Source organism: Coturnix japonica, chromosome 9 (assembly GCF_001577835.2).
Source record: "Coturnix japonica isolate 7356 chromosome 9, Coturnix japonica 2.1, whole genome shotgun sequence".
Taxonomy (NCBI): domain Eukaryota; kingdom Metazoa; phylum Chordata; class Aves; order Galliformes; family Phasianidae; genus Coturnix; species Coturnix japonica.
The window spans coordinates 15,080,100-15,152,188 of NC_029524.1; the positions used below are offsets into that span (position 1 = coordinate 15,080,100).

General features: G+C 39.7%; 2 protein-coding genes across 2 annotated transcripts; one reads left to right on the plus strand and one right to left on the minus strand.

Annotated features, from left to right (window-relative positions):
• Positions 1-23,446: 23,446 nt before the first annotated feature.
• CCDC39 (coiled-coil domain containing 39) lies at positions 23,447-38,137 on the plus strand. The gene is made up of 20 exons (XM_015871605.2): positions 23,447-23,648; positions 23,858-23,977; positions 24,630-24,776; positions 25,730-25,888; positions 26,447-26,539; positions 26,624-26,752; positions 27,307-27,498; positions 28,285-28,388; positions 28,733-28,865; positions 30,422-30,616; positions 31,321-31,485; positions 31,940-32,077; positions 32,309-32,517; positions 33,485-33,608; positions 34,342-34,501; positions 35,465-35,571; positions 35,861-36,001; positions 36,144-36,323; positions 36,552-36,637; positions 37,206-38,137. Exons 1-20 carry the CDS (start codon positions 23,538-23,540, stop codon positions 37,342-37,344), a joined length of 2,832 nt encoding a protein of 943 aa, XP_015727091.1. The 5' UTR covers positions 23,447-23,537; the 3' UTR covers positions 37,345-38,137.
• Positions 38,138-38,282: 145 nt separating this feature from the next.
• TTC14 (tetratricopeptide repeat domain 14) lies at positions 38,283-47,132 on the minus strand. Its single transcript, XM_015871607.2, has 12 exons — positions 46,931-47,132; positions 46,722-46,846; positions 45,782-45,981; positions 45,111-45,195; positions 44,896-45,025; positions 44,453-44,605; positions 43,974-44,045; positions 43,410-43,529; positions 43,204-43,326; positions 42,345-42,462; positions 40,443-40,552; positions 38,283-39,702 (listed from the first exon to the last, which is right to left on the minus strand). Exons 1-12 carry the CDS (start codon positions 47,092-47,094, stop codon positions 38,739-38,741), a joined length of 2,364 nt encoding a protein of 787 aa, XP_015727093.1. The 5' UTR covers positions 47,095-47,132; the 3' UTR covers positions 38,283-38,738.
• Positions 47,133-72,089: the final 24,957 nt, after the last annotated feature.

The window sequence follows — 72,089 nt, forward strand, 5'->3', positions numbered from 1 at the left end:
CAGCTAAGGCTTTGCACGCTTACTTCAGACATAGGTGAGTGCCTAACTTAGAATGGCCATAAAAACTTCAAAGGTGAAGTCTGACCTGATTATTACTTGTCATAGCACAGAATTTATTAGTGAATGGATCTGATCAACTATTGTTTTAATTAGAGTTCTCTCCACAAAATGCCAAGTTCACAGCTTAGACAAATTGTATCTTGGACCTTCAAGCCCGTTGTAGTTATTTGGACAAATTACATGCATGCATAAAGCTGGATGGAACCCCAAAGTTACCTCTTACTGGTCTTCCAGAGAGACAGGAAAGTGTGGGAATGCTCGTTACTTTTCTGGAAGATTATGATTTTGATAGAGCAGTTACAGGGAGCTTGGAAATGATCAAGCAAAGCATACAGCAGCTACTAACGGTGGTGACATTTGGTAAAGAACACTGAGAATTGCTGCCACAGCCAAAACTAATTTCTCCAGAATCCACAAATCTTACATTTTTAAGTGTTTTATTAGAACATTATTTAGTTAATATTTAATAATTAAATATTTAATATTTGATATTTAATTTTAAATATTTAATAATTATTTAATATTTAATAATTAAAAAAATATTTAATAGAATATTTATTTTATTATCCATGACTGCATATAATGTAGAAAAGAAATATGTTAAGAAACTGAGAATACCAGTCATTTAAGTGGTCTGAAGTGGAATTTAAGGCTCTCTGTTGCAAATTTTTGTTCCATTACTAGAGGAAGTTCTCACAGTTTAGAAAATAAACCATCTTTAGAATAAAAGAGGATCCTTTTCTCTTCAAATGAGTTTTCAGCCCCTCCCATTAGCTGTAAGAAGCCTTTCTGCTTGTCAGAGTATCTACAGGTACGTCAAGTCACCAATTTTCCAGCTACCAGCAATGATAAACGGACACATTTCAGTTAGCGTTTTAGCAACGAAGATTCCATATCATTAAGAGAATCTGAACATTGGTGCAATGGCATGAGTTTCTAAAACTGATGAAGAATAGGGAAAAGAAGTTTAGAAAACACCTAAAATGCCAACATTTTCAACTGTATGTGGCTCACACTGGAGAGATGAGTTTGAGAAGATGTAACACAGAGTGAGCATTAACAAATTTAAGCTCCAAATTCTATGAGACAAAAGCAACAACAGGCAGCTCAGAGAGCCAGCTACAAGTAATGTTTGAGAAATACTTTTGTGAGGCAAAGTAGAATGAAGTCAGCCTCAGAGGCTAAATTGTCTCAAGAGTTCCTAAGTGAGAATTGGGAAGAGAGTCTTGATCATGGAGAATTTCCCCTCTTTGTAACGATTACCCTGGGCCTAATTCTCAATACAGGAACCCAAGAAGAGGAGCAGTACCACATTTTATTGGACATCTGTTTTTGAGAAATAATTTTTGATCTCATGAACATAATATATGTTCAAGTTAATGAATTACTAGATCATTTGGAGTCAGTTATCCGTTTCAAGCTGTGTTGCTTTAATGACGATTATCAGAACCACATTTTCAAAAGCAAGTAAATGTGTTATTTCAGCCATTCATCACTCAATGCAACTGTTTATCTCCTTCTCATGCCTGAAGAACAACTACCTCAAAATCTTCATAATTCAAGGAATTCCCTGTAGAGATTCATACTTTCCAGATACTCAAAGACCTAGCTTAGTTTCTTTCCTGCAATGCCCTTTCAAACATTTCTGCCTTAATTTAACAAAAAGCTGTGTGTATATGGGTGTTGTTATATTTAGATGTGTGTGTACATCTATACAGACACGCAGATTTATAATTATGTCAATATACGTGCATACATACAAAGATGCAGGGATTGCTTGAGATGCTCGCTCGGGCCATGCACAGTAGCTTGGTGTTGATGTATAATGAAGCACCACTAGACAGAACAGTCACTTGTGGCAGGTAGCTAAGAAATTTCAATAAAGTAAACTCTCAGTATTATCAAAATTATACATTTGGGGCTGTTAGCATGGCCTAGAAAAAGATGAGGACAGGCTCATCTCATTAAATGAGAAGAAATAGTGGAATTAGCTTGAATCTAATTATAAGCCACACTATCTAATGTAAAAACATGACTGTTTTTTCACTCCCATTCATTTTGGCTAGTAATTAGTTTTGGCCTCTAAAATGCCACCCTTTAATCATCCAAACACAGATGTGATTTGCTGTGCAATTTAATCTTGCTTTAATGAAGAACTAATGGACGCATCGCAAATTACTTTCCCTGTTGGAGAAAAATTCTATTTCCTGCTTTTCAAAAGATCAAGAGTATCTTGTGATAATAGCCCAAGCGGCCCTGGCAGCCTCGTCGCACAGAGCAAACAAGCTCTTTTACTCAACTCCCAATTCAATGGAGAAAAAGAGGCTACAATTAGCAACAAAGCAGGGGAAACGCGGCATTACTGCCGAATCACTTTCTGCAGCTCAACCCCCAGCAACCACTGCCTTGTTAGAGCCAGGTCTAAAGTGTCAGGAGCGAACAATGTGCTGTGATAAATTACTCTCTTCAAACAGCTGCACTGCTAATTTTCAATTATACACACAAATGGCTCTCAGATTGGAAGAAAATGGAGTGCATGGGGAGAACAGTAGTAGATTTCTATGTTTGTTTGGTGGTGAGTGTGGAGGCGGGAGAGTGACATCCTGAAAAGAAAGCTGAGGCGTGTGGAGTTGGTATTTCAACACCAGATGATGAGCCCTCCCAAATCTTACAGAACCTGGTGGCTTCCTTTTCACATCTATGCTGGGCTAACAGAGAACAAGAAACAGAACCAGTTATATCCACTTTTAGAGTAAGAAACTTTGATCGCTGGCTACGTAGATAGGCAGCCTTAGCAGCAGATGCAAGACATCTGACCAAACTGGAGACAGAGGTTCCAGTCCTGACAGAGCTGACTCCTTCCCTTTCTCAGCTTTTCGACAGAAGAACAGAGGATTCCACATGTTATAAGTGGGAGAAACACTGAAGTATGTGAACTTGTGATTCTATGCAGACAGTGATAACATGAAGTCTTCTGTAAGAGCACAAATTTGCCCATAATCAAGGTCATACTTCACCATACAATCACCTGCTGCATCATATCCTGATGCTGTGGGATTCACATGACAAATTCTGCAGAACTTGTTTGGGTAAAACATGATATTGAAAGTAAGAGTTTTATTTAAGTTACAATTCCTGTTTTTTCAATATTTAGGATGAAAAAGCCAATATGAAGGTCCACTTAAGATTACCGTGATCAAGATGTGTCTCAGCTTCAATAAACCACGAAGAATCTACACTCATTTTTCTCTTGCCTTAAAAAACATCACAGTCCCACTGAAGACAAGTAGATTTGAATTTGGCTCATCATAGTGAAGTTTCGATTACGGCTTGATTATGATTTGTTTTCTGAGAGATGGGAAGCAAATATTAGAACTGCAAAATCGAGCAGCTTGCACTGAGGTAGAATAATCAGATCATAGAATCATTCAGGTTAGAGAAGACCTATATATAGTCCAACTATATTGACCCATCCCCACCATGGCCACTGACCACATCCCTCAGTGCCAGATCTCCATGGTTCTTGAACACCTCCAGGGACAGTGACCACCACTTCCCTGGGCAGCCTGCTCCAGTGCACGTACAAGTTTCACCAAAATCAGGAAAAAACACGTCTGTTTTGCTAGCACCGTTTTGCATAACTTTAATTTTGGTGAATAACAGCTTTCTTCCTATTATTCTACTGAGGGGAGGACAGGGAGGAAACAAATTTGGTTATATGACAAAACTGAGACAAACTTCAAAATCAGATTTCTTAAAGGTTTGATATTCAGACACTGAGATTCGATTGTGGATATCAAATTTGAACTCCAGAAAGTAAACACTTCATATTGTTTTTCCATTTTCATAAGAGCAGGGAGAGGAAAAGCCATTTTGGCTAATGGGAGTAGTGAGTCCAGTTTGGAAATGGCAATGCTGCCTGAGCCAATGGCAAGATTCCTAAAATCCTTTACTTTCAGTCTAAGATTGGACTTTTGCCAAAGATGGCTATTTAGCAAAGCTCTCAAAAGGCAAAGGAAAGAAAATAGCCCAGCATATAAAAGGTAAAAATGCAAAGCCAGATTCTCAACAAATGTAAGCTATTGTAGTTCCTTTGGTTTCAGTACGAAACAACAGCACTGTGATTTACATCCTCTAATGTTCTGGGTCATGATGCTTTCTCTTTGCACACCTTCATTAACATCATACTGACTCTAAGTTCAGAGTGAGTTTTGAAACAGATTTTATGGTAATTGCAGTCCATAGTATCCCCGAGACAGACAAATACGACATAACGCTGTTAAAATGTTTATGGAAAGGGTTGGCAAAGTCATCAGATTTGTTTTATAAATAGCTATCATTTCAAATGAAACGGGCAAATAAAATCTAGTTGATTTTAATACTTTTCAGCCTCGCCTTTTTTTTTTTTTTCCTTCCAATAAATGCTAACATTGTGTCTCCTAATTATAAAGCACATTACCATACAAAAAGGATTATTTTTAAATTTAAAAATGCCAGTCACAATTTAAAATTACTTTTCTCCAATATGGCTCCTCAGAGAAGCGAAGGAGAGAAGAGAAAGTGAGGGGGGTGGAGTGAGAGGGGGAGAGGGAGAGGATGCAATATTGAATTGTAACAAGACACTTTTATTTTTTTGCTGAAGTGGGATTTCACTCCCTCTAGTTTATAATCGTTACAGAAATTTAAACCTCAAACCATTTCAGTCCAAGCTTATACTAAGCTTGTTAGTGGTTTCTGATGCTGCATATGATAGTGCTACAGCATTACCATAAATCAGCAGAATTAACTATGATCTTCAGAAGCATGCCTGAAAGTGGGTGACAGAAGTCTGCAATTTGGCGCTCTGAATATTATGATAACATTCTATATTAAATGTTTATAATCTACTTAGAGCTGAGCTTCGAGTATATTTTATATTTGTGCTTTACCCAATATTAGAAATCATGGGCTATTACGGCCTTCCATGCCTATGTTGTCTGCAATATCCAAAATTAAAGAAAATACAAAAACACAAGGCAAGTGAGAGTTTGTTTTCTTACCAATGCAATGTTATAAATATTAAGAAGTAAAAGTTCACATACAGGTTAGCAAATTTAAATGCACCCTGGAATAAATATACCTTACCCCTTTCCATTCATAAATAAAATAATCTACAGCACTGACCGGATTTTAGAAACTCCATCCTAATACAATTTAGAAACTCTCTGCTGGTGTTGGAGATACAGACTCAATTTTCCTTTCAGTCTTCGTAAAAGTAACATATCTAAATTATTCATCTAAGAGTAAATAACGACGATGATTTGCAGAGAGTGAAATCACAAACTCGACAGTTTTGCCAGCCAGTATAAAAATCAAGGTTGCTACGTGACATAAAGACACATTCTGATCCTAAGCAGGCATGATCCACGTTTTTTTTAAATACAGCCTTGTCTGTACTGGGCAGAGGATCCCAGCGCTGTTCTCTCAACATACAAACACAGAAAATTGGAAGAGCCAGGATTTTCTTACATACGTACATAATGACAACTGGCTGCAGGGCAGTAGGAGTATAAGCTTTTTTATCAGACAACTGATGGATACGATAGTCTTGCTGCATAAACAGGCTTGAGAGACAAGAAACTACATCCTCACTATTATAAATCAATACATCTCTGTGCTTTCCAGTAAAAGTAGGTCGAGTTTACACCAGCTGATAAGCTAAATACTGACTTTTCAAACAATTCTGAGCAAGAGCCAGAAAACAATGCTGTCTTCAGAGTTGAAAAGTATCAGAAGTATCACTTCAGATGTAAACTACCCGAAGTATGAACTAAGCAGTAAGCCTGCATTTTGTTTTCTGAAAGGAACAATATATACAAACCTCAGCTGTCTGACCTTGCTGTGTTGCTACCAGACAGGGCAGGCAAAACATCTTGTTGTGCCATAAGATCAATTAATCCTGATTTCAGAAAAACAGAAACAAGACTGTTGCTGTTTTCTACACCATTGTTAGGCTCCAACCTGCCCACCATCTACAGCAACAAACAGCAAACAAACCAAAACACAACCAAGATAGTCTATGAGGCCTGTGCTCCTGTGCATGCCCAGGTTATCAGCTCCGTGCCCAGCACATTGCTCACAAGGAAGGTGAAGAGAGCATAGGAGACAAGAGGACTGTGTTGTGTTTGGGGCTGTTCTAAAGCTTGTTCTTCCAGAGCAGCAGCCAGGGTTCTTGGTGACAAACTCTTTCTATAAGTAAGCACATTCTCTTAGCTCACACTGATTCTTTACAATAGACCCAGGGCATCTTATGATCCCAGGTATGACTTTATCTTGCTGCTGAAAAGATTTGAAGAACTGAAAACAACACACAACTAAACCACATTGAGTTCTCTGTAGTTTAACTCGGTTAATTAACAATTTACCTTGAAAGTTCAGAGATTCTTGTCAGTGAACTACACCAATGGGAAAACAGCTATGCACAATAATATATAGCAGAGAAGCAAACACCACCTGTTCCTTCATTACTTTAGTTTCCACTGTAGACTATTTTGAAGGATCTTATTCCAAATAACCTGAATGGTGGATGAAACCTCCAGCGAGCTGGTTTGCTCTAAGTTTTATTAGAGCTTTTAAGTTTCTTTAAGCTGAAGCATTTTCCAAAGTGAAGACTGAGAGCAGGGATTTACCCTCACGACATCTACTGAAATACACTTTTCGTACTAGAATGAAGACTATGAATTAGCATATTGTGGCGTTCCTGAAATTAGAAGCCCCATGAACTAACCACTTTATGATATTTATGCTTTGCTTCATAATGCATTCTCCACAGATGAATCAAAGGGCCAAATGCAATTGCTGTTGTGAGATAATAAAGCATGAAGTGGTGTGCTTGGAATTAAATTTACATAAGACGAAAGATGGTGGGAACATTTATGATGATAGTAACAATTGGTGAGCATACACCGTGGTTCTGGCTTCTCAGAAATGGCTCAAAGTACCGCATCACGAGCGTGAATAATTAAAGCAGTATCTGGGGATTCGATCAATTTAAAAAGGAAGAAGGAAAGTTTTCCTCTATTTTCTTGGCTTTTATGATCAGAGCTGTCTAGGACACGTATCAGAGTTATTTCCCCAAAACATTCTCATACCATTGTGTTGTTTTGCTGTTCCTGTGTTTGCTTCTCTCACAAAGGTGTGTTTTATAGATAGCAGAAGGACTGTTGGATAAAGCTGGGCAGAATCCCCCACAGAACACACAGATTCAGGGCAATCCACATTTTCAGCCTTTCCTTTTCCACCTGTCCACTCCATGAGTGAAACAGCCTTGTGTCCTCAACCCCTCTTTGCTGCTCTGGAAAGCCACTGTAAGGAGGCAGCCACCCTGTCACCCTGCAGTCATTGATTGTGTCAAAGTGTGGTGAGGGGTCTTCTGCCTGTCCCACTGCTCAGTGCTTTAGAAGTCCTCAGAATGGGAAAAAAAAAAAACACAGTAAAAACTAATAGTGTTTACATATTCAAAGTGTCTCATAGATACTAGCACTTGAGTAACCTTCTTACCCTCACATCATCCTGGATGTACCTGGGGGAATCTGAGGCATGGAGAAATTAAAATATTTCAATACTAGCTTTTGCTTTCTGGAACACGAGGCCTCTGACTTCAAAGACTTCATAAGTCTGCAGTTTTAAGGTGAAGTTCTGTTCAAGGTATGCAAATGCTTGGGCCTTTTAAAGGAACACCTAACTGTGCACAAAAAAATCAGACATCCCCTCAAAAAACAAGTAGCTCCCAGCTTTGTGTCACTTTGTTTGAACCAGTAGGACTGGAATTCATGGAATCATAGAATTGTTCAGGTTGGAAAAGACTTTAAAGATCATCAAACCGAATATCAATCTAACCATACTACCCTAATTCATGACTTCGCACCTCTTAAATCACTTCAGCCATAAGACCTACTTAAAATAGTTATTAACACCATTCCTGGTCCTGCAACAGCCATTTGCCAAAATGGAAGTACTCAACAGCCCCCAACAGGACACAGTCACATAGAGAAAGCCACGTTTGCACAGTGGCAGCATGAGGCCAAGCTGAGAGGCTGGTGACTTCATTAGACATCATACAAAACTGAAAAGTTAGACTTCTGTTAAGTTCCAAATAATATCTGTTGAAACTTGCTTGGTTTTTCTCAAGGGAGCAGTGGTAAAATCCTCTAGAGCACGGAAGCAAGTGCAAGCAACCGCCAGCAGTACACTAGCACTGCTCTCCTCGTCTCTGTGAACCCAACCCTTGCTGTCTAAGGGTGCAGATGCAGCCAGCAGAAGGGGGCTGAAAGGAACACGTACTTCTTAGAAGTTTGAAAAAGCTCTGCTACATTGAAATCACATCAGTGCAGTTGTGAGGGATTTTTGGCCTGTTATAAATCACAGCCCATTGGATAGTCTCACTGAAGGACTGGTACCATGAAAGCTCATCAAGGCAAAGTTTTAACTGAATACTTTGAGGTTGCAAAAAGAGAAGAGTTTCCTTTGGCCGATGAGAACAAAGGCAGATTTCTTTGGGTTTCTACCCTATGATCAGTTATACAACCTCAAGGACAATGACAAATGCACACATCTCATTCATTAAGACCTCACTGAGTTTCAGAACACTCTGAAGTTGGGAAATATCTTCAAATGTATGTTTCGTAAAGAGATTAGAAAGCAGAACTCTAGTCAGCTTTTGTCTGTCTGTTTTGCTGAGGGTGTTATTCTAAGAGCATGCAGGAGATGAATGATCAACACTGAAAACCTTGACGCTTCTGTAAATGTCTTATGTTCATTTTTTAAGAAATATGACAGCAAGAATTAGTACTGGCTCTTCTATTTCAATAATGGCAGTCATGTTGAAATGACAACAAACATCATTACATTTACATGCACATTTATGCAGACAAAAATTGTCATTACTTATTTCAGTGGAACATTTTATAATTTGCCCTATAAACAAATAAAATCTGTATAAGCTGTTTTTAGCCCTCAGCAGTATGTCAACACAAGCAACTTAGAGTTAGACTTACTGACACTGGAAAGTATCTCCTTCTGTTTTTAAAACGCTTAAGATTAAAAGTATATTATTTATTTTTCAGTTTTTAAGAATATAGCAAAAATACTTTTTGATTGTTGGCTGCAAATTTAAATAAAAAGGGGGGTGGAGGGGAATGAAGATGTATCCATGTGCCTGCTTTGACTTTGATGTTCTAAGTAGGTAATAAAATATGGCAAAACAAAAAACAAGATTATAAAAAAGTACACCTGCCTTTAGTCCATTTGCAATGAAAACCTATTCTAATGCTCTTCCACTCATTATCTGCTTTATCTGATCTCACCTCTGTCCTTTGTCTACACTCTTATCGCTGTTATACTTGACATAGATACTTTATACAGAAATCTTAAGGTGAAGCGTTACTATACTATCTTAAGAAGTACACACATCTACTAAGCATCAGCATAAACTGAAATATTATATAGGAAAAAGCATTTCCTAGCATTTAAGGAGCTGAACTGGCTTTTTCTAAATGGTTCTTGTTAGAATGTATGACTGGATAATGCCAGAAGATTCGAGGAGTATCCAGGCAGGTTATGGAAGAGCAGGACAGAGTTCCAGGTCCTCTATGCAGATCTTCCATGACTAACATCAAATTTAAAACAATGAAAACAAAAGAAGGTATTTGCCTAATTAAGATAAAGAAGATGTCAGAGGATGAAAATTGCTGTTAGATTTGGTTTGCCATGAACATTTCTCATGTAAAGAGGACTTGGATCAGCTTTCCAATAGAGAAAGTAGGAGCAGAGAATCTCACCTTTAGGGTGGAGTTTGAGACGTGATCAGAATCAATTGTGACTGCAATAAACAGATTTAGCAGTCTAAGATATTGTCTTGTCCTAAGTTTCTATACAAGCTGTTAGCATCCTATAAAACTTAGCACCAGTCAGGCCTTTTTATACAGAGGTAGGTACAAGATGGCAAAAAAGGAAGAACTGATCTGGAATGAGAAGCTGTCTGTCCTTTATTGCCTTTGAGTTCTCTCGTGCAAGAAGGAGACAGAATTCAGCAGATGTGGCTGCAAAATGTCTGTGTGCTTTAGTACTAAGTTCCAGACTTTTCACATGTATCTTCAGTTACCTCTTCTCTCTCCTTTACACACTGCAACAGGGGAGGACTTCATGAAACAGTGTGTACAGAGCCCTACAATCAACATGACTGGATGCAACCGTCTCTATTCTAGTCCTTACTATTTCATGCACAAGCTGAGTGCTTGTCACAACAGCCAGTTTATGCTGAGCAAAGTCTGAAGGAAACTGATGGACTTCAGCAGAACTGCTCTGCATACGCCTCAGAATGGCTGAGATCAGCATCCTCAACTGAGGAGACAACTTACAGTCCTCTTTAGTATCAGGGCTGTTTTCAATATCACATGTATTGGACCAAACTCTGCTTTTTAAGCTGAGCATTATACACCCAGATTAGCTTCACTGAAGTAAACACAGTCATTCTACATTTATGCCCATACAGTTTACCCAAGGATGTTATTTTCCTATTTCCTAGGGCATCTGTAGTACAGATAGCTGAATATGGAGGACAATACAAACTTTGCTATCAGAAAGAAGCATGAAGAAAGTCACTTAATATAAAAAAGTCATGTAAGTGTGACATACATGAGTGCTGATAGAAGCAACTGAATAAACAGCTGAAGAACAGCTGGAAGCAATCACCTGACCTGAGTTAGGGTTACAAAGGGACACTATCTCTGTCATATGACTTAGGTCAGTATTATTGGTTCCAACAACAAGCCACATCTTTCCTCTTTTTTGAAATTCAAATGTGAACAAAATGTATTGCCAACTACAAAGAGTCAGTACAAACTAATAGAACCCAGCAAAGAGGTGCTTACTGGTAAGTCCTGGCTGCGACTACTATTGCTTTTTGAAATAAAAAATGAAAGAAAATGGAAAGTTACACTTTGACACAAGCTTCCTGACTGTTTCCTCATCCTCACTGTAATGCCTAAGCTAAATGCACACCTTGGATGATACTGTATAGAGTTTTAGTCCTTCTTGCCTCAGAGAAAAATACTATGTGGCCAATACCATTTATTGTTAACAAACAGTGAAACAGACCCTTAAGAAGGATGTGCTATTAGTTATCATAACTAAAAGAAAAACTCACAAGTTCTATGAGTAAGGAAAAGCAGGGCTCTAACAGATACAGTCAAATGGCTGCAGTGTATCTGATATCTGATGCTGTTTGAATGATAAGCTATGGATTGTGGATGTATTTGTTAATGAATGGTGAGACTAGAGCAAGTAGAGAAATATGTGGTTTGCTTCTATGCCTTCATTTATATTGGAATAACAGACTACATTTATGTAGTTTCAGCATTGTTTTCTTCATGAAGATCTCGCCTCCAGCTGATAAAGTTGGTGTATACAACAGATTCAGTATCAGTAGGTGAGATAGTAAGAGGAGCAATTTCTGTACAAGCTTTTCTAAATACTGAGGAAGGGAAACCTAAAACTAAAACATATTCTCATGAGGAGAAAAAAAAAAATCATTTAAATGCTTGTCATAAATGAAAACAATTTACTTGTGCCGGTGTCCTTAAGTGCCACAAACTCTTCTGCCTCTGCTGCTACATTCTCTAATGATATTACTGCATATAGCACATCTCATCTAATCTGTTAGTAAAATCCTAAAGTCACTTATGTCAGTCTCTAATGCAAGCCAAATGAGTCTTCCCAGTAATAAGAAGCTTCGCAGAATTAGTTTTCGTTTTGCAGAAAATTGCCATTGGGGCTGGCACTTTTATCTAAAAATTTCACTCGTGCATAAGCAAAAAACTCATATATTATTTGGTTACATTCCATCAGTATGAGAAATAACATTGTGAGAATTCTATGCATGCTAATGATATATAGAAATCCACCTGCTTTCAGATAAAATGAGTTTAATTTTCTGTTGCCCACTGCCTGGTTGGCCTTTCATAAATTACTTATGCACAGCTATTATTAAAATAGAGGGAAAGCAAATTAGAAAGTCCTCATATCTCTCCACTGGATTTAACCAAGGCAGGGCTGTGACAGCCAGAGTCAGCGTTTTTGAAAAAATTCTGCTCTCTTGAAAAATTTTGCATCTCTATACAATTCTATGCCACTGTTGTAAACGTTCTGACCTGCCTTCTTACCAAATTAACCTAAATCCTTTCTATTTTTCAACATTAATGGAATCCTCTAGAGTCTTGCTGATATATATTAAAATATATTTATTGGTTAATTTGAATTCCAGCATTTTGTACCTCATTTCCCAGTACTTCTGTTATATCTGAACAGCTTGGAGCTTTAGCATTAGAAACTTACAAATTAAGATAAATACATCTGACAATTATCAGATCAAAACAACTTAACTTTCATTGGAATATATGATTGCAAATTTCCCTTCCTGATGAAAGAGAAAATGAGGACTGTCTGCTTGAAACAGTTAATTGGATTTGAAAGTACTGTACAGTTCAGCAATCGGTGCAGCTTTTGGTTGGTCAATGACTACTTGACCTCCTGATTTTCCAACAGACAATTGGTTTTCATTTCTTGAGGGTCTTTTAAGTCCACAGTTCATGGTGACTTTAAGTTTAATTTTCTGTTAATGATATTATTTTGCTCTCTTAGGATAAAACTTTCTTGTGATGTGCTGAGCAGCATTGGCAATCCCATTACCGCCTGAGGAAGGACACCTCAAACCGCATCCATCGGTATTGTCTACGTTCTGTTCTAAATGTTATTTTAACATTTCTGCTTTGTAATTCTTGTGCATTTAAACTACTCGCTATTCTTCTCCTTGAAAAATAAAAATTAAAACATTAAAAAAAATAAAACAAAAATGGCCACAAAGCCTTTGTTGTCACCCGCCCAAAGCTCCCCTTTGAGTAACTGGTTCCTGATTCTAATCAGCTACTAGTTTAATACCTTCCACTTCCGTACTGACTGCTGATAAGTGGTGGTGTGGGTTTGTTTGGGCCAAGGACGTGCCCTACAGGTTTCAGGCTCAATCTCTCCATTTTCAAGCCCATTAAATTTGCATCCATACCATATAATAGTGCATTAAGCCCATCCACACAGCAGGCAATTTTCTAATGCTAACAACAATTTTGTCCATAGCTGACATCCACAGCACTTTGCTAAGCCCAGCCAATCAATGCTGGCACTGCTAAGAAGTCTCTGCAGTTCTTCTACTAAAGCAGTTTTTCTGATGCTGAAGCAATTATTTCTGAGGAGTTTTTGACTACATATATGTAAAATGCATATTTCTTTGTTATCTGCTATAGGCATTGTTTTATTTCATATCACATTCTCAACAATGATGACAGCCATACAGATTCACCCTGAGGCTGCTCCTTCCCACCTGAGCCGTGCAGATCCGACAGCCACCTGCCACACTCAAGCCAAGGGAAACCATCCCAACTGACGTGTAAGCTGTATATGGAGTAACAACAAAACTGGGCTCTGAACTACTAAAATTAATCCATAATCTATGCACTTCAGTGACGATGACAAAATAGATACATGTGAATCTTTTATTTCACCAAGAAAAACATTTAAAGCCCAGCTGCCAACTGGCATTACCACTGTTGCTCACTTGACTTTGAATGGAATGACAACTGCTGCCAAGTGAACCTGGTATAAAGGGACTCTAAGAGGCAAAGCATGCAATTCAAGCAAAGAGTGACAAGGAACCATTTCTGGGGTCTGTTCCTCACTTTGCCATTTTCTCACTTCAGTAAAACCAATGCAAGCTACAAAGCATTACAGAACGCTGCAGGGACACAGTGCTCCCCAACACCTGGACTTTCCTTTCAGTTTCCTGTCCCTCCTGACAACTCACTGTGAGTCACACTTAAAGCCTGAGCAGTTAAACTTCACACTGAGGTCTTCACACACACAAATGCAAAGGTTTTATACAAAGTGATACAACTAATCTGTGATGAACTACTTTAATGTAACATCTATTCTATGGGAGGGCACAGGGATCCTTGCCACAACAGATGGCAGACAAACAGAAAAGAATGCCATCCTTCCTGCAGAAAACCTGCAATCTAGACAGCAGTTGTAGATATATCACTGAGTATTATCATGGACTATATAAGTAGCTGATGAGAATTCCATAGACTGAAATACATTTTCCTAAGCCAATGACAGGTAATTTTGAGCAATAACAAGGAATTGTTTGTTTTTTAATTGGTCTTTTGGCAGCTGTTAAACAGTTCAGATCTTCAGCTGGTGTAACTTAACCAGATGTAGCAGAAAAATGAGTAAAGGCCTTTCATGAATTAAAAAAAACCACAACTTAAAACACATAAGGAACACCAAAAAACTATGATTTTTTTCTGTACCCTCTCAAGTACAGAGTGTCCTGTGCAATAGTAGAGGACATTCTATACTATAAGACTGTTGAAATGCTATAATTAAAGGTCTGTCAGACTTTCCATTAAATCCCTGATTTTCAGGGTTTAATTAATAATAACAGTGAAAATTAATGTGAGTAGAATTAAAACCACTGTCACAGCCCTGCTGCATATTAATTCCTGATTTTAAGTCTCTACAACATGTGGGACTGATGCAACTCCTTTAGGCAGAGCTCCCATCACAGGGAAAACCTCTTTGGAGATGGTGGATGTTTGAGCACAGACAGTGCGACTGGGTTCTGAAACACCTATGGCACTTTGATGGCAAGTCAGGGGAATGTTTCAGAAACTTCGGAGTTACAGAATTGAGTAAAGGAAGAAAATTCCCTGAGAATCAGTGTGTTATTCATACACCAAAACCCACAAACATTCAAAATCCATCAGTTAAATCCTCCTTACCAACCAACTCAGTAAGCTTATGCATTTACTTAAAAACTATTTGCATTCTCGATTACTGCTAGTTTTTCCTAAGCAAGAACCAAGGGATTTGTCCCATAGTGGGAGACATAGACTGCATGTAAATACTCAGGAATGGGCTTTCCCTGGAAGTATGAGAGTAAAACCAACGTTCTGGTACTGAAACAAAACTACTGCCGCTTCAGCAGTTTGGAACACAGAACGGAAGACAATTCCCTGAAAATAAGGGCCAGCAGCTTCCCATACAACAGGAGGAAATTAAATCTTGGGCATAAAAAGATCAAATAAAACTACGTCAGTGTGGAAGTGTGGAGAGGGACCTGGCAGAATACTAGAGGATATTCAGCTCCCTGAGAAATAAATGGTATTACAGCTCAAAAATGGGAAAGCATGAAATTTTCTCAACATTGCTGTGAGAAACAGACCCAGAAAGATCAGGGATATGCAAAACATGGCAGTGAAGGGTGGGGACAGAACATTCAGGAATTGCTGAAAACGTTACAATATTTTGTTTCAGACAAAAGCACCTATTATAAGACTGGTCCAGATTCTGAACAAATAGCTGCCATCAGTTTCTCTTACATTAAAAATATACGTTGTAAAGTAAATCTCTGTCTCATACTGTAATGGTCAACAGACAGAAAAGGGTTCAAAACTATTTGCTGTTAAGTAGGTCAGGGAAGTTCACAAGTAAAATCTCCATCTCATAAAGAAAAGTTGATGTTTGAAATATAACATAATATAATGGAACCTACTGCGTCTCAGACCAAAGCACTATCAAAAAGTCCACCTACATAAAGATGGAAATCAAGCTGTAAGCAGCAGCAGAGAACATGATCTGTGTTCATTAAAGTTGGACACATCTGCAGCACAACGCAAACACTGTGACAGAATGTATGCAATCAAAACATGCTTTAGCTACTCTAATGCATCTACATTTTTGGCTTCACTTCTTCCTGCAGCTGGAGCATTTTGTTCCAACAGCTCTATGCTGTTTTGCAAGCAAAGCTGGCAAAATATCACAAATTTATCAGAAACTTTGAAAGGGTTTGTATTAAAGACTTCTACTTTCCAATCAGCACAGCCTGAACTAATAACACTGCTACTAAACGTAAACAGGGACATTGTACAAACATAAAACCCAGGAAAATCTAAGTCTTTTCTGTGCAGTTTGAGATAACACCTTGCTCTGTCCAACCAGGATTCAAAAAGGGAATGGAGAAAAGATAAAGATGCAGCTGGAGGAGTGAACATGCATTCAGGCAACTGAAATACTGGCTAATTCTGCAATAAGGTTTTGATTCCATCAGAAATAATAAATGGGAAGAGATCACAAAGCACATTTACAGTGTAAAAGGAGGAGAGGAATTTCTAGTATGTTGCATTTTCATAGTCTGGACTTTTTTGGCTCACCATGTTTCACAGCATCTCATCCCTACTACTAATAAATAAAAGACAAACAGTATTTTCTGTTGCGACTCAAGGGATACTTTAACATGCCCGTAAAACCAGACGTCCTACTCCCATAAGCCCATCTTCAGGCCCATGGAAATAGGCTTTGAGAATTCTAACTGCATTGTATTATATATCTCTATATTATAGAGATGTAAGATATTCTAACTTTTGCCCGTTGAAGCAGTAGAAATTCCAGCAGTACTACATAGAAAAATTGCTTGGGTTCTGCCCTTATGATAGAAGGGATGTACCAGATTATGACCATTTCTAGCACTCCAGCAATGATGTTTCCCATGCTGAATTCATGCAGATCACTGTCCACAGCAGACACAATTTAACACAGTTCTGTTGGTTCAGATGAGACACTGAGGATGTTTGACTGTTTTTACTAAGTTTGTCCAGAGTGAGAAACAAAATCTCCTTGTAAAAAGTATTAATAAGAACCCAGTTGGTGGTTTAGACCCAAAGAAGTCCTTCTTCTGGAGTACTGAATAGTATCAAAAATATTAATCAGAAGGTTCCAATTGCTAAAAGTTCTATGTGCTAAAGAAAGCCAAGCTCACTTTCTGCCCCAACACACTAAAAACATGTGATTTATGCCAATATTTTCTATGGATATGTACACGAGAACAAAGTGAAGAGAAGATCATCTTGGGCCTATAAATTTATATCTGAGACAACATTAGAATGTTTTTGTCTGAAGCATGAGCTCCATCTCATTATGTTGCACTGTATGTAACTTATCATCCCTAATGCATAAATTGATACCATTTGAAGAAAAGGGACCACACACGTTTATATGATGAACAACAAAAGACCTCAGTACTCTGGAGGATGTTCCTGCCACTTTTCCTTCTGCTGTTCTCCATCAAAAGCTGTTGCCTTGACAACTGTGGGGCATTTTCTGGCTCTGTGTGTGCTGGTGGGAAGAAGGCCAATTTCTTCCCACAAAAAAAAAAAACAAAAAAACAACACAAAAACACACCACTAAACCAAACAAAACTGATAAGAAATAAACAAGTAATAACTTCCAGTTCCCTCAATACTACCAAAATAAGAAAGAAAGGGAAGAATTTTATTCGATGTAGAATTTTAAGTCAGAAGAAGAAATATTCAAGTACTCATAGATGAAAGTGGGGAACTGAAGGAATAGCAATTACTTGAGACTATAGCAGTGCTAGGAGCAGCTGTGGGTAAGGTCAGGGCTCACTTCTTCTCTTTGACCAGATTCCTGCAGCTGTAATGCCACCAGCCTTCCATGGCATTGCCCTGGCTTTATCTTTACTCAATTCATTAAAAAAGTGCTACTAAACATATATATATGAAAAGGATCTGTTTGTAACTTCCAGTACTTCTGCATACAACCTTTGAGAATACTAAGTACAATTAACTTTATCTTGAATTTTGTGCCTCATTTTTCCTTTTTGAGGGCAAGTGTTCTTCAGTTAATACATCTCCAGAGCAAAAAAAAAAAAGAGTAATCGGATGACAGTGTGTGCATTTCATGAGAAAGAACAGGAGATGGACACCATTTATTTGTAGCACAGAAACAGCAGTGAGCGCGCTGCCTCAAAACTCTGGCCTTTTCTGTTTCCTTTAACTGACGTGGAGATTTTCAGCTCGGGAATATTCATTTGTGTAGCTGTTCTGTACCAAAAAATTCAACATATCCACGAGGAAAAAATCACATGCCTTGAAAGTCAAAGCTTCTACAAAGAAACACAGATACGCTGTCATAATCTTTAAATTCTTAATTACTTTAATCATGTAACGTGGCTTTTGCCATTTCTCTTGAGTTATCAAACCTGAACCTCCTTTAAGGGTTAGTTAAAACACGAGCTACCTCTATCTTGCCAGTTGATATTTAACAATTATGTTACATGCATTCTTTCCCAAGATTAAATTATTTTAGAAAGTGCTCATTAGTAATTAGAGCTCCATTTTCAGTCAAAAGAAGCTAAAATTGCCCATAATAAAAAGCAATGTACTCTGTATTGCAAAGAAATTGCAGTATATAAATTGACAAATCTGCCAAACGTACCTAACATCACCGAAGTTTTAGCCTAAGTTTATTCACTGCATTTTATTCAATGAAAGGAAAGACAAAGGCTGCTGCAGTAACACTTCTGTTAGCAGTGTAAATTCAGCATGCAAACAACTACAGTCAGGCTTCACAATACACCAGCCCACTAGTCAAACTAATTACATTATTATTTTTTTCTAAGTTAAATGGAAGGGGATGAGGGCAAGAAAACTCCCTTTATTGACCACTGAACACATGACATTGTTTATCACATAAAAGGTAATTGCTCAGTGAAGATTCCCTCTGCTTTTGCTGCAGAAAACGTCTTAGTTTGCCATTAACCCTTCTCCCCTTACAGGGTAGCCACATACGTACCACTGCTCACAGAAGCATAGACAGCCTTCTGCATGATTGAGGGCAAGAACTTTGTAATGCACTACCTTTATCTGTCATATTTTGGTCTACAGCAGTAAATTTTGTATGCTTCCATAGAATACTGCCCAGAAATACGGTAAAGATGTGGCCTTTTATACAAAGATAAGGGACACAAATGATACCCAGAGAAAATATGGTAATAGAAAATAACAGGCTCAAACAACAATGGACAGCTCAGTCAAATCCAAAAGCATTAGGAGATTTCAGGCTGTGTGGTAGAGTACAAATCCATCTTGGATCAAATTATTCACCCATTTACTGTGGTCCCTTGCTTGGCCTGGCAATTAGTTCAACTGTGGAATGGTACTTATGGATACATCCACAATCCCTACATATTCTCTACAGCACAAATGGACTTTAGAATGGAAGAACTGGATACAGGCTATCCCATGTAAACAGAATAGCAATTATTTTCATATAGGATGCTATATTTGTGTCGGAAAATAAAGCAAGTATAAAATAATTCCCATCTCCTGCTTGGTGTTGCAGGCAATCTGAAGCATGTTAGTTAATCTCTTTGTGCCTCTGTTTCTCCATCTTTATATCAATTATCATACTACTGCCTTTGTGAGATTCACTGTTTCTGGCTCATAACTTTCCTGTTAGGTATAACATACATATATAATGGATTTTTGCAATTCTACATGCTACTGTAAAACAATGCTCCCTTGTCAGGCCATCTTAACATAGAGAAAACTTCTACTAAGCAATAAGTTACGTTAGCAAAACTCACTCAGGCAAAACAAGATCCAAACCTGATCTTTCACACATTCTTGAGACACTCACTTGAGCAGACTGAAGGTAGAAATGAAAGTTGCTAGACAGGCCTGATCTGCAGAAATGGTCTTTTTCCATTCGGTTTAAGAAACAAAGACAAAGAAATGCTATTTTTGGAATTACCAGTTCTGATTTACCATTGCACGACACCATTTCTACAACAGTTTGCAGGGAAATGTTGCAATTAGTCTAATCCTGCAGTGATGTAAGCTACTTTGTGAATGTGTAAATAAAACTGCTTTATGTTAAGCAGCAAAGCCTCAGACTCTTCCCCAAACCGTCCAAAGTACTTTTGGTTATAATTAGTAACCCCTCCAAATGTAATTATTCTGACAGACAATTCTGCAGTAAAGCTTCCCTTCCCGTCAGATGGGTTTTAATCAGAAAGGTCACTTTGGCTAATAATTTCTATGACCTTTTCTCCACATCCTCCATAAAGTTGAAAGCTCGAGTTAACATATGATGTCTTTAGGGGAAAGGAACATCCTGTCTTCTATGGACTGAGAAGCAAATCGTAACTCTGACCTACAGGAATAACTTCTGGGAGAAAAAGGAAAACGTAGTCTCCTAAAGTAAGTCTTCAGCTTTACTCCCAAACTCCTGAGCAGGCTGCACTAATCACAGCATCAAACAAAAGGATGGGGTTTCTCATAAGTTTTGTGCTTATCTAAAGCAGAGTGCTGCTTATTCTTTGACATTTGCTGTTTAAGCAGTTCCTGAGCTGCCTTTCAGCTGACTGGTGTCAACAATAACAACATTTTTTATTTTTTCAACACTTGAATCTAAATGCAAGTTGGCATTGCACATGTATGCATGCACACACAACTGTAAGTAATATCTGAACGTTTCCAAAGGGCAACAAGTCCTTTTGGAACAGTAATGAATAGAGAAATCATCTTGTGCCCTGCATGAGATAGGTGCATTTCAAGATTTTCCTATATAGCTTCCATGAAAATTGGCCCCTAAGCAAGGGTGTGAGTCATTGATGAATACAGCTCTGAGGCTTCATGCTGTGCAGCAAGAGCTGTAAAAGGCATTAGAGGAACACAGGGGAGGAGGAGGAGAGAGAGAGAGAGAGGGTTAGGAGGTTATTAAATAAAACCTAGTAATGGTTTTACATGAACATTTTCTGAACTGTGTTTTGAAAACGTTATGTCCTAAAGCACCGAGCGCTGAGTAGAACACTGGCTGCAGCGCCCTCTGTTGGCTGGTGCTCCAGAAGCGCCACACATACCCTTCACTGCCATAAAACAGGCATTAGTCAATGCTCGGAAGGATTTGTTGTCCCAGCTAAACCAGTAGCGCCTCCCAGTTGAAATCTCCCTCGTGCCCCATCCCACTGGGGCTCATAGTGATTTTTCAGAGGAGAAATCCTTGTGCTGGGATACTGACTACTTCTCAGCACCCATATCCACAATAGGAAAGCCCACGTCCACAGCACTGTAACAGCAAAGTCACACTCTTTACCAGCGTAATTGTGCACAACGTATGGAACAGGTCAAAGAGAATCTATTGGTAACAAAGTTAAACTTCAAATTTCAGAAGTACTTGGCTTACACTTGCCTCTTTTAAGATCAACAAACTAAAGCTGCTGTCAATTCATATCGCTCTCAGGTCAGCAATGGACTACACGTAACTGAGAACACATCTGTCTTGAATTACAAGCAATTCAGCTTTTCATGTATCTGTGTTTCTCCTATCCAAGTTAGAAGACCTAACTGTCAGTGCAGCAATACAGACAAAACATTTGTAGCCAACACGTAAGCCACTGTCACGCCAGACTTTCCACCCTTCATGCTTCCAGCATGTTCTGCCTCCTACTCACCACTGCTGTTTCCTCAGTCTCTTCCCATTTCTGTTTCTTCCACTGCATTGCCAGTCTTGGTATATACACATCTAAAAGAAGAGATCCAATATATCCCATTAAACACTTCTCAAGATGAAAGGACTTCAATATAAAAGTTACTATAAACACTGATTAAATGGCAGTCACTGGCTGTGTTGGTTTAACTTTAGATAATCCAACAGACCTTTAAATATGTCCTTTTTTTTTTTCTAGGAGACCTCTCAGCCTCCAGGCCTTCCTGCATTTTAGGTAACAAAGACTTGCTAGAAAACAAACCATAAGAATGGGGGAATTAATAAAAAACAACTTGGGAAGAAACCAAAAATGAAACTTTTTTTCTCTCTCCATAAGAGGTAAAAGAGGAACAATGCATTTTAAATGCAACAAAGCAGTGACTTGCCATTTATATCTTTTGAACAGACAGGCATAGTGGGCTGCAGCACTGCACACTCATTCCCAAAGGAATGATGCAACAGGGAATAGTTTGCCACATTGCAATTACTTTTGTTTTTCCTAACACCCTTAAAAATAACACCTGTACATCTCACAAGAAAAACCTGGGTGTTCTTATTGATGCTTCTTCCGAACAGAATTACATTTCCCTTTTTGACTAAGGAGTTTGATAACTGTTACTAAAAACCAAACCCCAAACCAAACACAAAACCATCGCCCTGACATACACAGACGTGCAGCACCATCTGCTGGATCAGCATCCCTGCCAAAAATTTCTGCACTTCGCACAAGTTAATTCCACAGGCTAAGAAGAAAAAAGCCATACAAACTAAAGCCTATCGCAGACATCTATTCAGCCAGCAACCTGCAAGCAAAGGGAAGGAGCACAGAATTCCCACGAAAATGCAGAATAACACTCCACTCATAAGGTGCTTTCTGCTCCACAGGCTTCTTAATTATACACTTTACATGATTATAAATTAACTTTTTTCTGCTGAATGTTTGTGAATGGAACTGCTCACCTAATGATAAAACAGCTATCCAGTAATTCTCTTTTTTGTTTTCTCTCAGCGCTGTAAAGAATTTGACTGACTTTTCTCTGGGGTGAATCTGGCATTATCAGTAACAGGTGAGCTGTGCACCTGGACTGACCCCAGCTGTGACTGAGCGTGGTTGGGTTGAGGGCACTGAACCAGGTGGGATTCTGATGTGCTGTTAGCAGCCTGTCAGCTGGAGGCATTTCAGCCTGGGGAGTGCAAGTTCAGTGAGGCTACAAGCAGTTACAGGTAATGTTGCCTTCAAATAACTCTACTACAAAAGGCCTTGCTTGTGCCTTGATGCAAGCTCTTAGAACCTTCTGGATCTTCTACCAGTCGACAGCAAGCTTCTCCTTTACCTTCCTACCAACCAAGGAAGGACTCACATTGCAGCCCTCACTTTTCCCACATCACAGACATACAAGCTCAGACCAGAACACAAACGTTTGCTCTCCATCTACGCTCCCTCCACCCCATTGCTGCTAAGGGGGTGCTGTGGCCACAGCCTTCTGATGCCCAGAAGGGTACAAATAAAGGGCACCAGGAGCCAGAGCAGGGTGTAAAAGGGGACAAATGAGGGAGGTACAGCCTGAAGATGCTTGTGGTATCAGAGCTCATGGAAATAGTAAACTGCAGAGTTAAGAGGCAGGCAGATCCTTGCTGACCAACTTAACAAGCTGAACAGCTCTCTTCCTCTCCTCTGAGGAGCCGGGCTGCCCGTGGTACAACAAGAACTCCTGGTGAACAACCCACATCCCTCTGCTCAGTAAACAGCAGAACCAAGGAGGCAGAGAGAATCCAAAAATAAATAAATGTGAAACTGAAAAAGCCCTGCCGTGTGTTTGAGCTCTCGTTACACTGAAAACCAGCTTCGGGGCCGGACGAGCCGCTCCGCTCCGCTCTGTGAGACGCGACCGCTGAGGCGCGAGCAGCGCCGCGAGACCGGCCGCTGTCCCCGCGGGGCGGTTCGGGCTGGAGGCGGCTCCTGGCTCCGCAGTTCCCGTTTGGTTACCGGGCCCACGGTTGCCAAGGAGCTCGGCCGCCGTCCCGCCGTACCTGCGGCCATGGAGAACACCGGCAACAGCTCCACCGCCTCGGTGCTGGCCGAGCTCCAGTGGGACGATGGCTACGCCGTGCCCGTGGCTAATGCGGAGAACAGGGCGCTGGAGGAAGACGTGAGCTGGGGCTGTGGGTGTGGGGCAGAGCCGAGTTCAAACACGGTGGTGGGCGATCCTGGTCACGTTGATCAGTTCTTAATGGCTCCAGTGCTTTTGCTGCTTGTTAAAGATCTTTAAACCTTTCGCTTGGTTTCTTTGAACAAGAAGTTGCAGGTAAGGAGCGCTCCCCTCAAACTGTTTGTTGACGGTTCTAACTCTTTAAACAGCTGCAGAAGATGGAGAAGGAAAAAATGAACCTGCAAAATCAGCTGACCGACTTCAAAGAGCGTATGGAAGCGATGACATCTCATCTGAAAAACGTGAGGCAGGAGTTCAGCTTCACACAGGTAAACTGCTACAGGTTATCGCTGTACACCAAAAAGCCAAAAAGGACAGTTTAGATTTCTTTATCGTAGATTATCGTAGATTGGCTAAAATTGGCTGCTCATCTTTCTAAAGAGTTCCAAGTCAAAGCTGTGCACCTCTGCAGCTGAGAAACTTTCCTGCAGGGGAACAGCTTCTTTCCTGTCCCTGTGCTCGTTGCACGTTTCAACTGACCCATGAGGAAAGAGGCAGCACATAGAATGCAAGAGAAGCCTCTAGAAACTGATAGATTTATAGGGGAAAAATCCTGTCAGATCACTGTGTCAGAAAGATTAGTCAATACATTGTTGTAGGCCAGCCTGGTGGTCTGTCTCAGCACACAACAATAAAAGCATTTCATCCCCTGTACCTTCTGTATCTTAATCTGTGAGATTAAGACTGTTATTCTAAGAGACTGAGACCTTGGAAGATCAATATCCTGAATTTTGGGTGAAATATTGGGTTCCTGGGGCTTGTGATGAACATGGTTATCTGGGGTTATCTGATACAACGTGCGTATAAATGTATAATGACTTACAAATGTATTTACACGACAAAATCATGTCATCTCTTTTGGTTCCTTGGTGATGAGGGCCTGTTGTCTGTTGTAAACTACTGAATTCTGTTATTCTCTAGTCTCTTTACAAAGCCAGAGAGAATGAAATTGAAACTGAACACCACTTTAAAGCCCTTGCTGAAAGAGAACATGGACGTCTTAAAAGTGAGATCAAACGTCTGGAAGATGAGTCTGTTTCCTTAAGAGAAAAGAAAAGCAGTCAAGAAGTAAGTTTCAGAACTTGTGTAAAAGAACTTCTGCATTGCAATTAAATTTTATTACGTTTGTCCTCAGTTGAAGTTAAAGAAGTAAAATTAGAAGTCAAGACAGCTCAACCATAATAAGGTAAACAGAATGACACCGAGGTTCTCCTTGCACAGACTGGTTCAAATATTAACTAGATGTTGAAAGATTTCAATTCTTGATGCCAGACACACAACCACACATCCCTGTCCCTTTCTTGGTAACTCTGGAAGTTATTTTCTTAAAGATTTACAGATTAGATTGTTGGTGGCAAGTCTTCTTTTCCCCCATACAATAAATTCAGGGTATGATTTTGAAATGCAAAGAGTGCTTTTTGTTAAAAAAAGAATAAAATTGAAGCTGTGTAACTACAGTATCTTCATATTTTATGGAACGGTCTCTTGTTTTTCTACAAAACATTTAATTTTTATTTTTCATGTTCTCTTCTCAGTACATCAGTATGTGCTCTCCACTCTCTCCGACAGGGCAGCAGAATGAAGATATCTTTGCTATCCAGATACTATCATATTTATATCAGGGAGTCTCTTCACAGTCATGCGGGACCATTTGTAAATTCAGACACAGGATAAGGATCTAAGAACTTGGTGCTAATGCGTGAGGGAGAAACCTCCCTGTGTTGCCTTTGATCAGTTTATTATGTGGAACAAATATCTTGCAGATGGGTATCACTTGCCAGGAATTGACATTTCTGGTTGAAATTGTTTGCATTTTAGGTTTCTTTAGGACATATATTATTACATCTCAGTTATTGGGCACAATGAACAAAAAACCCCAAACCAACTCAAACCTACTTATAGGTTCTGTTGACAAGATGTGTGAACTTGCTACAGTGCTTGAAGCAGTTGTTTCAATTACTAGTCAAACAAAGTATTGGCTATTTAATATTAACCCTTACGTTTATTTCACATTTTATTAGAATACTATAAATAAAACCATGAAGAAGCTGGAAAGCTTAAAACAACAGATGAACTGCGATGAGGAAGTTCTGGAGAGTTGGATAAAGGAATCAAATCGCAAAGATAATGATATTATGACAATCCAGAAGTATGCACAACAAGATGAAGGGAAACTGGGAGTAAGTAAAATCAACTGCAATTTTCAGAAACAAAACCAAAAAGCCACATGTGTTTTTAGCATCTAAAGACTTTTTTTATGTTGTCAGATCAGGTAAGACAGAGATTTTGTACACTTTAAACTCATGATTCCTAATTAGCACAAGCCTTGTTTTAGCTTTCAAATACAGTGGGGAGAAAATAGATTTTTACTCATTAAATATGTAACCACAAAACTTTAATTTAGACAAGTAACATCTCCAGTAACAAGTTATGTGGTACGCTAGGAAGAGTTGAGTGAAACAACTGGCGCTGAGGAGACCACAAACACATTCTGTATGTGGCAAAAAGGTTCCTTAGGCCTAGCTCCAGTCTGGACCTAAGGGCCATAAGGTTATGGTCTTGTATAAAGAAAAACTGGGGAGGCTAGATTCTAGATTCTTAATTCTTTGTTCTCTAAAATACAATAAAATGGATGCCTCAATAACTCCATCCTTAGTTGCTGCAGAGCTTTAGAGATTTAAGATATTTTAATATATTTACTTCTAAATACAGCCTATTTTCATATCATTTCATTTCAGGCGCTAATCCTTCAAGTAGAAAAGTTGACCATGCAAGCAAATCAGAAACGCAGAGCTCTTGATAATGAGCTTACAGAAACCATAACTGCTCAGGTTTGTACGTGAGGTAATTGAAGTATGATTTTATATCCAATTTTTTTAGAACAAGAAATCATAGGGATGCTTTCTATTAAGCAGATGGAGCTCGATAAGACAGCTGAAGATTTTCGCAGAGTTCATCAGGAAAGGCAAGAAGTCATCAGGCAGTGGGAGAACGCAATACAACAGATGCAAAAAAGAGATCAACAGATTGATCGTTGTGCTTTGGTAAAACTGCTCTGCCTGATTTATATCACTATATCAGCCTACTTTTCTATCTGTGAGATTGGGAGAAATTTCACCACTTAGTTTTTTGAGATGCTCATTGTATTTTCTGTGTTGACTTCTGTATTTTATTAAGGTGCTTTCAAAGTCCATATATTTCTGAAAGGTAGTCAGAATTTATTTTGAAAGCATTCTCTCAGTGTAAATGATAGTGTTCTGCTTGATGCTGCATCAGGTTTAATTTTCAGTCTGAGAATGCAAAGCATGCCAGTTTCAGAACTGCTCTTTTTTATGACCTAAGAATCTGAGCAGCAACAAGATGGAGTGTTATTTATTTCTCAGAGTGCAAAGACCGTCAGCAGCAGTGAGGGGATTATGTCTGGGCTGTGGTATAAAGGAAAGAAAATAGTGAGCATTTAGAAGTGGAAGGAGTGAGCATTCCTACATCCATGAACAAATGTATGAGAAGTCTTAACAGTAATCTGCCTTTTGGTTTTGCTCTAATCTAACACAACTAACATAATGCAAGAAAACCTAAAGTGTTTTTCTCCCCATAGCTACTAGCAGAATTAAAACAGGAGATGCGAAAGAAAGAAATGGTGCTGAAAGAGAAGGCTTCCTTCTTAGTGAATGAAACTATTAATAATATGGAATATGAAAAGAAAATTGCTGCTGCTGAGCGGGAAGCGACCAGTCTCCGGAACGAGTATCAAACTCAGGATACTTACAGAGTTCAGATGGAGAGTGAGGTGAGGATTTCCAGTACATTCAGAAAACCAGACTGAAGCTGTAATTTCTTTGATTAGGTGGAAGAAATATGTGAATAGCATTTGCTTTTCTGCTCCCATATTAGGCTCGTCAATAGTTCAACAAAACATCTGTTCTTCCCAGTTTACTCTTGACTGTTTGGATCATAAGCCTGAACTTAAACCCTTCAATGACAGCACTGAAGAAAAACAAGCAAACGGCCATTGAGCTGAGCTTGTATTCTCTGTGGCGTTGCAATTAAATGATATAACACTATTAGATGCTTCAGATGTGTCTTGCCATTACTGCACCTAGACTCCAGTACTGTATAAAGGGAAGAGAAATTTCTTCCCAACAATTCCTGTCCTACCACAAATGAGCATTGATTGCCCGTGCAGTCAGCTTAAAATTCTTGAAAAACATTTTCTCAAAGCTTTCTAATCAAAGCCAACAGAATAAAGCTGCCCTGTGAACAGGAAATGTTTGATGCTGTTTAAACTTATATTTAATCTGCATATAGAGCTAGAAATGAGCCACATCACTTAAATACCTGTAGTAGTTGTTCCAGGAGGTAGTCCAAGTCTCACGAATCTATGCAGAAGGAATACAATCAGATTACTGCAGTAAGTTTTCTCTTAACAAGAAAATGGCATTACGGGGCTACTCAGCAAGCTTGGCAATTTAAAAGATTAATAATTTTAAAATGTAATATAATACAGTTGAATTAACTTTGGATGGCTTTTCTATAGCAGGTGGTTCATGTTCTGATTTCCTAATTAATTTATTAGCTGGACATTTTGAAATCCAGTGTGGACAAAACTACCTCCCATCTAGAGTCTTTAAGAGTACAGATAACTAATATGAAGAAAGAAATTGAGAAAAAAAAAGCCAGGTAAGAAATAAACTTTTAAAAACACAGTTTTTAAGAATTACAGATATAATCAGATACTTCTAGCAAAGAACCTTAAATAACATTAATTATTAAAGCCTCCAACCCTCCGGTTATTTCATGTCTATTTTACTACTGTGTACAGTAATTTCTTAGTTAGAAAATACTCCTGGTAACACTGTTTTGAAAGGGAGTGAAACATCCAGCTAGGGGCTCAGCTATCACAGGTTCCAGTTCAGTCTGTGTTATTGGGCAGCTGCTCAGTAAGATACTTAATGATACTTGACTTTAGCAGTGTTCTAAGTGCAACATACTTGCAACTTGTATAATCATCTATTTTTCTTTAGACTCAACTTTCTTAATGAAAGAAATGAAGGTCTTTCCAATAAGTTGAAGCTTGTAACTGAGAAGACACTCAGTGCAGAAGACAATGCTTTGAGGATGGAAGAAATGCTAAGGGAAGAAGAGAGAATTGTCAAGGTAAAATGTTTATATGGTTTTTACAAATGAGGATTCATTTGAATTTGCAAGCTCTTTCTAGAACAAACACTTAAGTTGAAATAATAAAACACTCCATTAAAATGAAAAACCTACTTGCTTCTACTTAAGACTATTACCAGGGTGGCTAAACCATTAGCAGGGTTTCTCTACTCGCGTCTGTGGCGGATAACCCAAGATGACACTGAGCTTGGCAGCTCTGGAGCTTCAGGGTAGTATTTTAACTTGGATGTGCTATTCTTGAACAGTATTTGCAATGTATTAGTCAGAAAGATGCTTTCCATCAACATTAGCTACACATGACTTTTTGTGGCATCTATTAATTTACTGTGAAGAGATACTTACAGGAACAATGTGGATGAAATCTCACCATTTTACGCTTTAGTTCTCTGATACTTCTTCTTCTATCTCTGCCAATACACTGCTGTGCCGTGAAGCTTACTGAATATCCTTGTGCTATTGACAACCACATTTAAAGAGTGGGGAAAAAAAATTCTAATAATTTAGATATGCAAGAGAGACTATGAAAATAAGGTCAAATCTTGATCCAATTTCAGTTGATGAATCTGTAATTATTTTCATTTGGTTCAGAAATACACCTCAAAATTGGATACAGGAAATTAAAAAGTTTACTTCTGAAATTAACTTCCTCTGCCTGAGTACGATCCAGGGCCTAATGCTGAACAGATTCAATACGAAACTTACCTTTGCTTTTTCCCTCCTGAGATTTGGATTAGGAACTGCATTTGCTGTCAAGTTCAACTACAAAAAATTCTGATGGGTGAATTTGATTATGAACTCCTAAAGGATTTAACTCATCTTACAATGTTACTAAAGCCAGCAAGATCATTCACAAGCAAAATTCACAATGTACACTTATAAAATCAAGAATAAGTGCACTTTTAATCAATTTGAAGAGTGAATTGCATAGTGTTTTGCTTTATTAATCAGAATGCCCATATTCAGACTCTGTACTGGAGCTGTACTAAAGGCAATTGAGTCTTTCAGAACAGGACTCTAATGCAGCAGAATGCGATGCCACTTACCTCATTTTTGCCGTGTATCTTATAAGAAACAAGTATATTGATCTGCCTGAGCTTTGGAAGGTCTTTTGTCATTTGGGGTGGTGGGGGAGAGGTAGAAGAAGGAAGGGAAGGAAGAGAGCTGTCTTCTTGTTAGGGTTATTAAAAACAACACTCCAATCCTGCTGTTTCTGGTTACCTGAAATGTTCAGCAGAGTCTTTGCTGTAACAGACCCTCCTCAGACCTCATTTATTGCACTGATTGATGTGTCAGTGGTAACTTAACTCTGGATAAGGAAGTGATTTAAAAATGTGTATTTCAGGTTATGTTATAGCAGGGTAGGATCAAAGTTAAGCCAACAAACCCTTTCTCTCGAAGTAAAAAGTCTTTCTTGACAGCCATTTTGAAGACCTGTGAAATTCCATGTTCTCATTAATGGATACAGTGTTGAAATCTTTTGTCTCCCTCCATATGATTAATAAATCTTCACAATTTACTGATTAATTTGTCACTAGGAAAAAGAAGCAGAACTGAAAAACCTAAAAGAAGTATTTTTCAAGAGAACTCAAGAGCTCAAGGTGCAGAAGGATAAGGAGAAGTGTGTTGTGGCAGAAATCGAGGGCAGTCAAGCATCACTTAAAAATCTTAATAGCCGTCTGCGCAGACTTGATGCTGATGCATTAAAACAACAGGAATTGATATATAACCAGGTACAATGTCAACACACTCTTCTATTCTGATTGTTCCCAGGGTGTAATGAGAGTAAGTTGCTCAAGTTCTGTAATCCCTGTCCGTCTCGTAACATTCTACAATGCTGTACAGTACTACTCTGGTCTGCACTTCTTTCTCTAGAAGCATCAGTAAAATTGGAATACGTGAAACTTGTCATGTATCACCTGTGTTATGTGTGTGTATCTTGTTACTTTTTGGATCTGATACTTTTCCCACTAATTTCTCAAATCAGTTCTTTTCTTTGATCCCTCTGAACCATGGACACCTCGGGGTACATTTTTAAAGCAATACAAGAGGTACATGCCAAAATCCTTTTATTTACTAATTGGATTTTGTGCAAATTTTCCTATGCACCACTTTGAAAATGTGCTCTTTTATATTGGCATCCACTGGTAACAGCAAGATGGCAACTATGCAGTAAGCCTCCCTTAGAGCAGACTGCTGAGCGTGCTTTGTTATTCTTCTAGCAGATTACTTCTGAGCCATCTTTGCACATCAGTCACCTAAGAATATTCTGCTAATGTTTTACATTTATGAAGTCTATAAGCCATAAATTATTATGAAACAATAGCTTAATTAGGTGACTATCCTAAAGCAACATTTAGATCCAGCATTCTAGCTTTATGGAAAGGCTATAATTGCTTATCTCAGACTATGAATTTGCCTTTAAATATTTTAACAGGATTTTTATATTCAGCAAGTACAGAGACGTCTGTCACGGTTAGAAGGGGAGGTTAATGCAGATGAAAAACAAGTTTTGGAAGAAAAAATTGCTGAACTTAAGAAAGCCTTAGAAGAAAAGAAAAGTGCATATGATTCTTTAAATGCACAGCACAAGAAACTTCAGGTAACTTCCTTAGAACAGTAGGTTGATTCTCTTATATGTTTATAGCCTGGAGTATTATTGGAGTCAGGTAGTTTTATGAAGAACTAAGAATACCAAAATCATGGCCTGACATGACTGCAGATGTTTTTATTTTTTTATAGACCAAAATACATGATTATATTAGTATTGCCTTGCTGGTTGAAATACGCACATTGTGTAAATAAGAATTAAGTATGAGACTCCCAATGAAGCAATGACAGCAGAACTGCAGCAGTACTCCATTAGGACTGCAGTGCTCTTGGCACTGTGGATGTGACAGAATACAGATATATGGACAAAAGATGATTATGGTGCCTGGCTCCAGCACTTAATTCTTTTCATTTAAATAAATAAGTAGTTTTTTGTGCAACTTTCATTAACAGAAATAAATTAAATATAACTTAACTAAATATAACTTTAAAATTGAATTAAACAGAACGATGTCCATTTCATCAAGAGAGCAATGGATAAGACAGGAGAAGAAGCAAATGGTTTGAAGATGAAGATAGAGGAACTAAATCTTTTCAATGAGAAATCAGATCAAGAGTTAAAAAAAGCTAAAGCCATTAAGCAGGTACAGTTTTATTTTGTATTTTTTTCTAATAAAAGGTACCATTTTCCCCCCTCATATACATAAATTCATGTTTCACTTGAAGGTTGTTTGTTTCTTCTGGTACTACATTCTAACGCGTCCCTACTTTATTGCATTATGCCTTCCAAGTTTTTATTTGAAGTCATTTTCATCACTGTTATCTTACCTATAAATGATACTTTCTTATTTTGAGATCTTTCTGGCATTTGATAGGAGATGATGATTGAAGATAATCTCCTAAAACTAGAATCGAAGCGTCTTCAAGATGCGCTCTGTCATAAGGCAGAGAAGGTTCTAACACTGGAAAAACAAAAGTTGGAATTGAAGAAAGCCATAGCAGAAAGAACTGAGGAAATTAAGGTCCATAAGGCAATGCTGGATTCCCAGATCAGACTCGTGGATCAGGATCGGCAACGCATAAGGTAATGATTATTTTCAAAATCTCTAGTGCAGCAACTCAAAAACAACACTATGATTTACAACATACTGAGTATCCCTGAAAATCCCAATCATCCTTCAGCTCCTTCATCTGCAAAGTAATTAAAAAGATTTTATCAAGTACCTTTTATGTGTGAGCTTGCTTAAAAAGAAAGGCATTTTAACCCATTTTACCACTTGGAGGAAGTGAGAGTAAAGTAAATCTTACTGCAAGTCATATATGGAGACAGGAATATACATCTTAGTGATAGACTGAGATAGAAAAACTTTTCCCTACTATGATAATCATTATGAAGTATTTGGAACAGGCTTTAACTCTTAAATACCAGTATCTGTACCTAGTAAAAAAATAATAAATAAAAATCAATGCTTCAGCAGCTGAACTGCTGAAATCTGGCAGGGTTTTTAGTCACTGCTCTGCTAACCACACCCCACACAATGGGAAATTAGAAGAATTTAGTGTGACTAAAGCTTAACTGCTCAACAAGAGTGCAGAATGGGTGTTTTTTTCCCTCTGATAATTACACAGCTAATTGATACTTCCATGTAATTTGATTTGGGGTTATTGCTTGCTGTTGCTTACTCTCATCTCAGAGTGGCAATATTAAGATAGAATCAGCAGGGGGCAGCTTGTGCAGCTGCAGGATTTAAATGCCAAACCTTTAAACATTTTCAGGGAGGACTGTGGCACAGCCTTTCATAATGCTATGATCTGAAATGTAAAAATAAATTTGACTCATTTTAGAACTGAGAGATAACAGTAAATAACGAGGAAAACAGGTGACTGTGGCTGAGAGAGCACAGAAAGGCAGCACAATTGCTAAATTGCCCGCATCCTAGTAGAGGGGCAGGCTGCAGGACTAATGATAAACTGCTGCAGCAAGAACTGCACACAGTGCTGCTAGACAAACATTTGCTCATCTCATTTATTTTTCCCCCCAAATATTTCAGTGCTGAATTTCAAGATCGCCTAAATAAAATTGATAAACTGAGATGCAGATACGAGATTCTTACCATTATCATGATGCCACCTGAAGGAGAAGAAGTGAAGAGTCAGACCTACTATGTAATAAAGGTATTTTATTGTGTTTGTGTTCAACTTAGAATCACAGAATTGCCAAGGCTGGAAAAGACCTCCAAGATCATCCACTCTAACTGCCCACCTGTTACCAATATTTCCCACTGAACCACATTCCCTCAGTACAACATCATTGCATTTCATGATTTCCCAGCTGAATCCAAGAAGATTTTATCTACTAGCCTCTCTTGGTGAACTAGATAAGTGACCTTGTCACAAAAGGAAATTATGTTAGTTAAGCAGGAGTTTTCCTTTGTCAGCCTGTGTTGGCCATAGCCAATGGCTATGTTGTTTTTGATGTGTGTTTCAGTAACTCCCAGAATAGTCTCCATAATTTTACCAGGCAGCCAAGTGAGATGGTCAGGCCTGTAGTTACCAGGATCTTCTTTCTTTTCTTAAAAATCAAGATTCTCCCATTAGCTGTGACCTCTCCAGATTCCCAAGACTGTCGAAAAATAATTAGAAGAGGTCTCACAAAAACATCAACCCTTCTTTCAGTAACCAGGAATGATTCCCATTGGGTCCCATTGACTTATATGCATCCAGCTTCTAGTACTGTAAATACCTACTGTTTCAACTGAGTCAAATCTCAGTCCAATCCTGACATAGATAACCTCAGAATTCACCTAGGATTTTAACCCCCTGAATACTGAATGTATTCTTCTCTGTATAATTGTCCTAATGTTTTTAGTATGCATTCAGTCACCTAAAATAACAGTTTTATTTTCAGGCTGCACAGGAGAAGGAAGCACTTCAGCGTGAAGGTGATGATTTAGATGCAAAGATCAGGAAAGCTGAAAATGAAATTGTAGCTCTTGAAAACACTCTGCAAATACTTAATAACTGCAACAGCAATTACCGAAACTCTTTCAAGGAAGTCACTGAGACAAGTATGTAAAATGTAAATTACTGTTTGCTGTGTGAGTTATAGATGATGGTATAACTGCAGTACAGTGGGGAAATTCAGTGGCACAAAAGAATGAATCACAGCCAGAGACTGAACTTGTGGTAGCAAAAGGGAGTGCAATTCTCACACTATTATTAGTTCAGCAAGGCTGAGCAGAGTAACCACAGAAGACATTCACATTCTTCCATCTGATTTATGTGAACATCCTCTAAGCCTATATGAATACTGCAAATGAACATTTAGAGGAAGCAGAGCATAAAGATAATTACTGGGAAAGTCATTACTGGGAGAAAGGAATGACTAGTGAAGTATGTAGCTAGAGTTGCACAGTACAAAAAGCACCGCTCTCCCTGCAGTGCTGCATCTCATAATGCAACCAGCTCAAATTGCAGAAACAAAACAAACTACGCCACTGATCTTCTGGAGTCAACTGAACTGGCTGGGTCACAAAATACCCAGAGCCACTGGACTGCAACTGTAGCTCGGTTACAGCCAGCTAAGGTACATGCACTCGAGAGGAACGCATCTTTACCTGCTGTTTCTGTCATAAACTTGTGGATTTTGTATTTGTGTTGTTTTTCAGTGGAACTTCCTTTAGTTAGCTTACAAAAAGCATCACTATAAGCAATTGTATAAATTTAATCCTAGAATATATTTAACTTATGTGTCTTCTGCTGGCTCTGGAAACAATGGATTTAAAATCATCATCTTCCATAAAGCCAGTGACTTGGAACCAGCAAGGGAATGTCACAGATACCTCGAGGTTTAAGTTGCAATAAGGGAATGTCACAGATACCTTGAGCTTTAAGATATTTTTGTAATGCTTCAACACTAAGTAATATTCTGCAGTACAATTACATTCAAGTACAACTTAGTTTGAAATGAAAACTGCATTGTGTACGTTAGTTGTTCAGCACCAACTCTGCCTCATTGTTTGGGATTACAGGTGAGGAGTATGAGGAAAAACTGAAACTAGAAGAAGAGAAAAGGGTTGCTGAGGAAAAATACAGATACAAACGCAGACGAGTCAGGGAACTTCAGGAATATCTCCAGGTAAAACACAAGCAAAAGTTCCTGTCAGAAATGGCTGCAGCATGTAGCTCCATCCATACAAACCATCTCATCGAAACAGTAGGAAATTCTGGAACAACTTTTGTCTCATTCCCTTTCACAACTTATACTTTGTAGCAATATATGCAACTTTTTGATGGGAGGCTCTACATACCCTTTCAAAAATTAATTGCTTCTATGCATTTCTCTGAGCCACAACTGAACTGACAAAAACTGAAAGGATATCAGAACTGCTTCATAAATTAAAACTACTGTTCAAATGCATTTGCAGAGCATGGAAAAAAACCTGGATTCTCTCCTGAAGCAGGAGGCCACCTTCCATGAGCAAAATAAGGAAAAACAAGCTGTTATATTGCAGCTGAACAAAGACATAGAAGAACAGAAGCCAAAACTAGAAAGGGTTATAAAACAGGTCTGTATGTTGATTCATGACGACTTATAACTTTAGTGGTCAACAGCTGTGCTGAGTTAAAACCACAGCACTTGACCTCAGCAGGTTTCTGCAAGGAAACTACATCTTCATCACAGCGTGTTTTAATCTTACTTATGTTAAGTGTTCCAGACTCTCCAAAGAGATTCAGTCCCTAAAGAAAACTAAAACAGAAACACAAGAAGAGAAAGACATTGATCTCCGTGCATTGAAGACCTTCAGCAAAACCATCAACAAATTGCTGGCTGATGTTCTAAGTGCAAATCCTGACTTAACTGCATCCTTTCAAAAGTACTTTGACCAGGTGAGCTTTCCAGCTACTGCCACTAAAATCCTGATTCATAGCAAGGCCTACTGATAAGGTGCTTTTCAAGGGCAGCTGCCTTATTCAGCAATGAAATATACTTACAGTACAACAGCAAAAATGTGTTCATCAGCTTTCAACATACGTTTAAATACAAAGCATTATAAACTGTCCTGCTGTGCTGCATCCCATTACACAACTATTTTTTTCCCCCTCCAATTTTCCTAGTTCAATCTAGAGCTGCCGACAGTTGCTTCTGCTGGGAGTAGTCAAAGTTCTCGATCGCCATCCACACAAAGCTCACTGTCTAGCAGGTAAGTGCCAGCAGTGTTCTTATGTGGGGATGTGCTCATTCATTTTAAACTGAAAGTTAGAACAGCGAAGTTATTCCCTACACGATAAAATTCCTTACTCTTGCAGGTTTTCTCAGTCTTGCCTCTGCTTACTGAACACCCTGCGAAAAGTTTCTCCCTCCTTTCAGTCTACCATATTATTTTTAGCACACACAGTTTAAAATAAGCTCTTCTGCAGTTATTGTTCTGTTTTTCCAATTGCACTGTCGCTAAAAAGTGGATTCACGAGCCAAGTGGTCTCACAAGCACAAATCTGAGCTCCAACCAGACTTGGCACTTAAGTTTATAAACTGCCTCTCATAATTAAACAGGAAAGACAGGCCTAAACTATTTTATTGATACCTTTCTCCTCTCTCCAAAAACACATTTGATCAACAAAACAGGAAACATACTGAATCAGTTGTGACCTAACAGCATTTCCACAGGTTACTTGAGCCATTACTGCTAATGTCTACAAAGATTCTTGCAGTGCATTTCCTTAAAGCAGACACTGATTTTTTATGCTGACGAGTAAATCTCTGTTTTTCAGATCCTCCAAAAGCACAAGCTCAGGCTCTAGTCAGACTTCGTTGCTCAAAGTCGTGGACTTGAACTTATCTGCTGACATTCCCACAGAAGCAGCTGCCGGTTCATCACCATCCAGCAGAACCAGCACCTCTGACAGTTAAAATCACAACTCTCAAATAAGCTTTTGAAGGCCACAGAGAAGCCTTCTAAATTGTTTAAGTTTCAGCTTAATTTATACATGTCTACTGGCAATTAGACCACTATTTCTTTCTATTTCTTTAAAGTAAGCAATGTATTATTTACCATAATGGGTGTTTTGCATAAGTCGACCTTAAATATCTTTCTGATTGTGCTGCTGAAGAACAAAAAACCTGCAAAACCCTTTAGAAACCAGTAATTTCCATTGTAAACGAAAATAGCTTTAACGTAACTAACATTAATTTTAGTTAACTGGTATCTCACAATTACTGCAGTCTCAACGCACAACGTAGAACTCCAGGTAGTCGGCTGACAGTATTGTGCCTATTCTGTGCCTGCAAAAGCTGCAGCGGGGGAAATAAATCTGTAAAGAAGGATCAAGCTTAATCTTAACTACAAAGATGTCATGTTTTCCTGTAACTGTATTTCTGACCTTAACAGCAATACAGAACATTTGCAACAACCCAGGCAACAGTATTTGGACATTGTTTCCAGGTCACTCTTGACTTCTAAACAGTCATCTCGGATCTTACTGTAATCCAAAGATGGTGACACCACACAGCAGTGCAATTGCAGTTGGTAGAACACTACTGCTTTGCAAAACTACGTGGTACCTTCTTGGCAGCTGACATATTAAGAATTACTTTGCAAAGGTGCAGTTGAAATGAAATACAACTGGTATTACACATCATTAGCCAGATGTTAGCTATTTCTAAAGTACTAATAAATAGTAATAAATTTCTTCTTACAAAGACATTAGAGAATGTGTTTGATGTACTTAAAGAGCACAATCCATTTGTTTTCTCCCAGACACTGGAGGGTTCAGTTCTCTAGAACTACACACAAAATAACCACTGCACCTGCATCAAACAGCCCAGCGACATTAACAAGAACCAGGACACAAAATTAAGAAAATTTATTGACCAAATGAGTTATATATGTTGATGGCAAATGAATTTCATTTAGTTTTCCACCTTCAATGGCAGGAAGTTAAAGCTTAATGCAAATAGTCGGTTGTATCCCAGGGGAAGAAAAACAAAAACAAATTCCTGCTGTTCAAGTGTGTATTTGGTGGACATTCCACAGCTGCAGTCCAAGAGAATCAAATAATTTCATTCCATCACACCAAGCATATCGAACAAGAACATCTTGAGAGCGTAAGAAAATCTGATTTTAAAGGATCATAGATATCTTATGTAGGGTATCATTGCATCTCTTTCACCATACAAATCTTTACCTTAAGAACTCTTTGACATTCTGCAAGACAAGAAATTCCGCTCGTCATTTTTCACGTGCATGTTTCCTTAAGAGATACCCAGATAGAAATTCATAACTACATCCAACTGAAAGCATTCTCTTACGTACTTTGCTGTTTCTTCTGCTTACTTCCTTTTTCCCGCTCAAACTCAGCAATTTGATTGAATATGTTAACTAAGTTCTGGGGCAAGTTTCTCTTAGTGCCGCTTTCTGTTTGTCCTGTATCATTTAAAGTAGATTCCCCGTCTGGTTCCTTTGTTTTATTGGTCTCCTCGTAACTTCTTTCCCTATTCTTACCCCTGCTTTCATTTACATGCTGAGTTAACTCACACCTATCATTGTCATAACGTTTATCACCTTCATGTAAAGGAGTGCTAGAATATGATCTGTACTTTCCCATTGACTTGCCAGAATAGTCAGACCCTGCTGGCGATGTGTAATACCTGTCCTGACCCCAGCCATGCTTTTTATAGTGTTCTCTTCTCCCTTCTGCATCCCAATCCGATCTCCTAAAGTAATGCATCCTGCTTTTATCGCCCGACTTATAATATGAACCTGAATATCCCCTTCTACTGGAGAAAAATCTGTCTGTTTTATGGTATCTTTCAGTTTTGCTAGTACTTGCCTGAGTTCTGGAACTAAAAGAATCTCTCAAATCTTCAGACCTACCTCCAAAAGTGTCTTCATCATCACCTGACGTCCTCGACAGAGAACAGCGTCTGTCTTTCTCTCTTACCTCTGTTTTTGGACATACTAAGCTGTCCTGCCCCTCCAGCAGTTTTTCCATTTCCAGATTTTGGTTAAGGAAGGAGGCGGAGGTATCGGCTGGAGGTGAATAACACTCCTCCTTCCTAAGCTGATCTTTATAATGTGAGGACGCTCTGGAAGAGCGTTTTTTGGAGCTACGGGATGACTCTGACCTATTCCGATGCTTTTTCTTCCGTTTCTTGTGATCAGAGGAAGAGGAGGAAGAAACTGATGTATCTGATGAAGAATCAGTTGAGGATGAAGAAGAGGATGAAGAGGAGGAGGAAGAAGTTGATCGTTTCCTTTTCTTCTTCAACCTAAAAATATAATTAACCTGTGAGGTAATCTTCAGCATTAGGCAAACATTTTATCTAGAAAACATCTGCACTCCCCATAGTCTGGCTGAGATTCGATGGTAAGGCATGAACAGAAACAGGGCCTGACCTAGTAAGACACTTTAAAATGGCATTTCTTTACCAGAAGAATGCAGATTAAATCCACTGAGCACTGCAATATGGAGTGTCCTTCCTGTTCGATATGGCACCATGCATCACAAATACTGTACCATGTACGCAAAGTATTTGTAAACATCCGTTCCACACAACCTCTATAAAAAGCTGCAATACCAGCAAATGTTACCATCAGACAGTTCATTGGAAAATTAGTTGTATGTGGCCTTATCTGCACCTGCTGTCCTTCTCTTTTTAAAATCACAAGGCCTAAACAATGGCCAATGTTGAAAAAATAACAGTTAGGATGCAGATAATGGCTTAATTAGGAAATTTCCTGACTGCTCGTGTCAAAGCTTGTTTTTCATCAGCCTTTGATAAAAGCACACGGTTGGGTTGGGACACAACCCTGGAACTGGGCTGCTTTATGCACTGTGATTTTTCTCCACTTAATTTGTGCTTTAGCTGTCAGAAACTCATGTATTTACAACAGGCCCCTTAATGGTTTGTAACTTGCTGGTTTGGGGTGCTTTCTCTAATTGGAAAAAAAAGAGCTCACATTCTGGCTTAATATGCTCAACAATCAGTACTGAATATAACAAGGTTACCTTTTTTCCTCTTTTAAAAGCTTACGCAATTTTTCTGCACTTGTTTCTACTTGCTTTTCCTTCTCTCTCTCTTCTTTTGCAGCTTGTTTCTCCCTCATTTCCAAAGATTTCTTTTTTGAACCCAAACATCATAAAAAAAAAATTCATTCAAAGTGTTAACACAGGTATTATTCCCCACGACCCCAACCCCATTGAAATATGTAGTTACAGCAGGGATGTTTTACCAGGATTCCCAAATGGACAGTTAATAAGAAGTTTGGCATTGGCCATTGTTATGATCAGGTTTTTGTTAATGACCACGTCGCAGTTTTTTTATCCATTAGAAATGTATTTGACCAACCATTGCAGTGGACCCGTGATCCAGCACACCACGAAACACACAGCCCGAAGGGTAAAGGGAGCAGATGCAAGAAAAACACAGTGTTAGCAACGCGGAGAAAAAGAGCAGGAGGATTTAACAAACAAAAAAACAAAAACAAAAAATAGGTTTGAGGGGAAATATTGTTATTGGAGTTTACAAGTGAAGTGTGGCAGAGCCCATGGTAAAAACGTGTTCAAGTTGGCCATGTGTGCATACAAACCATTTTGTATCAATTTCACAGACCAGTTTGATGCATAGTTTACGTAAGAAATCATGTTCCAAGGGTTTGTTGGTGATGAGCAGCACCAGGTGTCAGATACAGCAACAACGGTCCAATTCAGAAGAAAATGCATTGAAGAAAAACACATAATCAGTATTACAGGAAAACACATGTGGGCGTTGTTTCAGCCATTCTAACACAACAGTGATAGCATCAGAACTACAAACTCAAATGCGTATAAATGCAAGATTGTATCAGATGAATAAGACAAGCCCATTAGAATCTAGTAAGGATCAGACTTCTGCAACCTACACCCCTAAAGAGCAGCTCTGTTCAGAAACAGCAGCAAGGCTGGTGAATTTCAAAACTTAGCAACAGTCATAACAGATACAATAAAGGAAACCCTTAATAGAAGATAAGGCTACGTGAACAATAGCCAGCATTGCATTCACCTGCTGCATCAATCACTGTAATACCAGAAAAATGCAAAAAGAAAATGAAGTATTTCCTACTTGCTACAAATATTCTTCACTTTAACCAACACTCCGAGATCTTTCTACTGCAAATATCTACTGATATTTGAGCACTGTTTATCTACAGCGCAGTTCAGTTTTATTAAAAGCTTGTCATAGCTCCTCTTCCCCTTCTCTCAGCACGACCTGTCAGCATTATGGCTTCACCAACTGTAGAAGTGTCAACTAAGGCCATCTGCCTTCATCTCTACTTCATTATATGCAGAAGCATACTAACACACCAAGCCTGTTCCTCAGTGCTATACCTTACTCTGATCCTCTCTGGAAGACAACACAAGTAGAGGAGATAAATAAAAAGAAAATGGGGAAGGAAAAAAACAACAAAACCAAACAAAAAAACCAAACAGCCAAAAGATCAACCAGGGCTCACCTGGGAAACACGTTGTGTGCGAGGGAAGGAAGGAAAAAGATACGAGAAAAGAAAGCTGCGATTTTCAAAATCATCTGTCCATCCTCCCAGCCTGCTCTTTTCCTTTCAATCACCTACAGATCTGTCCCCTTGCCATCTTCTCGCAAGCCAGCTCTGGCTGCCTTTAGCTAACGTTAAGGGTTTTATCCTCTTTTCCCGTCTCCACTGTTTGGCATTTCTTTACTATTCCATGCAAAACAGTGGAGTCATCAAGAGGTGGTAGGTACAGCCATAATGCTCACTATAAAAGATTAACTATGGAGAAGGGAAGCAGAAATTAAGACAAACTATCCATTTCAAGCCTCTCTGTTCAACAGATTTAAAAGGATTTTTTATATTTATTGTCATTTAATTATATGAAGAGAAAGTAAAGAATCACCTGTATACGCTTACGGACTTTTGTTAAGGCCTCTCCTGCTTCTTGAAAAGTCTCATCCAAACTTAGGGCTTTTTTATAGTAACTCTCAGCGTTCATTAGTTTGTCTTCCTCTTCCAACCTAACATTTAAATTATGAAGCACACACAGCTCAGAACTGTATACACACACATACACAAGAACTTGACAGTTTTATGTTGTCTGTTTCTTTTTGGACAGCCTTTCTTACTTGCACAGTAGCAGTGCCACTACTTCCCTCCATCCCTCCCTACCACCCATCATCCCATGTCAGTACAAAAATAAAACAGTAATTGACACATTATCTCTTCACTTTCTGATCATCATTAGAAATAATACTCTGTATAATTTCAATTCCAGCTTCAAAAATAACGTGTCTATTCTTAACGCAGATGCTAACAAATCCATTCCCTGAGCACTCAGAAGTTAATTTCTCTGTTGCAGAGGCTAACAAATATTTCACAGAACTTGAACAAAACATGATCTTGGTACAAATACTTTCTTAAAAATATATATAGACATATGAGAATATATATATTCCTACATACATAGGAGCAGTCAACATCCCTATGTATATGGGAATATCTTCAGCCATTTCACAACATGTTAATCAAGCTTGGTACCCTGCCTGTGAAAAGATATTGAGGATTAAATCTTGACTATTTTGCAAAGATTTTAACTAGGACAGAGCAGAAAAATGCAAACCCACAGGCAGGTGTATTTCCAACATATAAACACCCAAGAAGGTCAGGTGGCAAACTGTGCCCTAAGCAGGGCCATATTAAAAAATACTGTAAGAAAAACTGTTCACAGCAAACAGAAATACAGTGCTAATGACACTTACTGCTCGCCTCTCTCCACGAGTGTCTGACAAAGGTATTTTCTTGCATTCCTATGTGTAGGACAGTTTTTTAGAGCAATTTCAAAATCACTTATGGCTTTGTTCAGACTTCCTTTTGTAGCGTACCTACAACAACACAAAAGTTGCACAGGTTTTAATGAAGTTTTTCTTCCACAAAGTAGAAAATTCAATGAAACAAGCAGACTTACAGAGCTCCACGAGCTACCAAAGCTTCAACATTCTGTGGATCTATTTCCAAAGCCTTGTTGTACTCATTCATGGCTTCCACGTGGCGCCCATCCTTAAAACAATCAACCCCTGCCTTCACACTAAGATAAACATATTTATAAAAACATGGTTATGGTCAGCCTACAGATTTGCTACTGCCAATAGCTCAGAAATTAGTGTTCCATGCAAGCAATTAATTTATTAGAAGGTAAATTACACATTAAATTTTAGAACTTTCTTTAGACACTATTATTCATGATTTAAGATTTATCATTGTAAGTGATCTTTCATGTATTTAACTGCAGTTGCTAAACACTACTGTACTAAGAAAAGCACTGCTTTTGATAGCATAGCATCCAGAAATAATAAGTACTCATCCCCATTTTTTCCCCCCCAGCACATAGTAAATTCAAAAGAAGTATTTCAACCACAAAACTGAAGTGTTACTGTGGAAAAATTGGTCCAATGGATTATTTTCCTTCAGGAAATATAAACTGAAGCCTGACCTAGTCTTACAATAACCTCTGAAAACAGTCAGTGCGTACCAATTCAGGGCCCAAGATTCAGATTGCTTTTTCCTCAGTGCAGGGGCAAAATCTTCTTCATCGATGTTTTTCCTTTAAAAATAATAAAAATATGAAAAAAAAAAAAGAACACGGTTAGAGTTGCCTTTTAACTCTATAACACGGACATGATGATACGTAATGCATTTCAAATGAGCTTAAATATTACTTTCACAATGCATTACTTCCCTCCCTCAGTCAGGAACTGTTCTCTTTCTGGATCTACTTAAACAGCATGGCTACGGCACAGATAAATGTATAGATATCATGTTCATCATGTTCACATCTACCTTGGGGTGTACAATATCAAAACATACATACACATACATGTGGAAGGCTCACATTACATTTATTGTACTTATTAATAGCTGAAGTATCAGTGGTCTACGACTTACACTCAAGTCTATGCTGGGATTAGAATAACAAAGCTACAGGATATAAACAGTGTAAAAATCACTTACATTTGAAGACTTCTCATCAAAGACGGTGGATTTGATTCACTTATTCCAAGTTTTTCTGTTAAATATTCAATTAATGATGGATTTGCAAATCCTGGGGAACGATGCAAAACCTCTTCAAATGTCTCTCCTGTTTTTGCAACTTCCAAGCTTCGCCTTAAAAAAGCACCAGTGTACACAAAACACAGATGGATACTGCATTAAATATTAGCTTCATAAGATGTGTGCCCATGCTGACACCTAATACCGCTTACAAGCCACTTATTTCTACAGGCATAAGTTTTGCTACCATTTAGCTATACTGAAAGTGGCAGAGACAGCTACAACCTTCCCACCAAAGTATATTTTAAGGAGTTTACTATTTCAGTCCCAAAGTCATTATAACAATAATAAGCCTCATAGGAAATAGAAACAGAAAGTAGAAAGTCTGGACAGTATACTCTTACCTATAATGTAAGGGCAAGTCCTCAGAGGCAATCACTCCTAGTTTTGTACTAGAAAGAGTGGGTGGAAGAGCAGAGCTGTAGAGTGATAATGTGACCTTCTCGTGGTATCGATCGACATCCTTAACAGCCGCTACAGAAACAATACGAGTTAGGATAAAGCAGAAAGGAGGGCTCCAAACTGAAACAGATTCCTGATTACACTTGCAGCTACTTGCCTCGAATAATATCTCCAGCTTGATAATAAGACAAAGGATCTCCATGGTTGGTTTGAGAAGGCACATCTCTCAGTGGGCAAAGAGCCTACAACATAGGAAAGCAGGAATAACACAAAACAGAGGTTTAATTACAGAGCTAAGTTGGCTGCAGTACAGAATTATCCATATTATTGCCATCAACCCACAACTTTATCTGCTCTAATATCTCTCAACACATACATACAAAGTAACAACACTCTGCGAGTATATGAACTTTTTAAAAAATGGGAGCTCTTTTCTCCCTGAAGCAAAACGTAGCTAACAATAACCAAGCCAGTACAGATACTTACATAAAAGTATTTGAACAAAACCAGAAGGGTTTTTTTGCTCCAGAAAATTAAGGCAGACAAATATAAGTTTAATCTTCACGCACATGAAAGTCATAATAATTAAATGCATGGCTTGGTTCAAATTACAATTTACAAATCCATAAACAATGAACTTTTTCACTCTCAAGTAACACATTCTGAGCACAGAGCATGATGAAAGTGCTTGCTGACTCAGCAAAGCATCATAAAGTCAAGAGTTGTCCACTAATTCAATTACCAGCTCAGCTTTGCCTTTACTTGCACCACTGCATTATGAGATACAAGACACAATGCACGCCTGTAAAACAATCAGTCAAATCTTACACTGATCTGTAAATCATCAATCTGCCGTATGAAACCACTTCCCAGACACATCAACACCATGAAAAAGCCGAATTCACGGATGGAAGTAATCCTCCCAATCACGATGTCTCCACGTTCGATGTCTCGAAAAAATAATTCTCTCCTGATTTCCCCAGGAACCTCCATGAACTGCTCCAGGGGAGGCATCACAGCGTAATACTCTGCAACACAGGAGACATTCACAGATCCAAAATGACCAAATTACAGCCTGAAAGCATGAAGTACTTCAAAATAGCAAGATGTTTGAAAACCTGATTCATTTGTGGCAGCAGAAGTTTATGCATGGACTAGAAAATGTAAAAGCAAAGATTTTAACTGGGTTTTTAAACATACCTGGAGCACTGTGGGCAGTTTGGGCACCACAATGCAAGAAGGGCATAAATCTATTAGAGAGAAGGGGGGACTAAAGAATCACTGAATCACAGAATTATCAAGGTTGGAAAAGACCTAGAAGATCATCCAGTCCAACCGTTACCAATACAAATAGCAATACAACCAATACCAATACAAAACCATTACCAATACAAAGACTACAAAGAGGAAGAAGGGCCTAGAAAACAAGATATATAAAGAATGACCGAGGTCCCTTGGTTTTTTGAGCCCAGAGTGGATGAAAGGGCCTCAATGCAGCCCACAGCTCCTGAAAGGGAGTGGAGAAATAGTGCTGAGCTCTGCTCTCAGGTGACAGCAACAGAACCCAAGGGAACAGCAAGGAGCCGTGTGAGGGGAGGGTCGGGGAGGTTGGGAACAAGGGAAAGGTTCCTAGAGGGCGGTGGGCATGGAACAGAGTGCCAGGGCAGCGGGCACAGCCCTGAGCTAATGGAGTTCATCAAGTGTTTGGATAATGCTCACACACATAAGGTTCGGGCGGTGCTTTGTGGAGCCGGGAACTGGCTCTTACCTTCATTTTCCTCGATGTTCTCAGCAATAGGCCCGTTGGGTTTCCACGACTGAGCAAACAGCAGGTCCGCCTTCTTGGCGATGAAGCGCTGTATCTCGGTGTCCAGCTCCGCATCTTCCTCGGCCCTGAGGGAGGACAACGAGCTCACAACGGCCCCGCTCCCCTCCAGGCCCTGCAGGCCGCCCCCAACCGCCCCTGTGAGCTCTCACCAGGCGGAAGGCGAGCGGGCGGCACCGCGGGGCTGTTCAAAGACGGTTCCCGGGGGCGGCAGCAGCCCGCGGAAGTCGGGGTTGTCGTGTTGCTCGGAGCGGAGCAGGGCGAGCAGCGACGGGCCGTGGAAACTCAGCACCTGGCGCAGCAAGTCCCGCTCCATGCCGCCACCTCCGGCTGCACCGGAAGCGGAAGGGTGAGAACAGGGCAATGAGCGTGTGTAGAGATGGGTAGGAGAGAACGGGGACAGCGCCCCCTGGCGGGTGGGAGGACTGTGAAGGCCGCCCTGAGGCGGAGCGGTGCTGCGGGATGGGAGCGATGAGGAGACAGGGACGGAAAAGGGAAAAAAACAGAGAAAAAACGGGCCGCCAGGGGCCGCTGCAGGGCCGGGGGTCGGTGTGTGCTCATTAGCAAGGACGAAGAGCTCCAATAAGAACCGCCTGCAGCACAAACTTTGCTCGCGTGCTACCCTGCCATTGCACAGGGACATCTGCCTTAGAGATGCTGTGTCAACTAAACAACAACAACCAGCCCAGTGATACAATTAGCTGTACTAGATGTTACCTGGACACAACAAATATCACCTTAATCAAATGGTCAGAACACACACCATGTAATTCCAGCTGCAGAAATAGCTTTGCCATTGCAGGCTATAGGAGCATGAACTCATTTCCTTCCCTCATTTTCAGATTCTAGGAATGAAATCCAAAGCAAAGCATGGCTGCCAAGAACCTCCTGTGCACAGTTCCGTCACACTCAGGACGCACACAAGCCTGTGCCATCCTTTCTTGTCGTGGACCACTGCCTGGATATTTGCTGTGCTATTAAAAATCTCTGTATGTTCTTAGCGATGGGTCTTATTCCCTCTGCATTTCGCTTGTTTTTCTTCATAAATGCAGTGTAAGAGACTCCAGGGCCCAGGGCTGGGGCACACTCCATGCAGTCCTCAGTTCTATTGACTTCTAGAACTGCCTGAAAAAGTGCTGCTTCCTCTCCTACTGAACAAAGGCAGAGGGTGTGCAGGACATTCCCTGCTCCAGCAGGAGCAAGTCAGGGACACTGACACATCACTGCACTCATAGAGCAGCATTCCAGGCACTCTGAAGCCAGCCCTGGCCAAAGGAGTTAATGTAAATGTTCTGACAGAGTAGCTCACCGCATGATAAAAGGCTGCTTCTAAGATCATGTACCCTGCGGCTCTCTCAGCACAAAGCTTATACTTTCACACCAGGCTACCTTTGAACCTGGGGTCCTGCTTACAGCGAACAACCCAAAACCTGATCAGCATGAAAGAATTTTAAAGCGGATATGTGAAACACTAAGCAGATTTTCATCAAACTCCAGTAAGCACAGCTTGAAAGCAACAAGGTCAAGCTGCTTTTTCCATGTTCCCAGGTATACATTATCAGTGGTAAAGCTTACAAGAAAATTGCATAGAAGAAAAGATTTTGTGTCAAGAACCACATTTTATCACTGACAAAAAGACTAGATCTTCCAAGATCACGCTTTTCAAAGGGTTATTTTCTGCAAAGTTTGAGCAGATTTGAGGTAAATTTTAGCCTTCTCCAAATGCGAGTGGAATGTTCAACTAAATTTATTCTCTCAGCTAAGAAAGATGAAACTGATGGTATCGATGAGAACTAACATGAAGAACTATGCCCCCAGTCGTTCTGTTGGAGTTGTTTCTGGGAGGCTCTACCTGAAGTAGTCCTGCTGCCCAACCTTTCTGATCATTTATGAGGCAGCAAAGGGTTTGTTCAGAGCTGAAGTGATAGCAGAGGCACTATTTTAGTTCAAGAATGGGGGAGGGATGTTCAGTGCAAAATAATTGCTAGCCAGCTAGCAGCTCTCCTTTGTGAGAAACACCATGTCTGCAGACAGAACCACCAAACTATGATGGAGGCGGTGTGAAAACAACACCACACTGAGTGGCTGTACAACCCAGGCTGGGCACATTCAAGCGTTTCCCTTTTTAATATGTTCATCCTAAGCCCAACTTTGGCATGGTCTGTGACAGGGAGTAAGGTTTCACGGCAGACTCACGGAGATACACCTGGCACCTGGCTGTGCTGCCCTGGACTTTGCACTTCTCAGATGTGTGTAATTGTGCAGACAAAGAACACTTGGTTGCATGTAGCAATTATGCAGAGATGGACTGTGGAAACTGCCCGGGCTCTGAATGAGCAATTAGACGCTGCTGGAGTACAGAAGAAATAATAGTTAAGAAATGTCAACTGAGCACCCCCTGCGACTTTCAGCAATTTCTGTCAAACTCTGCAGGCAGAGGCACTGCTGAGCCTTTGTGTGGCTGCAGGGATTACTGCTCGTGCTGTTGGTGCAGCACCGTGTCTGCAGATTAGTGACGAGCGCTGGAAGGGTTCAGGTGAAACTGAAAACGTTGCTGAAGGAAACACTGACTGATATTGTTTCACTTGCACGTGGAAAAGCAGGCTGTCGTGTGTGAAGATTTACTTATTGAACAGGAACCTCAGTCAGGCAATTTAGTGATAACCATGACACAGACAATATGTGCACACCCACCTGTGCAGTGTATCTGGAAATACTTCCTACAGAGCAAATTCCCTTGGTACATGAGGGACTCAGCAGACGGTAAACTAAGCAGACAGATCTCTGTGCTTCCTATGAACTCCCCAGCCTCTCACAGTCCGTAGGCTGGTGGTATCTGCTGCTTTGTAGCAAGGGAGTCATTGTGGCTTCAGAGCCTTAGAGGAAATCATTACATCACTGCAGCTTTCCACTCAGCAGAGTAGATCACTCCTTACAACCCGAAACTTTAGTTCCAGCACATAAAATACAGTGACAATATTTGATCTCCAGTCTGCAATGACTACAAGACTTTTAACTTCAAGCATACAACTCATCCACAGAAAGCCAGAGATGCTATAATTCCAAAATTAACAGCCATGAACAGCGACTCTCATGTGTAGCAAAGACATCCATTGGTCTTCTGACAGAAGGTCTGGTGTTCCCTGGGAAAGGCTGACACCAAACCCACAACACAGGAGATCAAAATAGCAAATTGATGTATGCATATGATGTTTGTTTCTTTGAACACTTGGCAAATCCCTCACAGCATTAATCCAGAAAGCTGAACTGATTTGCAAGTAACTTCACATTCCATTAAAAAAATATATGCATATCTGCTCTGAAATTTATAAATATCATTTGGTTTGTAACTTAAGTAGAGGTTTCCAATTTGTATCAACACACACTTTTAATAGCAGGCAGCAAATGAAATCTGTTGTCTTTTTGCTCATGGGAGAATTTAGAAAGGCTGTGACAGCCACAACTGCCACTGATTTTAATGGGAAGTTTTGTGCCTCTGATGGATTTTGGATGAAGATTTTGAGGGCTGGCTTTAACTTCAGCACTCTTCAGGTCAGCCACGGAAGTCAGAAATCTATCATTAAAATTTCTGTGCTTGCATTGCTGTCTACAATTAGGAAAGCATTAATCACAGCACATCAGTGCAATTGAGTGTCAGTGCGCAGGCACTTTGGCTGGAGCTGCCGAAATGTAAATAACATACATCTGTTGATTTTCTCTGGCTATGTGTCTTATTAAGGCAGTTCAACTCAAATACAGATTCACAGAAAATGGAAAGTCTTCAACAAATGAAATCCAATGGAGAAGCAAGGAAACAGCAACAACAAAAAACCAACAACAATATAAAGACAGAAAGCTGTCTGCACATGCAGGTAAAATCACTGAAATGAGAGACCTATGTTGAAGTGCAGCAAGAGGCTGAATTCCTCTTTATTTTTTTATATAATATATATTTCAAATCTAATGCAGAGCAGACTGAAGTGAAAATTTCGTGTTCTGTTCATCTTTTTTTCCTCCTATTTGTTTTCAAGGTATTTGGCAGCTCAAGGCACAGGGTGGTGCCAAGCACTGCTTCCAAAAACAAATAAGTAGGTTAAGCTTGTAAATACCTTTGAAAATTCTGCCCTAAGAAAGAATGATAATTTACAAAGTTCCTACATATGTAAATGGCATTGTTTGCTGTCACGTCTAATTACAGATGTAACTCTGTGCTTAGTTGATTGTGAGTGCAGAATAAACACACAAATGTAAAACACTGGGGTTTGAAACTCCCCTCTTGTACTTGTGGTGATGTGATCCTCCTGTTACTGACAGCTCTATACGTGAGGGACTGTGGGTACGTGTGTAGGAGAACAGTAAGTGGGAGAAAGGAATCTAAATTTCCCATCTGCACAAAATGTCAACACAGTCTCTATAAAAAGCCATCACCAAAATCCTGATAAGCAGAATTCAGTCTGGTCAAGTTCTAATTTGCATCTTCGCTGACAGCGAGACTTAATGAGAACTTCAACACAACGTTTCATTTAATTGAAGATTTAGAAGAAAATGATGCTCTCAAAAAGTGCGACAGAACTTGGTTTCTACTGGACAGCACAACTACAACTATAGCTTAAACAAAAGCTCAATAATCCAGGAGCTGGATGGCCCTGTAAACATTGCATGCCAATATGGTTGAATTGCCATGTCAGCTCTCAAAGACACGAGGAACTTTTTTTTTCTACAGAACCAACAAATTTCAATGCAGTTCTGCATCCAGACAGCCTTTGGGATGCCTGCAACTCAGAACAGGTTTGGACATTTCAAAGTGTGAGAAAGGTTTCTCCTGATACTTCAGGGGTCCTTTAGACATTGGGCTCCAATAAGAAGGGGAGAGTCTTGCTGTGCTGAAGTTAACAGTGCCTGCTTGTGAGCAATGGGCTGCACAGAAACAGTCACAGCATCGCATGGTCAGAAACAGTCTGAGAAACCGTGTGTAATAAAGTGCTGTCCAAGATAACAACAACAAGATAAACCAAGCCAAAAACCAAATAAGGGTAGGATAAAGAACAAGGAAAAAAAGAGGTTAAGATACATAGTGTCTACAGTCGGGACAAATGGAAGTATTAAAATATAACAAGGTATTAAAATATAACAAGTTACTAAAATAAAACAAGAGGGCTATAATGAATAGTCTAAGATAGTCTGTAATTGCAGACTCAGAGCAGTACTGTGTTCCTGTTAGTAGCTAAAATGGTCCATAACCCTCTCTATTCTGCTTCAGAAATTGAGTCTCACACAGCTGAGAGATGAAATGGACATTTGGTCTCTTTAGGGGCTATGTTAGAAGCCACAAAAAGCGGGAAATAGTGGCAGCTTGGATACTGCCATTCACAAATCCATCTTATTGCCTTCATACTTTAAAATAATGATCAGAAAGGGGGAAAACATTAATATAGCAAGATAAGAGTACAAGAGTTACTTATCTTCACTGACAGCAGGACTGCAGTGCAGACACTTCTTTGTTATTTAGCTTGAGAAAAGGAAAGCCATCGCTGGAGAAAATCTTAAGATAGAGAAATATACAGCATGAATATTTTACATTTACAGAGGGGAGCATCCTTCGGTACATCAAGCCCTCATGCAGCTCAGCAGCATGACACATCTCAGTGATTAAATGCCAGCTCCGTGGCAAAACCCAAAGAAACAAAACAAACAATTTTTCAGCGCAGAAAGCCACTGTTCTCTAATCCTGCACCTTGGATCTCACAGCTGAAAAGCACGGTGGCAGGATGGTAGAAATGAAACGCTATCAGCAGGTGAACTGCAATCTGAACTTCACAGTCTGCCTCTATCAATCTTCAGTCTCACGTGGCTCCGTGAAAAGACCTGGTTCAAAGTAGCACCAAAGGAACAGGAGGGGCAGAACTTCCCCATCTGAAAAGTCACCTTAGGTTTATTCCAAATGGTACAAATCAGTAACATGTTTCAGTGTCTTGGCAGTGTTTATTCACCTTTGTTTTCCTCGCAATGTTTGTAACAAGCTCACAGCATTCACTTTTAGCAGCTGACCATGAAAGATATTCTCCATAGATCAGAGACAGCTCCTGGGACTTAAGCATGGGTGCTGCAGTCAGATGGGGGCTGATGAAGCGCCTGCACTGACACTTGACAGGATGGTGATTATCCCATAGTTTAATAATAACATGTTAATCATCTTAGAGTCATTATTCACTCTCAGGCACACTGTACTCCCATATTGACATTAACAAAGAATACACTAGAGAGAAACAACAAACAGAGGACATTTCCACAGCGTGAAACACACTGGAAATCTAGAAGGATCCTGTCAGTGCAGATCATCTCCTCACCTACCCTAGGACACAAAACCCACAGAAAGGTGGTGTAACTTTGTGCTACCTCCTGGTAATCACCTCAGATGATTTGGTCTGTAATTACATAGGATTAGGGTGCTCGCATGAAGAAGATTCCTATCAGAGAAGAAAGTAACTCTGGAAAGAAAGTTACGCTCTGCAAATGCACAAACAGCAAAGGATGACAGACTATCTTTGTGCTCATTTTGAGTTGGCTATTGATAAAGTGAGTTGACTTAGTTTATATTCTAATTTGAGCTGATCTATGAGTTTAAAGGACTCAGGATACTCACAATGCCTGTGAAGGTTGGGCTGGTATGAGGTCCTGTCATGGGTCTGAACGGCAGTTGTTTGGGGTTTGCCTTGTGCCACGCCAGGCAGTCACAGCCAGCCCAGTCCCTGCTGTTGCTTCATAAGACACATACAAAACTAATGGGAGTTTGTGTGAAGGTCATGTCCTGATGCTAATAGAAATAAATTATTCGCTGAAATGCATTTAATCAAGACACTGTCCAAGTCTTCAAACAAAAAAGCTTAAATAGTTCCCTGAAAGAATTTTACACCATCTAGTTCATTTCAGTATCAGAGTTTTAATCTTTGAATTCAGAATATTTTCATCTCTTCCTTTCAGCACTCATCTGCCCCAGGACATCCCAAATAATTCTTCTTCCTTGTTGCTTATTCCACCAATAGACTTTCACCAAGCTATAAATATCAGTCCACTTCAATCTTTCCCTCTATGTCTATTCAAAAATCCCTCAATATTCTTTCTTCTCCACACTGAATGACCTTCAACTTGTTTGTTGTAATGTTCTCCCTGGAAAAGCACACGTTCTCCTATCAGTCGTACAGAGATTAACAATTACCTCCTGACTGATGCTGCATGAGCACAGGCAATTCAACCATTTCTCTGTCCTTCACGTTACTGCTCTACAGATTTGTCCCTCACAAAAGTGAATATGTAAATCTTGACTGTTATTTTCTTTTAGGTAGAATGGCTGGCATTTTCCCCAGTTGAATTCAGTTTTTTCTTGTATTTCATCAATTTTTTAAAATCTCCAGGAAACAGATTGATTCCCAGTTTCTTGCTTTCCTTTTTTTTGTCACAGCTCATCCAGAGTACAACCAAAGCATAGTCAGAAGGTTTCATTAACGTGTGAGTTACTTCTTTCCCTGGACTATCAGGGAACATATTCTGGGGGGAGCTACCAGTGATCCCTACAGTCAGTCACATTACTCCAAGCCAACATCTGCCCATTTATAAACCTGGATCTAGATTTCACTCTTGATTCAGCACTAGCTTTAGGAAACAAACAACTGCCTGGCTTATTTAAAAGTTCTCATACCAGTTGGGAGTATTCCAGAAATGGAGTCATCTGTGATTTCGGTGTACATATGCACAGACACACATGAGAATCACTATAATTCACTGCGAAGATAACAATTTTATATTTCATACTCAAAATCATTTCATTCTGTTTCTACTAATACAGCAGGTCCTGCAGACGCTGCTTCCAGCAGCAATAGCTCATGCAAGTTTGCAGCCTTGAATATTGTTGTAATTTGCAGCCATAATATAAACTACCAAGGACAATGAACCAAGAACCTTCTGCAAATGTCTAATAACACTATTTGTTTTAGCAGTCATAGAATTCCTTCTGCTAATACCTACCTACAAAAGAAGCTTGAAAGCCCGTTTGAGGGAGTTATTTTTAGATCAGTTGTCTGCTGATAAGAAATTCTTTCCTTCTGCATCCCAGCCAGAGCATATGAGAAGGCACTGAGCATTTGGAAGCTCAGCCACCTGCATCTCTCTGGCCTCAGAACGAGTCAATGTTTTGATTCCGACAAATGAGACATCATGCAGCAAAATCCCACTGTTTGGGCTTGCAGCACCTGCTAACAACATCTGGTTATCGTTATTTAACTGGAGCTCAGATTCTTTTCTGCCTCATGTGTTTCCCCAAGCTTGTCCTCATAAAAGGTCACGGAGCAGAATGAAGCCATCACTTTTTGTGACCCCTGTATAATCCTATTGATTTGTCGGTTGTTCAGCCCGGTTAATTTCAATTTGCCTTCCTATGACTAGTTTCTCTCAGAGTTTATAAGCCTAATGCTTGCCATTTTAGTTCCAGCTTTTATTTATTTGTGCCAAACCACAGGGGGGAATAACAAAAGATGAACTCTGGTGCCATGCCTCAGGGATGCAGCACAGAATTCCCAGCCCATGGCACAGCATGCCCAGATGGCTTCAGCAGTGCTGGAGGCAGCTGCGATGGTGCTGGAGGACTGTGCAGCTGCTCCCAGGATGTGAGCACAGTGGCTGACACCAGTGGTGGGTTCCTGCTGTTTTGTACCTTTGGGAACACCTGCCTTGACTTAGGGCTTAATAGGGGATTCAGCTGATGTTTGACGAGCCCTCTGGGCTGTGACATAATTCAGAATCTATGCATCAGTGCACAGCCTGATCTGTGATGTGTCTCTCACTGCTGAAACGCCTTTTACACGTAAATCCTGCGGGCAGCTTGGCATGACAGCATGGGGAGAATCCATCAGCAGTGCTGACCAGCAGCAGCACATTCACATTCTGAGCAGTGCTGCGGCCCTGACAGCAGCGTGGCTGCTCTGGTGTGGTGCCAAGGCTGAAGTCATCACGCAGCTTCATGGGGAGACGCATTAGTTCAGGAACATTGCATTAAAGAAGTTACACTGCTCTCAATTTCATTGTGTGGGGGAGACGTGCCCTTCACAGCACCAAGCATGGGAAGGGCTCTGCTGCCTGGCACCCTCTGCTGCTATCAAGCCTCTGTTGGCTGAAACAGAACTGACAGATCGCATCAGGAGATCGAAAGGAGAGATCGGAATGTGTGATTGTATAATCACAAGCTTCCAGGACAAATATATATTTACATGATATCTTAACAGAGCTGTACCATTAATGAATGGCTCCCCATTCTCTTGTGACCATCCTCTGCATGTATTTTGTCACGTTGCGGGGCTTCTGAAAACATGGTGAAAGCCCCACAAATTCTGAACCTCTGTCCCTCCCTTCAGATTTTCTGGTAATATTGATACAGGAAGGTCAGAATTCTGTGATAGCTGTCAGAACACTCACAGAATCAGCAATTCAGTCCAAATTTAGTCCACAATTATATTTTTTTCAAAACTTTTTCAGAAAACTGTTTCCACATCCAAGGAAAATTATTCAGTGTTTCTTTCTGTAGAACCTGAATGTTCTCTCTACAATCTGGTTCCAGTGGATATCTCTATCAGCTGTAACATTTTGTTGTTAGCAGCAATTTCAGTTCATCTCTGGATCTGAGACCTGGAGCTTAGAGCAAAAGAAACACGTGCAAAACAGTCTTGGAAGCACAGTGTTAGATGGCAGAGCAGGACTGAGATCTATCACTCTGTGGCCTACACTTTACCCCCATTTCAGTGAGGGCAAACATTTTTCCAAGAAAAACAAATACTTAACAATAGATCCTATACCAGCCTTGCTTTCATTAGATCAGTAGCAAAGAGAAAACACAAAATGTAATTGCTGACTGACTCAAAAGTAGCTCCAGCTACAAAAGACACAGGATAGAGCAAGGCACAGTGCCTGGAGATTTCACCAGGCAGCAGATCAAAGAGCCAAACTCCTGACAGCTTCTGCAGCTCTCCTTCACCTGCTGCCTCCCAGAACAGCAGAATCACAGGCCATTTGTGAGTCACTGGTCAGTTCATCTTCACAAACCATTAATGTCACATCTGAACTACTTTCAAATGTCACAATGGAAACAACCATCATGAAAAGAAAAGAGAAGTGAAGGGAAAAAGAGAAGAAGAGAGGAGAGGAGAGGAGAGGAGAGGAGAGGAAGGAGGAGAGGAGGAGAGGAGAGGAGAGGGAGAGGAGAGGAGAGGAGAGGAGAGGAGAGGAGAGGAGAGGAGAAGAGAGGGAGAGGAGAGGAGAGGAGAAGAGAGGAGGAGAAGAGAGGAGGAGAAGAGAGGAGGAGAAGAGAGGAGGAGAAGAGAGGAGGAGAGGAGAGGAGAGGAGAAGGAAGGAGAGAGAGAGGAGAGGAGAAGGGAGGAGGAGAGGAGAGGAGAGGAGAGGAGAGGAGAGGAGAGGAGAGGAGAGGAGAGGAGAGGAGAGGAGAGGAGAGGAGAGGAGAGGAGAGGAGTTTCATTGTATTTTTTGGAAAGGTTTCAGGAAAATGTCTTTCAGTGATTGACAGGCCTACATGTGGAACAAGTTTGAGTGAAAATAATTTATATAAAAGCCCTCACAATGTTCTTGTACAGTTATTCTGCCACTGACTAAACATTTTTGTTATGATTAAGCATCAAATGTAATGTGCCATTTTTCTCTATGCTTGTTTTAAATGCCTTCCACAAAGAAAATCAGCCCAGCAGTTGTAATTTCCCTCAGCTCTTTGGGGAACTAATGCATGTTACTCCAAAGAGAAGCATATAGACCTCAAACCCTACAGACGTATTTTTTGTACAATTTTACTCACTGACTTTGTGCCTCAAGGAATGGAGTGCACAACGACCTGTGTGACACAATAATGAAGAAGCTGACCAGTGACTGCTCTAAAGGTACTGCTAATTGCGCATGCCTGGCTGTCTGAGCTGTAATGCTTTGAATCACGCATCTAATGGGGCAAAAGCTAAAGCATGCAGAGCTGAGAAGGAGTAGGGAATCATCATATAGGAATGAAGGGCCAGACCCTCTCCTGGCTGCCAGCCCTCTGTGCTCTGCTGGTTGATCTGCACAGCCCTGGGCTCAGAAGTGTTCCCAGCAGCGCTGCGGTGCTGTTTTCTCCCCAGGTGTCACCAGGGCACTATAAATCTCCAGGACAGCCTTGTTAGTGCTGGCTCCCCAGCTGAGAAATGCAAGCAAGGATGCAACAACAAGAGCTTACCTCTCTTGCTCACGAACAAACCCTAACAGGAACTCAGCTCCTCAGATCTAATTATAGCCAAAAGTTCCCTCTCTGCTGACTGTGAAGAGGGATGAAGTAAATCTTACCTGACTCAGAGCTACATCTGGACTGAAATTAATGCCTGCTGGAGACATACAATAACGTTTTTCTTAAGATACTTTAATCTCTATTTTCATTTTTTGGTGTCTTGTTTGTTTGTTTGTTTGTTTTTTGTTCGTCTGCAGCTTTTAAAATGTTAAAAACACCATTAATGCTCTGAAATGATTAAAAACAGGCTACTAAGAAAATCACTGGAAGTTTCTCAGGGCAACACACAGTCTGACCTATTGCAGATTGCAATAATTTATAGTCAAGGGCATTGAGAACTTTACAAGAAGATTTTGTATACAATAAATCCCAAAAGAAATGTATACGTTCATATGGGAGATCATAGAATCATAGAATCATTAAGTTTGGAAAAGACCTCTAAGATGATCAAGTCCAACCCCAACCCATCCCCACTATGGCCACTGACCATGTCCCCTCCCCCAGTGCCACTGTGACTCCACCACTCCCTGAGTAGCCTGTGCCAATGCATTACCACCATTTCTGATAAGAAATTTTCCCTAATATCCAACCTGAACCTCCCCTGGCACAACTAAAAGCCATTACCTCTCATTCTATTGATAAAATAATTAAATACAGGAAAGAATGAATCTTGTATACCCACCAACTGCCCTATGTTTTGTCTAAAACTTTGCTTATCACTTTGAATTCAAACCAAACTTTCCTCATTGTTAAGATGGATGCAGTGCACAAAGCAAAATACTGATAAAAGTTATACTGTTCTCTTGCACTTGCTATCTGTAGATCTCAAAGTACTTTATTAAAAAGAACAGTGTGGCTATCCGTAATTTCTGGATGGGGAAATTGAGGCATATAGAGGTAAGGTCGCTTGCCTAGAATCCTCCTGTGGGTCTGAAGTCTCTGTGTTGAAAGCAGATCTCAAAGCTTTTGCAATAGCTTTATGTGTAAAGAATTCCAGAGGGAAGACCTTCAGGTCAATTCATAGCCAAGAAGTTAAAGGTTCTTGAAGTTCCGAAGTACTCAAAACAAGCACCTGATGTTCTGACTGCATGTTTTCCTCCTGAACTAGGTAAAGGAACCTACTGTGCTAGGTATGTTATACAAAATCAGTAAGAATTAGTATCTGCCTCGAGGAGCTGAAATTATAGTCCTTTTGGTTATCAAACACTCTCTGTTACATGTTAAGAGTTTCACAGTTTTGGCTCCCTTGCTGTTAATTACGTATCTCTTTCTTCAAGTTTTCAAGGAACAGCTGCCTCAGAGATCAAAGCTGATCAACCTAACAGGGGGTGCAGGGAAGGAGTTGTATTTGCCTTAATACATTCATGGGGGTTTGATCAAAGTCGGAAGAGAATCACATTAAGAAGAGACTGAATTCAGTGGGATGCATCTATATTCAGCTGACAAATGGAAAAATAATCTCTTCTAGTTTATTGGATACAGAAGTCTGTGTTTATGCTTTCTGTCTCTCATCTTCATTTTTTCCCACATAGCATTCATTATATATGTGTGAACCGAATGGATTCAGTGGTGTTCAAGACAGAGTCTAGGGTCACAATTGCCTGCACTTAATCTTCTCCGTTATGTTCTCAATTGCCAAACTCTGCCACCAACAAGGCAGAGCTGGAACAGCACAGTAATGAGTTGCATCAAAGATCCTTAGCAAATACTAGATAGTGATTGTTAATTCAGATAGCCCCAGGCTTTGCTTTTGTGAGCAGCAATGTTGCCCAAACCCACCGATCCACAGCTTTGTAGGCAGAATGCAATGCTACAGATGTCTTGTTTTGCTTAAAAAAGGGTCCAGAAGGCCAATGCTGTGTATATATGAGACAGGAAAAAACAGCCTTTGTATACCTACAGAAGCAAAGAAATCTTTACAAATGTTGAAATTATTTGGTACACATAGGAACTTTGTATGAGAAAGTAGCATTCATTTAATTGAAGTCAGATTCCCAATCAGTGTAATTGCACTGACACAAAAGATTTTCCATATCCTATTATTTTAGTGATTGTTGCCAACTAGAGTAAGAAGTTTCTAAAAACAGAATAAGTTGTTTCTAAACATGTCATCTAAAATGGAAAGAAGAAATCACTCAAGTTGAAATAAAAGAAACCTTTTTTTTTTTCTGCACTAGCTCAGACATCTTAGATAAAACTCAGACTTCAAATTATACCAGTGTAGTTCTGATGTGAAGGTACGGATGTACATAAGTGTGCTCATTAAAAACACAGCAAATTGAAAGGAATAACAATGATGTGGAACATGTGGTCAAGAGTTTCCTGTGCATCTATCAGGCTTCATAAAACCCCTGATCTATTCCTAAAGAAAACACACACATGGTAAAGGTCCCTGACATTTTTGTACAATTCTGTTGAGCTCTTATTAAGTGCCCAGACCGCAATGCCTGCACAGCCAAGCAGCATTCTTCTAATATCTTTTTGTCTGAGCACCTTAATTCTCCCTTTTCCATTTGGGATCTCCTCTTCCTATCCTGAACTCTGATGTGACAGTTATTACTCAACACTGCAGAGCTCTATTGCCAAGTGGTAGATTATTTTTCATTTGCAGACAGAGAGCTGCTCACTTATAAAGGGCCTCATTCTGCTTTTATATTCCCCGTTAACTGCATGAAACTGTATAGAAAATATATAACTGGTGAACAAATGGGAAGAAAGATAAGGTCATAACCAAGCTGATGAGGTTCTTAAGAACAAAAAGGACTTACATAAATAGCAGCTTCTATTTTCTCATTAATAAGAGTGTTTCTTCATCTTCTCCCCGGGGTCATCATTCTCCTGTTACGGTCCTTGAGAACTTTTGTTTGCAGTGCCTAACTGAGGTGTTTCTCACCAAGTTTTAATAAACAGCAGGGATTGAGACTCATTCACTGGTAGGTGGAGCGCCCCGGTGAATTCAGTGGGCCAGGGCCAAACCCAGAACTCAGGCTGAAGAGCTCTTTGCTGAAGAATGCTTCCATCTTAATGACCAGCGGCCAAATTCTGACCACAGATTCCTCCCACATAAATCAAAAGCAGCAACCAAAACTGGGTAAAATCCCAATAAATGAGATGAAAACAAAGCCTTGGTGGGGGGAGCTGTTAAGAAAGAGGACGACATAATATTGAGCAACTATTCCCAAGGAAGCACTTGGGCACAGTTACGTTTAATTAGGCTATGGCTCATTTTGTTCGAGCCCCAAATCTCTTCTCCTCTCACATGCACCAACGAGTACCACAGCAAGGAAATACAGCTGTTAGGAGCAAACGCAACTGCAGGAAGAAACCTTGTGAAAGTGCACAAGGCTTAGGAAGAGGTTCAATTTGCTGAGAGATTTTTTCAATTATTTTTAATTTATTTGGGTTAAATTTTAATCAGAAAATTGAGAGTCTAAAAGCTGTCTCAGTTAATTATATTCTGCCTTTTCTATATTCACCCACAGTTTTCTTTAGTGTAGTATTCTTGACATGTTGTATTTGTGACAACAAAGTGCTGGAATGACTCAATTTCATATATAATTTAATGAAAAATTTTAATCTGTCCATTTTTCGAGTCATTTTCATGTATAATTGAGTTTAGCTTGCTTTTGGTTTATTCTAAATGATGAAATCTTGTACTGGATCAGGTGGTGTATCAATAAGAAGCCAACTGTAAGTTCTTACTAGTTTTTGAAAGGTTCCTGCATTTCATTAAAATGAAACTGAATTACAGTGGTTTAAAAATCTAATTTTGGTGTTAGAATATGTGGTTTTTAGCCATGTTCTCCCTGTCTCTTGATTTAGAAAGTTCTCCCCCTAAACTTTCTAATAATATAGTTTGGTTTTGGAGTATTTGTGCTGGTCTTAAAGAAACAACAAAAAAAAATGGTGAAGTAGTAAAAGCAAGAAAAGGCTGAAATGTAACCCTAATCCTATTAGATGCTCTGAAGTGTTTGCTGAAGAATTCCATCTGGATGCTTAGAGATTCTACAATCCATAACACTGCGTATGTACAGATAGCACCTTCTTTTATAGCCTTGCAAGGGCAGCTGGTCTTGCCCAAAATGGGACAGAGAGCAGAAAAATGGGTGCACTGAGGCTACTAACTTGGGATGATGTGAATTTTCCTTCCCAGTCTTACTTATCACACTAACTCTCACAGTAGTCACCAACGTATCCAAAAATAGTAGTTTTCAGCCCTAACTATAGCTTTGTGAAGCAACTAGAAACCCAGAACATCCCTCCCATAGGACTTACAGTTTAGAAAGCAGATCATTTGGCACAGCACATTTCACCCAATTGCAATCAGTTACCAGAATGTTTCAAAGAATATAGAGCTCATTTCCATTATTATAATTGTAATTAATCACAAGGTTTTTTGGCCTGATTCACACTGACGTACCAACAGGAAGCAGAGACAATGGGGAAAGGAAAAGGAGAAAAGAGGCTGCACAAGATGTGAATATTCACACCAACAAGCAATTCCAAATGTCATGTTAGTGTACGGTGGGACCTTGTACCACTGAATTGTAAACACAAGGGAAAAGAAAAATATGAATTACAAAGGCAACACTTGGGATATTTCCATTTGTAAAATTTATAACAGTGCCAGAATTCCTGTAGGACATTACAGAGTTCAAATGCTGATATCCTAGATTTGCGCATTTCTCTTCAATATCACTTCTTTTTCTTTCTTTTTTTTTTTGATGTCATGGGAGAGCTGAGAATTTGGCCCTACTTCAGCTCTAGAGAGCATTTATGTGTCTAAAGATGAAGAGAAATGTCCAGGGAAATTTATAGAAGCACCTGAACGTTGCTTGTTAGTCAATGAAAATCAAGTATCAAAGCCAGTCAGATGCTTCTGTAAATCCCACTAAATGTCCAGCTGCATATTTAAAAATAGAAAACATTTATAAATCAAGTCCTTTGATTCTATCTGGCATCTCAATATCCTGAGATGGATTGCTCTCAACCTGGATCCTAATCTAAAGATGTCCCTTATCTATATGATGGAGCAGTGAAACACAGGAGAAAGCATCATAAAAAGTCAGTGGTAACTCAGTTTCTGTAGCTTTTTAACTGATTTGCCCCAGAAGAAATATATACTGTTTACCATCATGCTCTGGAAATCCTATGAAAGTATTTCTCCAAAGGGAGAAATGTACATGGGCTACAATAAGTAATGTGTCATTGAAATGCTGTCAAGTGTTTTGAGATATTCTTTCCATTGAGGTTTTCTCAAGTAAAAGTGAGAGTGATTTGCTATTAATTTATCTATAATATAGAAAATTATTTTTCCTGTCTCACTTTCAGCTTTCTCATGTGTTGTCTAATATAGCCTTGCTAGAAATATGCAGGGAGATGGCACATGTTTTGCTTGGAACAGATGCAAACTTGGATCTAAAATGAGAGGTGTGTTTTGTAAGTTGTTACTGATGACATATGGGCACAACAAATTCAGGACAGATTGTCATTTAACGCCACCAAGAACTTTACCCTTCAAATCAGGCTGGATGTGACCCTGATTCCATCACTGCCTGAACTCATGCTTTTGTTTCTAGTAGGAACTGTTTCAACTCTCTTAGCACTGTGACAAATTCATAAAATCACATATGTCATTTAAAAGAACATTTTTGCTGATCTCACTCTTTTGATGCATTTCTTTGTGGTCAGTCACACCTGCATATGTACAGCACAGAGCAGGCATGCAGCAATCAGGAAGGAGAGAGCATGAGACCCTCATCCTCTGACCTTCATCCTCAGTGTACTGACTGAAGTCATTCTGACACCGAACCCCTTGATGTTGACATCTCATTCCCCACTGTTTCATTTCCAATTCCATGTGAGAGCCACTCTGCTCTGGCACTGTCAAATAATGACAGGAATCCTCATGTGGGCAATGTTTTAATCAGTAATAAGTGACTTGCTATTCTGCTCCTCAGACATACAGAAGTTTAAAGAGATGGGCATGGAACTGCATGGGTTTTCAGTTGCCAGAGGACAGAGACTTCTCGAGTGTCTGACCCTGCCTGGGATACCAGGCTCCATGCCTGCTATACCTTGCTGGAGTGTGTGACTGGGCCTAAGTGATATTCTCAATTTCCATATTAATTCAAGGACTGCAGCCAAAGGTAACAGCCCAAAGTCCCCAGGGAAGGGAAACAAATCACTGGCTTGTGAAGGAAATCAATATTAGAGCCTGCATTGATTAAAGTGTGGAAGCCTGTGGATTGGTTCCAGATTCTGTGAAGAAATCCCTTAGGAATCCTAGAATAGATCTGTGTTACATTCAGCTTAGAAACCCTTCAAGCAGGAGGTGAAGTTAAGTTGGACGATTCTGCAGATAGGTTGAATTTTGGCTTAGAAACCAAAACATATTTTTGTGTAATTTACAGCAATCTGCTAAACCTGTGAACTCTGCCAGCAAACCCACTGCTCTTCCTACATCATCTCCTACCTGAGAAAACAGTGAGGGAATGAACAGATCTCCAAAGTTATTGGGTTGCAGCCCCCAGGGAAAGGTTATAAGGCAGTTGGATAGTAGAATCATAGAATCACCATAGAAACAGAGACTGTCCCAAGCTGGAAGGGACCCATAACAATCATTGAGCCCAATTCCTGGCGATGGGAGAATTTAGATAAAATGAGAATGGAGAAGACTCTCTTTGATTACGTTCCAGCTTACAGGGCTGGACCCTAGAAGACCACTCAGTGGTCATATGAAATAACATGAAAGTAGAAGCAGGTGAGTTACAAGAAGATGAGGCAGAAGACATTGCATCAGGTTAACCACTCTTAGGCAGCCAAAGAACATGCTGTTCTGGTTCCAGTTGTGCCCATGCAATATTCTGCTACTCTCCATCTAATCCACACTGCAAATTTCCTGTGGTAGAAATTATGCTGCCTCGGATATGCTGCCAAGGCTGCTCACATGACTTTTCCTTAACCTGCATAAACCTAAATGAGGCACATAAGCTGAAATATTTGCACAGTATGTTCTCTTCCACTAATCCATCTAATTTGGAATAACTGGGTTAGGGAGCACATGCACCAGCCATCCTGCTGGCAGGTGTGAGAAGGCTGTACCTTCAGCCCAGGAATGGTAAGTAGGCGCTGTGGGCTGTGTGCAGCTCAGCAGAGCTGTTTGCAGAGTGAACCTCACATCTCACTCTTCTTCAGCTACCTCTTGGCTTTTTGTCAGTTAGTTTCACTGAAATCTTAATGCTTCTGGGCAGAAAGTTAGGTCTAATAGAAGAGAAGCAAATCAGAGCCAAAAAAATGAAGAACTATCACGAAACCTTGCTTTGTCCAGTCCCACATTCACTGATTGCTGCTGCTCCCATTTAATTAAAAATCAGCACCAAAGGAAGCCTTTTAAAAGATAGAATTTGTTCCAGAAATCAGCAAACAAATGACATTTCCAAGAGCTTCCCAAATCTTTAAACATTCAGTAAAATCTGTGTTATCATTGTGACACATGGTTTCATAATTAAACACTTATTAAAGCCTAAAAGCACACATACACACTCTCAAAGTCAAAAAGCATGCAGCGATCCATGCCACACTCCATTTACACAAAAGCCTGGTTAAAAAAAGGAGCAAGCCACCATCTGCTGAGCCATCTGCTTCACCCAAGTCCCGTTCTTCATTCACGGTCACTGGGATAGGAGCTTCCACGGGAAAAAAATGTTTAGCATCATCAGAATCCCCGAATAAATATTTAATACCTTCTAATACCACCCTCAGCTTAGTCACAATAGCTGTTTCAGGACAAAATTCTGGCTCGGGACACAGATCGGACATGGATATAAATTTGAGGATTGAGGACATGCTTTTAAATAGAGCTTCAAGTGCTAACGAGCTGATCTGAGCAGTTCTGCTGCTCCTACTTTAGTGCTTGCTGTGAGATGAGTAGGCCATGACCCTTGAGAGAGAGCCACTATGTGAACAGAACGCAGTGTTTGAGTCTGTGGGATTGTGGCCATTTGCAAAAACTGTTTCACCTGTTGATCACTGTCAGCTTCAAGAGGAAAATAAGTGAAAGAATTGCAAGCCAGATATTTTATACAGCATTTCTATCCCACATAACCTGCCAACTGCATACTTTTTTCTAAGTAATAACAATTTCAGTCTGTTTCAACTGGTTAATGTGCAGCCTGCCAAAATACATGAGCACTTCCTACCCTTATGCTCGGAGAGCACCTAGAGGACAGCTAAGTGTGTGCAAGACCAAAGAGTCAACAAGCAGTCAGAGAAACTTTTAATCCGAAGCAAGTCTGTTTGATGCTGACCAAAACAGTGCATCCCTAAATGCTGGGTGCAGATGTTAGTGCATTGGTCACAAATGAGTGGAGGTGGCAATGGGCGGCATGAAGGGCATGCAGCTGATGGTGCCCAGATGTATTTTTGTTTGTGTCTCTGAAGCAGCTTAAAAGGTTACTGCTCCCAGCTCTGTGCTTTGCCCTCTGTTGGACTTTGCTACAGCAAAGGAGCAAAATAGATTGACTGAGCACTGCGTATCTGCTTCAGTGCAAAACAATGGCTTACATTGCCTGACCTGTCACGAGGCACCTCAGCTTCCCGCTGCTCACTGCATGTCCTATACAGCCTTTCTTTTCTGCTCCAAGTTTTATTTTTTCACTTTACAATTTCTTTTTAGCTTAACTAAACACATAAGGAGAGAAAGCCTGGGCTCTTATATGCTCTTCTACCTCAAAATTTTCTCCCTCTTTCTTTTGGCTGATTCTTTTCTGAATCCATTTCAGCGGATTTGCCCCACAGGGATGGACTACATCTTACTTTCAGCCCACTTACCATTTTTCCATGTAAATTTCTGTATTTGTTACAGACTTGAAAATGACTCTTGAACAAAAGGAAATCTTGGGTCCTTCCACAGGTTCCTATAGCAACTCAGCACTCCAAACTGCACTCAAGCATGTACAGCTCAGGGTAAAGTAAACTGGCCATAAACTATCGCTGTGCACTCTGCCTTCTGTCTCCAGCTGGAGATTGGCGTGGTTTCATGGCATTGGGCCATCTAATAGAAGTCGCTCTGGTATATCATGAGCTGGCACAGCTCCAAAGGGATATTCTTGCAGAAAAGAATATGCTATGGTGGACAGGCATTTCCCTGATCATTTTTCAAGGACGGAATGCAGAAGAAGGCTAAAAATGTGCTGCTGCTTTGGCACTCTCTCATCTCAAATTCACACTCACTATAAAGAAATTCTGAGGGTAATTTTCGAGTGGCAGAATGGACCCTTTCTAAATGCTCATTATCTTCCGCTGGGGGCTTTCTTTCTCAGCGTTTTGGAAGCTTCTCCCTAGCGCTGCACAAAGCCAAGGTAACTTGGTTGGAAACCATTTACAGTCATACTTCATAAAAGCACCACAACAAAACACTAACAAATTGTAAGTTCGTGATAATAATCTCAGTACAAAAGGCAGTCATTTACATAACTGCTAGCCATTGTTTATATAAATACTGCACAAATTTATCATAAACTCCCAGTCTTGAGGAATGATGAGCTATGATAGAGAATTGTTGAAAAATTCTCAAGGCGCCTATCTACAGGAAACAAAAGCAAAACCTACAGTGAGCAAAATGTTTATTTTTAAAGGAGCCCAGATCAGCACGCTCATTTAAAACAGCAAGGGTGAACATTAATTGCAGTTAATATTCAAAGTGGGCTCACTTTCCCCAGCAAAATTATTTAGTGCACCCAACAGAATTTTCAGAAAGACCCAATCAAGCTTGAAAGAAAGACTGTGCAAAATGGCATGGAGCTGTGCAACAGCATAGGAAAATACAGCACTGCTTCGAGTGTAGGAACCTGCAGAGATAACGATAAGTGCATAAAGGCCAGGATTACCTCAAAACCTACTACCCACTAATATCATATAGAAGCACAGTTGATTCTTCCCTTGAGGAAGAGGGAAATGTATCTGAGCTGCAGAAGGTGCCTCCCAAGGTAAGTTATGGGGCTTGCTCTGACTGTCTGCTCTTAGGAGAGAAATTCTACATAATGACATGGTAACTTCTTGTTTGCTCCCATTGTGACTGGCACATTTGGGATGCTGCTGTGCCAGAACATGAATTCAACTTGAAATGGAATATTTATTCAGAGTCCATATGGAAATAGCATACAATTATCTTTTACTTCACAGTGTACAGGCTTGCCTCATTCTGGACCACGGTGCAGATGGGGTAGGACTCTGTTGTAATGACTAATAGTCACGCCATAGAAATGGACCACATGTCTTTCTCACTTTTTAAATCCCAGATGGAAAAGGCAAACACGATCAATACTTCCCATGGTGTATTATCTCTCTCAGTCTTGGATTCTTGTGAAAACACATTACCTAGCCCAGCCAAGATGGCTGCACATGTTTTGGTTGCTGTATTTTGTTTACATGAATTAGAGAATGGAGAGAACAGTTTAGGTGAGCAGCTCCTCTGAAAGCAGTTGGAAACATTTTCAGAAAATCGTGTCTTTGCATAACTCTATTTTATGTTGCCTCGTGCACATTCCCAAAGACATGATTATATGCAGCCCCTGGGCCTTTTCACAGGTTCATCACTGCTTGCTTGTTATATCACTGATTATCTTCACATTCAAATGCTACCAAAATAAATTCATACAATTCTACTCTAAAATTAGATATTTAAAAACGGTAACTTTGCACACCAATGATTTGCTGCTGCAGGTTTTCCAGATCACAGCTTGTTTCTGCTGCTGGCCAAACCAAGCTTTTACTGCAGCTGGAAGACAGGGAGCTGACTGCTGATCCAATTTTGCTTTTTCATCAGATTTGTTTCCCAAATTTAAGCCAATGGTTTCAAATTGGTGATAATGAAGTCCCAGAAGTATAAAAAGAGGTGTTCTCTGGCCATTATGTACAATCCCAAAGAAGAAAACTGAGTCAGGTTCACTGGCAACACCTAAACACTGCAGTGTAGTTGCATCTATTTGGGTAATGGGAAGATGTAGCACATTGAGATTAGGTTCAAATTTTATTCCTTCTGCAAAATAAGAGAAGATTAAGCCTGTATTTCTTAAGCTTCATGAGTTCATTAGGAATCTAATAAATAATGTTTTATCTTTTAACCAGTCCTATTTCAGACACAGTTTCTCCATAAGAATTCTTAATTTTGAAAAGCAGGCTCCCTCGCAGGGATTAAAATAAACATTTTCATTAAGTCATTATGAAATAATTCCTGTTTCCTTTTCACATTTATTCAACTGCTACATTCATTAACTTTTGAAAATTCTGGTTGTAGAGATCCTAAGTCTTGGCAGAATTAAGGACTTAAGAACTTGCTGCATCCCATCAAAAATAATGTTGGACTACATACCCAACCTTATTTCCCATAACTAGCAAAAGTGGTATTGCTTTCTATGTGATGAAACTGTTAAAAAAATATATCAAAATGACCAGTGTAATAAGCACAGCAGTGGTGAAGCACATCCCACATTTATGAAACCACTGTATTGCACAAGAGATTGGCTTTGAAACTTCATGGAATCTTTGTTGACTTTAAATGTACCCGTGCTTTGATGTATACGAGGCATGCTAACTTGACAGATCCTATAGCTGTAACCATACAGAGAGTTCTTTGATTTCTTTGTTGGTCATAAACTGTTCAGATCTAGTCTGAAAAATTCTTCCTGCACTGACTCAGAATGTGCCCTTATTAGTAAATTTCAAAGCTGCCGTTCACCACAGCCACAGAAGTACAGGTCTGTAAAAGCTGTACTGCAGTTGGGACGTGAAGGTTTTTGCCTCCTGCTGTCTTGCCTTTTTCACATTGCAGTCAGCTGTGTGACTGAGGTGCTTACAGAAATTTTCACAGATGCCGCAGATAAAATATTTTAGTAATGTTGAATGTCAAGGGTGTAAAACATGCTAACTCTGCCATTGATTGTACCACTGCTACCAAGAGCTGATGACTACAGACATGAAGTCTGTATGTCTTATTGCAGGCTCTTGTACAACTGCTTTTCCTTGGACTTCTCAATCCAAACACAAGCTGTGCATGCCATCTCAGTGTGAGGAGGCTGAGATTTCATTATTGACAGCAGTACAATTCAGATTTCTCTCTTTAAACCCTTCCATGTATTGTGGCAAATGGCAAGTGTCAGTAGAACTATCTTTATGAATCCTGACTTACTGCTACTATCATCTACCACTGTTAGTGAACTACAGCAGTGCCCACAGCCCAGGCTGAGATCAAAGCAAAATACACAGAAAGACAGAATAAAAGTAGCTACCCCCAATAAACTGCAGTTTAAGTAGATAAAAATGATGTAATAAAAACCCCCACAAATATAAAGAACAGCCAATGCTTCTGAGCAGAAATTTAATGCTCTGATAATAAATGTATTGCTTTCTTATATGATATATAATCATATATCTTATATAATATACATATATATTATATAAGAAAGCAATATATGTATATATTATTATATATATGATCTAAAAGGAACTCCCAAGATCTAGGAGTACTTCATAGCACCTATCTCTAACTTGTAGAAGTTTTGAGTGTGCTTTTAATAATATCTCAATCATTATATCCACAGAGAAGTTATTTATATCAACGGTAAAACAGAAAGAGAAGGGAAGGCCCAAATATGTTTTGCAGAGTTACTGTGTGTCATAAAGACTATATATGAACTACCCAGACATGAATGTAATAAATTACAGAGCATCTGCCTTCAGCTCCTGTTTGTTCCTCTATTTTCATGCTTCCTCTATCTACTGCAGCCCACAAGGACCCTGGGGTCAAGAAGTAAGTGGTCACACCTCCAGATCAGATCAATGCATGCAGAAACCAAGTAGATTCCCCAAGCTTTCCAGAGCAAGGGAACGTTAAGGATGCCTGGATTTCAGGCTCTTTTTCTGCCCTTTGTTTGCAAAAGATGTCAGAGGTGATACTGATTTTCTAACTGTAATCCCACTGACTTCTAAGACTTCATTTCTTCTTTCAAATGTAAATTGAGTCAAATTGAACTCAAACTGAGAGAAAAGTGTCCTAAAATATTCCAGTAGGCCATTCCCATGGTCCCTGCACTGCTTTTGATGGAAATTTGCATGTGCATACAAAAGTGGATTTAGAAGTTATTAGTTAGATTTGAGGCTAAATGTAAAACATCTGATTTAACATTACGCATTCCCACGAGTTTTGTTTGTTTGTTTATATGCACAAGCAAAATTCAATGTTGCTTGTTAACATATTATCCAAGACATAAAAATCAATTAAAACAATTTTATACAAATCACTCATAGCCAAACACTGACATAGTTTAAACTGGCTCACTACCTCCCTGAGAAGCAACTGAAAAACCAAGCTAAAGACAAATATGGTTTTAGACGCTTAAGAAAACACTTCCAGTGTTTTTCCTCCCACATTTCAAAGCAGCTGAAAACAATGAATAATTAAAAAGATTGGTCAGCTTTTAAGTGAGCTTTGCTCATATTTGGTGTAGATTAAATAAAACAATTGTGATCATTTAAACAAAACAAATGCAGTTTTTAGAGGACTTTGACCAACTCATTACAGATGGTAATTAAGTAAATAGCAGATCTAGCAGTTGCTCTTTCTTGTATTTTCTTGTAGGCAATTACACAATTTCTTACAGCCCAGGCGCTGCAGACCTTTATGGTCCTAAGGGACCTGGTTTAGTGGGAAATATTGGTGGTAGATGGACAGCTGGACTGGATGATCTTGGAGGTCTTTTTTAACCTTGGCGGCTCTGTGATTCTATTCCCAGTCTGACACTCCACATAATTTGTAGGCTGTGTTTTCTCCTTCTCCATGGCTGACAAGCATCCCATATCACTCACCTTGGCTTGGCAATCTACCTGCACCACAGCAGAGTGTAGGTCTGTGGAGTAGGTGTGCTGTGGTAAAGCCTAAGTTGACTCAGATTTTCAGATGATAGGTGTTAAAAAGCAGTGAACTTTGCACTGATCCTACATTCAAA

Coding starts and splice junctions, on each gene's coding strand:
- CCDC39 (XM_015871605.2), top strand. CDS start 23,538: ATGGAGAACACCGGCAACAGCTCCACCGCCTCGGTGCTGGCCGAGCTC. Junction 23,978..24,629: donor AGGAGTTCAGCTTCACACAG/GTAAACTGCTAC, acceptor GTTATTCTCTAG/TCTCTTTACAAAGCCAGAGA. Junction 32,078..32,308: donor AAGCTAAAGCCATTAAGCAG/GTACAGTTTTAT, acceptor GGCATTTGATAG/GAGATGATGATTGAAGATAA.
- TTC14 (XM_015871607.2), bottom strand. CDS start 47,094: ATGGAGCGGGACTTGCTGCGCCAGGTGCTGAGTTTCCACGGCCCGTCG. Junction 45,982..46,721: donor GAACATCGAGGAAAATGAAG/GTAAGAGCCAGT, acceptor CCTGTGTTGCAG/AGTATTACGCTGTGATGCCT. Junction 43,530..43,973: donor GAATCTTGGGCCCTGAATTG/GTACGCACTGAC, acceptor TGTTTATCTTAG/TGTGAAGGCAGGGGTTGATT.